The 70,892-nt window shown below is 45.6% G+C and overlaps 5 protein-coding genes across 6 annotated transcripts; 3 read left to right on the plus strand and 2 right to left on the minus strand.

Annotated features, from left to right (window-relative positions):
* Nucleotides 1–25,540: 25,540 nt before the first annotated feature.
* On the plus strand, nt 25,541–30,306 carry LOC123042798 (mediator of RNA polymerase II transcription subunit 15a). Of its 2 annotated transcripts, none has more exons than XM_044465177.1 (7): nt 25,541–25,759; nt 26,381–26,492; nt 26,785–26,893; nt 27,007–27,205; nt 27,901–28,012; nt 28,541–28,642; nt 29,973–30,306. In XM_044465177.1, the coding sequence occupies exons 1-6, from the start codon at nt 25,641–25,643 to the stop codon at nt 28,595–28,597; spliced, it is 708 nt and encodes a 235-aa protein (XP_044321112.1). In that variant the 5' UTR covers nt 25,541–25,640; the 3' UTR covers nt 28,598–28,642; nt 29,973–30,306. The 2 variants fall into 2 exon arrangements, with proteins under 2 accessions (XP_044321112.1, XP_044321113.1); XM_044465178.1 differs by having other exon boundaries at nt 25,542–25,759; nt 27,016–27,205.
* Nucleotides 30,307–41,057: 10,751 nt separating this feature from the next.
* On the plus strand, nt 41,058–45,890 carry LOC123047455 (uncharacterized). The gene is made up of 2 exons (XM_044471014.1): nt 41,058–41,218; nt 42,472–45,890. The coding sequence occupies exon 2, from the start codon at nt 42,486–42,488 to the stop codon at nt 45,627–45,629; it is 3,144 nt and encodes a 1,047-aa protein (XP_044326949.1). The 5' UTR covers nt 41,058–41,218; nt 42,472–42,485; the 3' UTR covers nt 45,630–45,890.
* Nucleotides 45,891–46,626: 736 nt separating this feature from the next.
* LOC123047458 (F-box/FBD/LRR-repeat protein At5g22660) lies at nt 46,627–49,305 on the minus strand. Its single transcript, XM_044471016.1, has 4 exons — nt 49,057–49,305; nt 47,412–48,250; nt 47,151–47,306; nt 46,627–47,058 (listed from the first exon to the last, which is right to left on the minus strand). Exons 2-4 carry the CDS (start codon nt 48,231–48,233, stop codon nt 46,870–46,872), a joined length of 1,167 nt encoding a protein of 388 aa, XP_044326951.1. The 5' UTR covers nt 48,234–48,250; nt 49,057–49,305; the 3' UTR covers nt 46,627–46,869.
* A 2,887-nt stretch (nt 49,306–52,192) lies between these two features.
* LOC123047456 (uncharacterized) lies at nt 52,193–56,739 on the plus strand. The gene is made up of 2 exons (XM_044471015.1): nt 52,193–52,435; nt 53,469–56,739. Exon 2 carries the CDS (start codon nt 53,483–53,485, stop codon nt 56,402–56,404), a length of 2,922 nt encoding a protein of 973 aa, XP_044326950.1. The 5' UTR covers nt 52,193–52,435; nt 53,469–53,482; the 3' UTR covers nt 56,405–56,739.
* A 718-nt stretch (nt 56,740–57,457) lies between these two features.
* Nucleotides 57,458–60,054, minus strand: LOC123047459 (F-box/FBD/LRR-repeat protein At5g22660). The gene is made up of 4 exons (XM_044471017.1): nt 59,814–60,054; nt 58,436–59,268; nt 58,008–58,163; nt 57,458–57,920 (listed from the first exon to the last, which is right to left on the minus strand). The coding sequence occupies exons 2-4, from the start codon at nt 59,249–59,251 to the stop codon at nt 57,723–57,725; spliced, it is 1,170 nt and encodes a 389-aa protein (XP_044326952.1). The 5' UTR covers nt 59,252–59,268; nt 59,814–60,054; the 3' UTR covers nt 57,458–57,722.
* Nucleotides 60,055–70,892: the final 10,838 nt, after the last annotated feature.

Below are 70,892 nucleotides of genomic sequence, written 5' to 3' on the forward strand. Positions count from 1 at the left end.
GATCTCCATCGTAGCATCGTTGTCGTTACGCCATCTATTGCGTCTACGACTATCGCTACCGCTTAGTGATAAAGTAAAGCAATTACAGGGCGTTTGCATTTCATACAATAAAGCGACAACCATATGGCTCCTGCCAGTTGCCGATAACTTCGGTTACAAAACATGATCATCTCATACAATAAAATATAGCATCACGTCTTGACCATATCACATCACAACATGCCCTGCAAAAACAAGTTAGACGTCCTCTTCTTTGTTGTTGCAAATTTTACGTGGCTGCTACGGGCTTAGCAAGAACCGTTCTTACCTACGCATCAAAACCACAACGATAGATCGTCAAGTTAGTGTTGTTTTAACCTTCGCAAGGACCGGGCGTAGCCACACTCGATTCAGCTAAAGTGAGAGAGACAGACACCCGCCAGCCACCTTTAAGCACAAGTGCTCGCAACGGTGAAACCAGTCTCGCGTAAGCGTACGCGTAATGTCGGTCCGGGCCGCTTCATCTCACAATACTGCCGAACCAAAGTATGACATGCTGGTAAGCAGTATGACTTGTATCGCCCACAACTCACTTGTGTTCTACTCGTGCATATAACATCAACGCATAAAACCAGGCTCGGATGCCACTGTTGGGGAACGTAGTAATTTCAAAAAAAAATCTTACGCACACGCAAGATCATGGTGATGGCATAGCAACGAGAGGGGAGAGTGTTATCCACGTACCCTCGTAGACCGTAAGCGGAAGCGTTATGACAACGCGGTTGATGTAGTCGTACGTCTTCACGATCTGACCGATCCAAGCACCGAACGTATGTCACCTCCGAGTTCAGCACACGTTCAGCTCGATGACGATCCCCGGGCTCCGATCCAGCAAAGCTGGGATGAGTTCCGTCAGCACGACGGCGTGGTGACGATGATGCTGCTCTACCGGCGCAGGGCTTCGCCTAAACTCCGCGACGATATGACCGAGGTGGAATATGGTGGAGGGGTGCACCGCACACGGCTAAGGAACGATCCGTAGATCAACTTGTCTCTATGGGGTGACCCCTGCCCCCGTATATAAAGGAGGGAGGGGGGAGGCCATCCGGCCCTTGTTGGGCGCGCCAGGAGGAGGAGTCCTCCTCCTAGTAGGAGTAGGACTCCTCCTTTCCTACTCCTACTAGGAGGGGAAGGAAGGGGGAGAGGAGGGGAAGGAAAGAGGGGGGCGCCCCCCCCCCTCCTAGTCCAATTCGGACCAGAGGGAGAGGGGGCGCGCGGCCCTTCCTGGCCGCCCCTCTCTCTTCCCACCAAGGCCCGTGTGGCCCATTAACTCGGGGGGGTTCCGGTAACCCTCCGGCACTCCGGTTTTCTCCGAAGCCACCCGGAACACTTCCGGTAACCGAATATAGTCGTCCAATATATCAATCTTTATGTCTCGACCATTTCGAGACTCCTCGTCATGTCCGTGATCACATCCGGGACTCCAAACAAACTTCGGTACATCAAAACTTGTAAACTCATAATTAAACTGTCATCGTAACATTAAGTGTGCGGACCCTACGGGTTCGAGAACTATGTAGACATGACCTAGAACTATTCTCGGTCAATAACCAATAGCGGAACCTGGATGCCCATATTGGTTCCTACATATTCTACGAAGATCTTTATCGGTCAAACCGCATAACAACATACGTTGTTCCCTTTGTCATCAGTATGTTACTTGCCAGAGATTTGATCGTCGGTATCCAATACCTAGTTCAATCTCGTTACCGGCAAGTCTCTTTACTCGTTCTGTAACACATCATCTTATAACTAACTCATTAGTTACAATGCTTGCAAGGCTTAGGTGATGAGTATTACCGAGAGGGCCCAGAGATACCTCTCCGACAATCAGAGTGACAAAACCTAATCTCGAATTATGCCAACCCAACATGTACCTTCGGAAACACCTGTAGAGCACCTTTATAATCACCTAGTTACGTTGTGACGTTTGTAGCACACAAAGTGTTCTTCCGGTAAAGGTGAGTTGCACAATCTCATAGTTGCAGGAACTTTGTATAAGTCATGAAGAAAGCAATAGCAACATACTAAATGATCAAGTGCTAGGCTAACGGAATGGGTCATGTCAATCACATCATCCTCCTAATGATGTGATCCCATTAATCAAATGACAACTCTTTTGTCCATGGCTAGGAAACATAACCATCTTTGATAAACGAGCTAGTCAAGTAGAGGCATACTAGTGACACTATGTTTGTCTATGTATTCACACATGTATTATGTTTCCGGTTAATACAATTCTAGCATGAATAATAAACATTTATCATGAAATAAGGAAATAAATAATAACTTTATTATTGCCTCTAGGGCATATTTCCTTCAGTTAGTCCCAAAAGTAATATAAAAGTGTATAATAAAGCCCATAATCATTCAAAACAGATAGTAAAATACCATGAATGCTTCATAAATTTTAGATACGTTGGACACGTATCAGCATCCCCAAGCTTAATTCCTACTCGTCCTCGAGTAGGTAAATGATAAAAGAAAGAATTTATGAAGTGTGAATGCTAGAGCTGCACAAGTTTGATCAATGATAATTTCAATCACCTTTACTAGCATGATTATATGTAGTTCATCTCATAAAACTTCTTACGAACAAGTAACAAGCAATTCACATGTTAAAGCATAGACCATAAACTTTCTTGAAAACTAGCAAACTTCATTCTTAGTCATCAAACAATTCCAATTCATCTTATTTTCAGAGCAAACTTCACATACTCAAATATCAAATAGTCTTCTACAATTGCTAACACTCACGCAATACTTGTGGTTATGAACTCTTAATCGAACGCTGAGAAAGATAGGGGGCTTATAGTGTTGCCTCCCAACGTATTCACCTTTGGGTGATGTCAACAATAATAGTTCATGCTAACTTACATTCAATTGGATATATATATATATATATATATATATATATATATATATATATATATATATATATATATATCAGGATCACCCAAACACAAAGTGCTTGCCAAAGGATAAAATTAAAAAGGGAAAGGTGAAGATCACCTTGACTCTTGCATAAAGTAAAAGACATAAAGTAAAAGATAGGCCCTTCGCAGAGGGAAGCAGAGGTTGTCATGCACTTTTAGGGTTGGATACACAAAATATTAATGCGAAAGAATGTCACTTTATATTGCCCCTTGTATATGGACCTTTATTATGCAGTCCATCGCTTTTATTGCTTCCATAACAAGATCGTACAAAGCTTATTTTCTCCGCACTAATAAGTCATGCATATTTAGAGAGCAATTTTTATTGCTTGCACCGATGACAACTTACTTGAAGGATCTTACTCAATCCATAGGTAGGTATGGTGGACTCTCATGGCAAAAACTGGGTTTAAGGATATTTGGAAGCACAAGTAGTATCTCTACTTGGTGCAAGGAATTTTGGCTAGCATGAGGGGGAAAGGCAAGCTCAACATGTTTGAATGATCCATGACAATATACTTTAACTGAGATGTGAGAAAACATAACCCATTACTTTGTCTTCCTTGTCCAACATCAGCTCTTTAGCATGTCATACTTAATGAGTGCTCACAATTATAAAAGATGTCTATGATAATATATTTATATGTGAAATCTATCTTCCTTCAATATTCTTTCATGAATTGTTCAAATGACCAATACAATGCTTGCTATCCGTCAATAGATTTACAACCTCTACTTCTTAGATGTGAAGTCATTACTCCCCATGGGATAAGCGAATGAAGCATATATAAATTCAGGTTTATGACAATCAACTCATTCAACAATTTACTCATAGGATATAAGTGAAGCACACGAGTAAATGAAAAACTACTCCAACAAGATATAAGTGAAGATCAATGAGTAGCTAAATAATTATGCAACTATGTGAAGACTCTCTCTCATTTAAGAATTTCAGATCTTGGTATTGTATTCAAACAGCAAGCAAAACAAAATAAAATGACATTGCAAGGATAGCACAACTCATGTGAAGAAGCAAAAACTTAGGTTCAACCAATACTAACCGATAGTTGTTGAAGAAGAAAGGTGGGATGCCTACCGGGGCATCCCCAAGCTTAGATGCTTGAGACTTCCTGAAATATTATCTTGGGGTGCCTTGTGCATCCCCAAGCTTGAGCTTTTATGTCCCCTTAATTCCTCTCATATCATGGTTTCTCTTCTTTTTATCAAAAGCTTCATCCACAACAAACTCAACAAGAACTCGTGAGATAGGTTAGTATAAACCAATGCAAAACCTTATCATTTTATACTGTAACAAATCACTTAAATTATTATTCAACATTGCATACTAAATGCCTCTGCATATTTAATACTCCTATCCTCAAATAGAATCATTAAACAAGCAAACATATGCAAACAATGCAAACATAACAGCAATCTGCCAAAACAGTATTGTCTGTAAAGAATGCAAGAGTATCAATACTTCCCTAACTCCAAAAATTATAAGAAATATACTACGCTGTAATAAATTTATCAGAGCTTAATATGCAAAAAGATTCAACATTATACCATTCTCTGACTTTTCTAGGGAATTTTTGCAACAGCGGTAAACTTTCTGTTTTCAAACAGCAACATGTATACTAGCAAAATAAGCATGGTAAAGGCTATCCTTGACACTTTTATTGATAATAAAGATGCAAAACATTATTCTAAAAAAACAGCAAGCAAATACTAACAAAATAAAATGACGCTCCAAGCAAAACACATATCATGTGGCCAATAAAAATATAGCTCCAAGTAAAGTTACCGATGAACGAAGACGAAAGAGGGGAAGCCATCCGGGGCATCCCCAAGCTTAGGCTCTTGGTTGTCCTTGAATATTATCTTGGGGTGACTTGGGAATCCCCAAGCTTAGGCTATTTCCACTCCTTATTCCATAGTCCATCGAATCTTTACCCAAAACTTGAAAACTTCAACCACACAAAACTCAACACAAAACTCGTAAGCTCCGTTAGTATAAGAAAATAAAACCACCACTTAGGTACTGTAATTAACTCATTCTAAATTCATATTGGTGTAATATCTACTGTATTCTAACTTCTCTATGGTTCATACCCTCCGATACTACTCATAGATTCATCAAAATAAGCAAACAACACAATGAAAACAGAATCTGTCAAAAACAGAACAGTCTATAGTAATCTGTATCAAACGTATACTTCTGAACTCAAAAAAATCTGAAATAAATTTCTGTACCTGAGAAATTTGTCTATTAATCATCTGCAAAAAGAATCAACCTAAAATCACTCTTCAGTAAAAAATTGGCAGCTAATCTCGTGAGCGCTAAAGTTTCTGTTTTTTACAGCAAGATCATATAGACTTCACCCAAGTCTTCCCAAAGGTTCTACTTGGCACTTTATTGAAACAAAAGCTATAAAACATGATTACTACAGTATCCTAATCATGTTAACACATAAAAGCAGTAGAGGATAAATATTGGGTTGTCTCCCAACAAGCGCTTTTCTTTAATGTCTTTCTAACTAGGCATGATGATGGCAATGATGCTCACATAAAAGATAAGAATTGAAACATAACGAGAGCATCATGAAGAATATGACTAGCACATTTAAGTCTAACCCACTTCCTATGCATAGGTATTTTGTGAGCAAACAACTTATGGGAACAATAATCAACTAGCATAGGAAGGTAAAACAAGCATAGCTTCAAAATTTTCAATACATAGAGAGGAAACTTGATATTATTGCAATTCCTACAAGCATAAGTTCCTCCCTCATAATAATTTTAAGTAACATCATGAATGAATTCAACAATATAACCAGAACCTAAAGCATTCTTTTCATGATCTACTTTCATAGAAAATTTACTACTCTCCACATAAGCAAAATTCTTCTCATTCAGAATAGTGGGAGTAAACTCAACAAAATAATTATCATGTGAGGCATAATCCAATTGAAAACTAAAATCATGATGACAAGTTTCATGGTTATCATTATTCCTAATAGCATACAAGTCATCACAATAATCATCATAGATAGCAACTTTGTTCTTATAATCAATTGGAACCTCTTCCAAAATAGTGGATTCATCACTAAATAAAGTTGACACTCTTCCAAATCCACTTTCATGTTCATGACAATAAGATTCATCATCCTCCAAAATAGTGGGATCACTACTTCCTAAAGTTGACACTCTTCCAAACCCACTTTCATCAACAGAATCATCATAAATAGGAGGCATGCTTTCATCATAATAAATTTCCTCATCAAAACTTGGGGGACAAAAAATATCATCTTCATCAAACATAGCATCCCCAAGCTTGTGGCTTTGCATATCATTAGCATCATGGATATTCAAGGAATTCATACTAACAACATTGCAATCATGCTCATCATTCAAAGATTTAGTGTCAAACATTCTATAGATTTCTTCTTCTAGCACTTGAGCACAATTTTCCTTTTCATCATACTCCCGAAAGATATTAAAAAGATGAAGCGTATGAGACAAACTTAACTCCATTTTTTTGTAGTTTTGTTTTATAAACTAAACTAGTGATAAAACAAGAAACAAAAAGATTCGATTGCAAGATCTAAAGATATACCTTCAAGCACTCACCTCTTCTTGTAGACGTTGTTGGGCCTGCAAGTGCACAGGTTTGTAGGACAGTAGCAAATTTCCCTCAAGTGGATGACCTAAGGTTTATCAATCTCTCTCAAACAACCCTGCAACCAAATAACAAAGAGTCTCTTGTGTCCCCAACACACCCAATACAATGGCAAATTTTATAGGTGCACTAGTTCGGCGAAGAGATGGTGATACAAGTGCAATACGGATGGTAGATATAGGTTTTTGTAATCTGAAAATATAAAAACAGCAAGGTAACTAATGATAAAAGTGAGCGTAAACGGTATTGCAATGATAGGAAACAAGGCCTAGGGTTCATACTTTCACTAGTGCAAGTTCTCTCAACAATAATAACATAGATAGATCATATAACAATCCATCAACATGCAACAAAGAGTCACTCCAAAGCCACTAATAGCGGATAACAAACGAAGAGATTATGGTAGGGTACAAAACCACCTCAAAGTTATCCTTTCTGTTCTATCTATTCAAGAGTTCGTAGTAAAATAACATGAAGCTATTCTTTCCGCTCAATCCATCATAGAGTTCATACTAGAATAACACCTTAAGACACAAATCAACCAAAACCCTAATGTCACCTAGATACTCCATTGTCACCTCAAGTATCCGTGGGCATGATTATACGATATGCATCACACAATCTCAGATTCATCTATTCAACCAACACAAAGTACTTCAAAGAGTGCCCCAAAGTTTCTACCGGAGGATCAAGAAAACGTGTGCCAACCCCTATGCATAGGTTCATGGGCGGAACCCGCAAGTTGGTCACCAAAACATACATCAAGTGGCACGTGATATCCCATTGTCACCACAGATAAACACGACAAGACATACATCAAGTGTTCTCAAATCGAAGACTCAATTCGATAAGATAACTTCAAGATGGAAACTCAATTCATCACAAGAGAGTAGAGGGGGAGAAACATCATAAGATCCAACTATAATAGCAAAGCTCGTGATACATCAAGATCGTGCCATAGAGAGAACACGAGAGAGAGAGAGAGAGATCAAACACATAGCTACTGGTACATACCCTCAGCCCCGAGGGTGAACTACTCCCTCCGCGTCATGGAGAGCGTCGGGATGATGAAGATGGCCACCGGTGATGGGTTCCCCCTCCGGCAGGGTGCCGGAACGGGCTTTCGAGAGGTTTTTGGTGGCTACAGAGGCTTGCGGCGGGGAAACTCCCAGTCTATCTTCTCCCTGGATGTTTTTAGGGTACGTGGGACTATATAGGCGAAAGAAGTCGGTCGGGAGGTGCTCGAGGGCCCCACGAGACAGGGGGCGGGCCCAGTAGGGGGCGCCCTCCTATATCCTGGCCTCCTCGAGGCTCTTCTGACGTGAACTCCAAGTCTCCTGGATGATATTATTCCCAAATATCACGCTGCCGAAGGTTTCATTCCGTTTGGACTCCGTTCGATATTCCTTTTCTTCAAAATACTGAAACAGGCAATAAAATAGCAATATGGGCTGGGCCTCCGGTTAATAGGTTAGTCCCAAAAGTAATACAAAAGTGTATAATAAAGCCCATAATCATTCAAAACAGATAGTAAAATAGCATGAATGCTTCATAAATTATAGATACGTTGGAGACGTATCAGCTATCTTTTGATAATGTGGGTACCGTGATTTGCATGGTGTGAGGACAGTGGATACGTAGTATACCGGCTTTTAAAGTGGGAACTTTTGTCCGTCCCTCTCTTGTTCGACGACGAGCATTGCGTTTACAACTTGGTGTGTTGCAACTATATATAACAGCATGGGTTCGCCGATGTTCGGTGCAGCCAGGATTGGGTTGCTGGCCAAGAGGGCCTTTATTTCTTCCAGTCTGGCTGTAGCCACATCCGTCCACTCAAAGTGTTCGGTGCATCGAAGAAGGCGATAAAGGGGTAGTGCCTTTTCTTCCAATTAGGAGATAAAGCGGCTTAAGGCAGCCACGCATCCAGTTAATTTCTGGATTTGCTTGAGGTCTGTTGGGGTAGCCAACTGTGACAAAGCTCGGATTTTAGCCGGGTTTGCTTCAATTCCTCTATTGGAAACGATGAAGCCCAGGAGCTTTCCGGCGGGAACGCCGAAAACACATTTTTCCGGATTGAGCTTGATGTCATATGTTCGGAGGTTCTTGAACGTGAGCCTCAGGTCGTCTATTAAAGATTCGATTTGTCTAGTCTTGATGACCACATCGTCCACGTATGCCTCAACTATTTTGCCAATTTGTTTTTCCAGGTATGTCTGAATCATGCGCTGGTAGGTTGCACCGGCATTTTTGAGCCCGAAAGGCATGGTGTTGAAACAGAAAGGGACGTATGGAGTGATGAATGTCGTTGCGGTTTGATCGGACTCCGCCATCTTGATTTGATGGTATCCGGAGTATGCGTCAAGGAAGCACAATGAGTCATGTCCTGTGGTAGCATCGATGATTTGATCGATGCGGGGGAGAGGGAAGGGATCCTTGGGGCAAGCCTTATTGAGGTCCTTGAAATCGACACATAGGCGCCAGGATTTATCCTTCTTTGGTACCATCACCAGGTTTGCTAGCCAGTCCGGGTGTTTTATTTCTCTGATGAATCCGGCTTCGAGGAACTTGGCTAGCTCCTCTCCCATAGCTTGACGTTTAGGCTCTGAAAAGCGACGTAGTGTCTGCTTGACCGGCTTGTATCCCTTCAATATGTTGAGGCTATGCTCGGCCAGCCTGCGTGCGATCCCTGGCATATCTGAAGGGTGCCAGGCAAAGATGTCCCAGTTCTCGCGTAAGAACGCCCGCAATGTGGCGTCGGTTGTGGGGTTCAGCCGTGCCTCGATGGCTGCTCTTTTTGTAGAGTCCGTTGGGTGGACTTGGAATTTGATGATTGCGTTCGCTGGTTTGAAAGAGGTGGACTTGGATCTTTTATTGAGTATCACGTCGTCCCTATCCACTGTGGACCGTAATGCAGTTAATTCTTCGGCTGCGAGGGCTTTGGATAATGCCTAAAGGGCCAGAGCAGCAGTTTTATTTTTGGCGCGAAGTGCTATGTCTGGATCACTGGCTAGAGTGATGATTCTGTTGGGCCCGGGCATCTTGAGCTTCATGTACCCATAATGGGGTATAGCTTGGAAGCTTGCGAATGCATCCCACCCTAAAAGGGCGTGGTATCCACTACTGAACGGGGCGACTAGGAATGTTATTTCTTTGGACCTGTAATTTTCCGGCGTGCCGAATACCACATCGAGTGTGAGTTTTCCCGCACATCGTGCCTCCCGACTAGGGATAATCCCTCGGAAGGTCGTGCTGCTTTGCTCAATGCGGCTCTTCTCTATTTCCGTTTTGTTGTGAATTTCCTCATAGATGAGGTTTAATCCGCTGCCGCCGTCCATGAGTACTTTAGTCAGCAGAAAGCCGTCTAGAATTGGACTAAGGACCAAAGCGGCTTGTGCTCAGACTGTTTGGACTTGAGGTTCGTCACTGGCGTTAAAGGTTATAGTTGTGTCATTCCAGGGATTTATTGTTGCAACGTGGCAGACTTCGGTGAGGCCGCGGAGTGCTCTCTTGCGCCTGTTATTCGAGGCAAAAGTCTCGAAGACTGTCAACACTGTATTGTTATTTTCTTCAGGATGATGCTCTGCGGTATTGTTAATGAGGAGATCCTCGCCGCTCCTGGCCACCTGCCAAAGTATCCAACATGCTCTAAGGCTATGTGTTGGTACGGTATCCGGTTGTGACAGCCTGATTTTTGGCCCATTCTTTTTCTTTTGTTTTTCCGAGGTTTTTGCCTGAGTTTTCTTTTTCCGTGGATTTGTGATCTGGAAACTGAAGAAGCCGCCCTCTTCTTTGCTTCCAGAGTGGCTTGTCATTACCAAATCCTTCCCTAGACCCTGTAATTTTCATCCTATCCCAAATCCCAATATTCTTTTTATTGGGAATATTCCTTTTCTATTAAAGGAATAACTCAAATTGCCCTAGGTTGTGAAGCAACCTATATTTCCATCACTCCAAAAATTCCCAAATAATTCTCATAAATTGTTTGCGTCATATCTTGATCAAATATGGCAAAACTTTTCATTGCCATGTTAAAAAACAATCCTCCAATAATTCATTTCCTATTCTGCCCTAAATGGCACATTCTGAAGCAAGTGACATTTTCCTTTGCCCAATTGACCTCCAACTCCTTGGACATCTTTTCATGTCCATATCATTACCACATGCCAAAATGCAACCTCATTTGCCTAGTAATTATTTAATTATGATTTTCCAAAGTTTCTGTCCAGAAAGAGGCTTTGTGAAGGAGGTACAAGCTAGGAATATCCAAATGAGTTGCCATTTTTCAAGATCCTTCATATCATCATATAATATCCCTCCACCAAATTTGAGCTCATGTCATGCCTCCATGTGAGCACAGCTTCAATTCTTAATTTCTGGTCAAATTTTCAGTTTGTGAAGCAACTATATTTTATCTTTCTCCATTATGGCTGTAAATTTTTTTGGACCTTCTAGTATCCATCTAAACTCCCTCCAACAATTTGTGGCTCAATCCCTTTGACCATTTGCCATGTTGAATTTTTCCAAGTTTCTGCTCAAAATAAATCTTTCTGAAGCAAGAGCTATTTTGGTTCATCCAAATGGCATGAAACTCCTTGGGCATCTTAATATCTTCAAATAATTGAGCCATAACCATTTTCAGCTCAATTGATGCAACTATGTGGGTCACTTTCTTCAGCAACTACCCTTTAAACTCCTCCTCTTAAGCTGATTTCTGGTGATCGTAGTCACCTTAGTGTATGATCATCATCAGACAAAGTTTTTACTGAGTTACCTAGCTGGTGTCCCCACTGCGCAGCACAAACAATTGGCTGCTGGTTTGCTTTGGGGCCATCTGCAAATCTCTTCTTTGCCCCTAGACTGATTTATTTCCTTATTTAGACTAAGGTCACTAGGGTCAATCCACTGGACATGGTCGTCCTGGCCAAAACGAGCTATTTGCACCAGTGCGCGTGGTGATCACGCTTGCGTCATGCAGATTGCGTGCTCTGGCTTCTTCCCGCCCCTTTTCTCATCGGCTCCCTCCTCGTCTCGACCTCCATTCATGTCCAGGAGCTTCCCCGTGATGCACTGCATCGCCCTGCATCAATGGCTCGTCGTGGTCCGCCATAAATGCGTCGCTAGGTCCATGCCCGTGCCGTGCCCCGCCTCTGTCCTCCATTAGAGCACTGCTCAAGCTCGTTTGTGATGATCCAGAGCCTTCCCCGCGCCTATATAAGAGACCCTTAACCTCCTCCGCAGCTCACAGATCCCTCCCCCGCATCATTTGCCCTCTGGAATCGCCGCGTCTCGTCCTTGTTCGCCGTCACCCTCCATGGCCGCCTCGGCCTCGCCTTGGGTCCGGCCACCTCAAGCCTCCCCACGCCTCTCCTCCATGTCCACCAACTTCCCCTCGTCCCACTCAGTCGCCCCACCCCCTTGCCCCCTCGCCGGAGCGGCCGCATCGCCGAAGAACCCCGTCACCTGAAGCTCTCTGCCACTCCCATGGCGCCGCCTCTCCCCTCTGTCCCGTGCCTCCCCGGCGGCTGACCTTCCTATGGATGGGTGCGGCCGGGGATCGTCGGAACCGGTCGGCCCCTTGGCTTCTTCCCTCCCCTGCCACTGCTCTGCTTTGCGCGAGGCACATGCGCGGGAGGAAGGAGACGAGCGCCCGTGCCCCCTCGCCCTGCGCCTGGGACCCACGCGCCAGTGGCCCAAGGCCCAGGTCCACGTGGATAAGTGGAGACGTATTTCTCAGTTTACGCCTCCGCCTTATCCACTCAGGGGCCTGTTTGCAGAAAATTTTCACATATAGGTCCCTGATCTTCATCACCTTATAACTCCGCAACCGTAACTCCAAATGAGGTGATTCCAAAGCCTACTTCTTTGTCTCGTCGAGACCTTTATGTTGGAATCACTTTCATTATGATTTGGCATTCTGAAAATGACCATTTTTCCCTTGCACGTAAATAGCCCCTTCGAGAGAGAACTCTTTCCGACAAATCTTTCCGCGGATTCACCACACTTCTCCCTGGTGCCTTCTTCATCCCCAGACAAGCCACAATACCAACTTGCATGATAGTCATGCAGTAGCCATGGTTTTCAACTTGAATCTTTATTAAATGTTTGCTTGTTGAAAAGATGGTTATAGTTGTTTCGGTGATGTTTAGATTTGCATGTTCACTTTTGTGCTATGTTGTCTTGTACTCTGTTATCATGTTCTACCTGCTAGTATTTCCTTTCATATGTTTATGCTTGCTAGCAGTACATGTTGATGTTGGTGATGTTCATACTAGTCAGTATGCCATGCTCAGTGGATATGATTCATTGTTGATATGGTGGATAGTTATGTGATACCCTCATGATTATGTTGATATCATGTTCATGCATTTTATCATGGCTCAGCATATTTGAATTCCAGTTAACCAGATTAAATTGAACTTGAACAACTGTTGGCTAAGTCATGGTGCCGCTGAATCGAGCTGACCAGTGCAACCACGCTTGCCGATATGGGACGGTCCTAACTGGGTCTATTGTCGTGCCTCTCGCCGGTGCCTCCAACGAGGGAAGGTTATGGGCGTGTTGTACCCTGGCCCGGTAAGCAGGCATAACCTTGTGTGCCCATCGTTAAGTTTTTGGATCCGGGTCCCCGTTTGGGATCATGTCCACGACGATGGTCGTTGTGTCTTTGGTAGACACGGGGCCACCCTTGACTTAGCCCAAAGGAGAGTTGGTCGGAGTGGCCGGGAGAGTGTCATGGCAGTAGGACGGTTTTGTCGGAACGTCATTGGTACACCCGAATGGGAGTGCGAGGCCATGGGTTCCGTAGTGTGGGTACAGTGTACTAACCTCTACAGAGTGTATATCAAATCTATTGATAGCCGCGCCCGCGGATAAGGGCCCAGTTCGTGTCGGTCACACTGTGAGCCAACAGTAATAAGAATAATGTGCTTAATAATAATGAGATAAGTTGGTTGTGATCGCCGTAAGGATCACGGGCCAAGTGTTGGTCGTGGTTGTGATCGTCGTAAGGATCACAGGCCAATTGTTGGTCATGGTTGTGATTGCCGTAAGGATCACGGGCCAAATATTGGTCGTGGTTGTGATCGCCGTAAGGATCACGGGCCAAATATTGGTCGTGGTTGTGATCTCCGTAAGGATCACGGTTTGAGACCAAGCGTTGGTCGTGGTTGTGATCGCCGTAAGGATCACGATGGTATCGAGGATACCAAGTCGTTGTATATTCGTGATGTTGTGCGAGAATCGTGGGTAAAAATCAAGCTCCTTGTGGTCATTTAATGATTACTACGGTATTGTTTATACGAAGCTTGATTTGATCCTGAGATGATTGTGTGATGTCCGAAGTTGGTAAGTGATGCATGTGTTGGTTACAAGGTAGCCCGAGCAGAATAAGTGGTGCATATAGTGTCATCATGTTGCATGCTAGTATCGTCAGATTCATATGTTCATGCCAGGTTCATGTTGTTCTAGCTGTATCATGTTCATGTTGATGCCATGTTGCTATGATGATATCATATTAATTTCTACTTAACCTGTAATTGCCATGTTGTTGTTTGTCTTGAATGCTTCTAGTTATTGTGAGCTTGCAAGTACATTCAATGTACTGACCTGGCGTGTCATGCCAATTTGCAGGTCATTCCGGATTTGATTGCTTGTTTGTCGTGGAGTCCTTGTTTGCGAGCTAGGATAAGCGTTCCAGCCAGAGTCCCTGCAGAGTGGATTTCACCACCATCGTCGTTGTTCTGCTGCTAGAGTTCTTCCGCTGCATCGTGTTGTTCTGCTTCTTGCATAGAGCAATAGTGGCAGGCGTAGTGTCGCCATGCCGATGTAACCCTTGTACCCAAATAGATTGTAATAAAGAGCTGGTTTGTTCTATGCTAAGCAGTGCCGTATTTCAGAAGACTTCATCTTGATCTCTGGGCTGGAATACGGGGCGTTCCGGTTTTCTCTAAGCCGGGGTGCCACAGGCTTGGTATCAGAGCAGGTCTATCTGTAGGACGCCCTAGACCACGCGAACGTTAGAAAGCGGTAGTATAGACCCCAGTTGGTTTGTTGCACTTGATTGCTGCATTTGTTTATCGCATAGCATGCATATAGATTATTATTTAGTCGCTAACGGTTAATCTTGTGAGTGTAGGTGGTATCAGTTCTGATCCACTACCTATGCCCTCCTTCTTAACATGCCTGCTCTTCAGTGTGATGCGACCACATCATCATCCATGCCCTCCATCTCGTTCTTTTGGCAACCCTTGCTGACCTTTGTTATCAGAAAAGGGAAATGCCATTAGACCCAGTCTTCCACTGTTATCTTGCCTTGTCATTTCATTGTTTGGCGGGTATGATTCCCTTCATACGCTTGATGATGAGGTAGTGGTAACTTTTGTGTCTCGCTACTTGATCGTTAAGTCCGTCCTCACCTGTGTATCCATCCAGATCCAGTCAGTGTTTAGCCAGTGCTTGGTGTAGCTTCGGTTACGCCAACTCCTTCCACACATGGATATAATTTTCGTGCACACCGCCACAGCATATTAGACCGTAATACCGGAGTTTCCGCGAGATTTGTGTGCTTAGATGTGCATGCATATTATTGTGTGAGTAGCAGTAATATGTGATGATTGCTTGATTAATTATATTAGTAGTATGCTTGTGTGCTTTTGTTTTAGTCGTTTCTTTTGTTCCTTTCTTTGGGCCTTTGGTGTTACAAATTCTCCCCCTATTAAAGTTGCTCGTCAACCGACACCGGACCTAAAGAGTCAGCAAGAAATGCATATATTTGGAAACTCAGGTAAACAAAATGGAATTGTCAGTAGACTGTAGTGAAATTGGAAATAACTCGTCTGAATACAAAAGAAATCCTGGATGAAATGTCAGTATAAAGTTTGCATTAACATGCACTCCTCACAACAGTATGGAATTCTCAGCCGACTGCATTCAGATTGGGGAATATCTGATCATGTTACTGAGTGTCAAGTCTCCCTCAGCATGTACTCCTCATAGCAGAAAGGATCAAATCAAAAAGAAGATAAATTGTGTGCAAGGTTGACAGAATATTACCAGTCAAAGGTTTGGCTCAAATACAAGTTTGATTCATCGTTAAGAATGATTTTTAAACATTATATGCCCGGAAGCAAGCAAAAATATGGCATGTACTCAGAAAGGAGGATAATCCTGCAAAACCCCATTTCATGCACGAAATCAATAGCAAAAATATTCAAATGGTTATATATGTGGAAATCGGTCGGCATATCACAATAAGAAGCTTCTGGTGTAAGCAACCCAATCTTCCCTCACAAGATATCCGAGAAGCTTCCAAGGCAAGATTCATCTATCTTCCTCAGTATGATACATGGATGATTTTCAGCACAAGGTACTCTGCCTTCTTCAGTACGCAACTGTGAAGAATTTCGGCATAAGGTTCCGAGTCTTTCCCCAACAAAGTCTTTAAGGGGTAAGCTTCTGAAGCACGATATTCAGTCTCCTTCAGCAAGCTGTCCAATGAAAGTTTCGAGCACAAGCCAGCCAATCTTCCTCAGTAAGACATGGGTACAAGGTAGTACACTGTGAATTGACAGCATATGGCAGTGAATCCCAAGAATCAGATCCACAACATTTTGGTCAGAATCAAGAATCAGTAAGAATACACGTCTGTCTCGGAATCAGGTCCTCATATATATGCAATGAGCATACCATCAAGATCTTACAAGTCACTCGGATGAGGATTTGACAACCACATGAGGATGGTTAATAGAAGAAAGCCAATATACACCGCAGTGTGAAAAAGGATTGTGAGGATTGACGACATCAATAAGCTCCATACAAGTACTTGTGAACTGGAAAATGATCCTAATGAGCCCTTGTCCCCTTTTCTCCAATCACGGCACCACGCCTGTGATCTGAGCTGTTTTTAGCTATCCGGGGTGGATGCCAATTTTTATTTCTGTCTTCAATGACTGTCACCAGTTCCGAGCTGCTTTTCGTCCATCTCATACAGCTGTTGAGTTTCTTTTTGTGACAGTCGCCCTATAGCTGCTTTTTGGCTATTTTAGGGAGTTGCCACCTTCTTGTTATCGACCCGGTCTCATGCTCTAAGCTGCTTTTCGGCCGTCCTGAGCCGTGGTTGAGTTATTTCAGTAATGTCCCAGATCTGAGTTGTGAAGACCATTCTGGTGGCTACTGATTTATTTGTCGATTTCTTGCAAAGGTTCGGATGATCATTTCCCAACGATCAGAACTTGAGAGGTGTTGAACCTGCCATTTAATGGGTTACCCTATCAGAAAAATGAGGAAAAACTACAATTGCCGAAAAATTGCACTAACAGTACCTATGGTAATACGACGCAACAATATGGCCCAGCTCTTTCAGCCAAAGATCCAGACCAAGAAAACCATAATGAAGGAGCAAGACCAAGACCAAGAAAACCATAATGAAGGAGCAAGACCAGTGATGCAGGTATGAAAATTGTACACGACCCCCATGGTGCAGATCCCCTGGACAGTCTAAGTCAGTATTGATCCACATGGACATGCCTACAGCATGAGTAATCGGCATGAAGAATAACAGTCTGGAAGCCTGAGTCCTCACTTATATGAATCATCATGGATAGCCTATCGTGAACAAAAGTTTTCCGTCAAAACCACCGTCAGTCAAGTCTGCAGATATTATCATACAGGCCAAACCCTTTATGATGGCCGCAACAGGAGACAGTCAAATATTTGGTACGGATCAGATACTCAAGACAGTGGAACCAGTTAAGATGATTCAGAAATTTCTGCGATGAGTCAGAATCTGTCAAGAAATGGTTATGCTTCAACTCACTGTTTGGAACCCAAAGGACTTGCATTTAGTGGAGAAACCCAATGCAAGGAGTCAAAGCTTGGGTTTTCATCAGAAAAATCTGATAACCACTTCATGAAAGTTGTCAGTGTCGGATGACACACCCAGCAGAAATCACTCTCGGATTTGCGAGACAGTCGTATATTTCAGTCATGATAATCAAATCACACTCAGCTAGTCAGCGGATCTAAAAATAAATTGGAGCCTATATAAGCATGAGCAAGCCAGGTAAGATCTATCAGAATGTGGATACAGTAAAGCAAACTACCCAGGGCCAGTGAGATAAAAAATTAGTGGGAACAACAATAAACGAAAAAGGATACCTGAGTTGGAAACGGTTTCCTTAAATCAGAATATCCATACTTTTTCCCTAAGCAACCAAATCTCGAGGACGATATTTCTTTAAGGGGGTAAGGTTTGTGACAGCCTGATTTTTGGCCCATTCTTTTTCTTTTGTTTTTCTGAGGTTTTTGCCCGAGTTTTCTTTTTCCGTGGCTTTGTGGTCTGGAAACTGAAGAAGATACCCTCTTCTTTGCTTCCAGAGTGGCTTGTCATTCCCAAATCCTTCCCTAGACCCTGTCATTTTCATCCTAGCTCAAATATCAATATTCTTTTTATTGGGAATATTCCTTTTCTATTAAAGGAATAACTCAAATTGCCCTTCACAACCTATATTTCCATCGCTCCAAAAATTCCCAAATAATTCTCATAAATTGTTTGAGTCATATGTTGATCAAATATGGCAAAACTTTTCATTGCCATGATCACAAATAATCCTCCAGTAATGCATTTCCTATTCTGCCCTAAATGGCATATTGTGAAGCAAGTGCCATTTTCCTTTTCCCAATTGACCTCAAACTCCTTGTACATCTTTTAATGTCCATCTCATTACCACATGCCAAAATTCAACCTCATTTTCCTAGTAATTATTTAATTATGATTTTCCAAAGTTTCTGTCCAGAAAGAGGCTTCGTGAAGGAGGTACCATCTAGGCATATCCAAATGAGTTTCCATTTTTCATGATCCTTCATATCACCATATAATAGCCCTCCACCAAAGTTCAGCTCATTTCATGCCTCCATGTGAGCACACAGCTTCAATTATTAGGTTCTGGTCAAATTTTCAGTTTGTGAAGCAAGTATATTTTATCTTACTCCATTATGGCTGTAAATTTTTATGGACCTTCTAGTATCGATGTAACCTCTCTCCATCAAGTTGTGGCTCAATACCTTTGACCATTTGCCCTGTGGAAATTTTTCAAGTTTCTGCTCAGAATAAATCTTTCTGAAGCAAGAGCTATTTTGGTTCATCTAAATGGAATTAAACTCCTTTGGCATCTTAATATATTCAAATAATTGGGCCATAACCATTTTCAACACAATTGATGCAACTATGTGAGTGCATCATCCAAATTCTCATTTCTGACCAGTGGGTCACTTTCTTCAGCAACCACCCTTTAAACTCCTCCTCTTAAGCTGATTTCTGGTGATCGCAGTCACCTTACTGTATTATCATTATCAGACAAAGTTTATACTGAGTTACCTAGCTGGTGTCTCCACTGCACAACACAAACACTTGGCTGCTGGTTAGCTTTGGGGCCATCTGCAAATCTATTATTTGCCCCTAGACTAATGTATTTCCTTATTTAGACTAAAGTCACTAGGTTAAATCCCCTAGACATGGTAGTCCTGGCCAAAACGAGCTATTTTCACCAGTTCGCGTGGTGATCATGCTTGCGTCATGCCGATAGCGCGCTCTGGCTTCTTCCCGCCCTTGTTCTCGTCGGCTCCCTCCTCGTCTCGACCTCCATTCATGTCCTGGAGCTTCCCCGTGATGCCCTTCATCTCCCTGCGTCGATGGATCGTTGTGGTTCGCCATAAATGTGTCGCTAGGCCCATGCATGTGCCGTGCCCCGCCTCTGTCCTCCATTAGAGCACTGCTCAAGCTTGTTTGTGATGATCCAGAGCCTTCCCCGTGCCTATATAAGAGACCCCCGACCTCCTCCGCAGCTCACAGATCCCTGCCCCACCTCATTTTCCCTCTGGAATCGCCGCATCTCGTCGTTGTTTGCCGTCACCCTCCATGGCCGCCTCGGCCTCGGCTTGGGTCCGGCCACCGCAGGCCTCCCCACTCCTCTCCTCCACGTCCACCAACTTCCCCTCGTCCCACTCAGCCTCCCCACCCCCTTTCCCCCTCGCCGGAGCGGCCGCATCGCCGAAGAACCCCGTCACCCGAAGCTCTCTGCCTCTCCCATGGCGCCGCCTCTCCCCTCCGCCCCGTGCCTCCCCGGCGGCCGACCTTCCTCTGGATGGGTGCGGCTGGCCGCTGCGGTCCCGCCGGTGGCCGCTCCATGGCCGGGGATCGCCGGAGCCGGCCGGCCCCTTGGCTTCTTCCCTCCCCTGCCGCTGCTCTGCTTCACGCGAGGCAAAGGCGCGGGAGGAAGGAGACGAGCGCCCATGCCCCCTCGCCCTGCGCCTGGGACCCACGCGCCAGTGGCCCAAGGCCCAGGTCCACGTGGATAAGTGGAGGCGGATTTCTCAGTTTACGCCTCCGCCTTATCCACTCAGGGGCCTGTTTGCTGAAACTTTTCACATATAGGTCCCTGATCTTCATCACCTTATAACTCCGCAACCGTAACTCCAAATGAGGTGATTCCAAAGCCTACTTCTTCGTCTCATCGAGCCCTTTCTATTGGTGTCACTTTCATTATGTTTTGGCATTCTGAAACTGACCATTTTGCCCTTGCACGTAAACAGCCCCTCCGATAGAGAACTGTTTCCGGCAAATCTTTCCGCGGATTCACCGCACTTCTCCCCGGTGCCTTTCTTCATCCCCAGGCAAGACACAATACCCATTTGCATGATAGTCATGCAGTAGCCATGGTTTTCAACTTGAATCTTTATTAAATGTTTGCTTGTTGAAAAGATGGTTATAGTTGTTCCGGTGATGTTTAGATTTGCATGTTCACTTTTGTGCTATGTTGTCTTGTACTCTGTTATCATGTTCTACCAGCTAGTATTTCCTTTCATATGTTTATGCTTGCTAGTAGTACATGTTGATGTTGGTGATGTTCATACTAGTCAGTATGCCATGCTCATTGGATATGATTCATTGTTGATATGGTGGATAGTTATGTGATACCCTCATGATTATGTTGATATCATGTTCATGCATTTTATCATGGCTCAGCATATTTGAATTCAAGTTAACCAGATTAAATTGAACTTGAACAACTGTTGGCTGAGTCATGGTGCCGCTGAATCGAGCTGACCAGTGCAACCACGCTTGCCGGTATGGGACGGTCCTAACTAGGTCTATTGTTGTGCCTCTCACCGGTGCCTCCAACGAGGGAAGGTTATGGGTGTGTTGTACCCTGGCCCGGTAAGCAGGCATAACCTTGTGTGCCCGTTGTTGAGTTTTTGGATCCGGGTCCCTGTGTGGGATCGTGGCCACGATGGTGGTCGTTGTGTCTTTGGTAGACACGGGGCCACCCATGACTTAGCCCAAAGGGGAGTTGGTCGGAGTGGCCGGGAGAGTGTCATGGCAGTAGGACGGTTTTGTCGGAACGCCGTTGGTCCACCCGAATGGGAGTGCGAGGCCATGGGTTCCGTAGTGTGGGTACAGTGTACTAACCTCTGCAGAGTGTATATTAAATCTATCGAGCCGCGCCCGCGGATAAGGGCCCATTTCGTGTCGGTCACACGGTGAGTCAACAGTAATAAGAATAATGTTCTTAATAACAATGAGATAAGTTGGTTGTGATCGCCGTAAGGATCACGGGCCAAGTGTTGGTCATGGTTGTGATCGCCGTAAGGATCACGGGCCAAATATTGGTCGTGGTTGTGATCGCCATAAGGATCACAGGCCAAATATTGGTCGTGGTTGTGATCGCCGTAAGGATCACGGGCCAAATATTGGTCGTGGTTGTGATCGCTGTAAGGATCACGGTTTGAGACCAAGTGTTGGTCGTGGTTGTGATCGCCATAAGGATCATGGTGGTATCGAGGATACCGAGTCGTTGTATATTTGTGATGTTGTGCGAGAATCATGGGTAAAAATCAAGCTCCTTGTGGTCATTTAATGATTACTACGGTATTGTTTATACCAAGCTTGATTTGATCCTGAGATGATCGTGTGATGTGTGAGGATGGTAAGTGATGCATGTGTTGGTTACGAGGTAGCCCGAGCAGAATATGTGGTGCATATAGTGTCATCATGTTGCATGCTAGTATCATCAGATTCATATGTTCATGCCAGGTTCATGTTGTTCTAGTTGTATCATGTTCATGTTGATGCCATGTTGCTATGATGATATCATGTTAATTTCTGCTTAACCTGTAATTGCCATGCTGTTGTTTGTCTTGAATGCTTCTGGTTATTGTGAGCTTGTAAGTACATTCAATGTACTGACCTGGCGTGTCATGCCAGTTTGTAGGTCATTCTGGATTTGGTTGCTTGTTTGTCGTGGAGTCCTTGTTTGCGAGCTAGGATAAGCGTTCCAGCCAGAGTCCCTATGGAGTGGAGTTCACCACCGTCGTTGTTGTTTCACTGCTAGAGTTCTTTCGCTGCATCGTGTTGTTCTGCTGCTTGCATAGAGCAACAGTGGCAGGCGTAGTGTCGCCATGCCGATGTAACCCTTGTACCCAAATAGATTGTAGTAAAGAGCTGGTTTGTTCTATGCTAAGTAGTGCCGTATTCCAGAAGACTTCATCTTGATCTCTGGGCTGGAATACGAGGCGTTCCGGTTTTCTCTGAACCGGGGTGCCACACCGGTGTGGTGTGAATTTTGCATGGCCTGTTGAGCCATCCCTCCAATACAGTTCCACGCCATGTAGTGGGCTTTGATTTCTTTGTGATTGGTCGGGTGACCTGCGAGAGTGCACCCTTTTGGTTCGGACGAGGGATTTAGTGAGAGCCGGAGGATCCCAGAATTTTGCCTGTGTTTTCCAGGCGCTTTCCATCGCACAGTACTTCTGTACTATGGCCGCCAAGTCAGCGAAGTGTGATATGTCATGGTGACTTATGGCGTTAAGGATTCCCTTGTCCGTGCAATCTTTGCAAAAGAATGAGAATGCGTCTTCCTCGCGACAATCATTAACCTTGCTCATTGCAAGGAGGAATCTGGCCCAAAAGTGATGTACTGTCTCTTGGGATTGTTTTCTAATGTGGGAAAGATCGCTTGTATCTGGTGGGTGGGTGGATTTAAGTCCGAACCCTGACCCGATCCGAGACCCAGAGGCTGAGGAGCTTCTGAACTTGGTAGTTCGAGTTCCGGGATGTTGCCCAATTTTTCTGGCTCGCTGTCCGATTCTAAGTTCAAAGTTTGGGTCATGTCCTCCCGCGTACGGGTATCCGGCTCGGAGAGCTCGGGAATCCGGACATAGTTCATCCTCAAAATAGAGGAAGAATCGCTGCATTGCTCCTCCACCACCACTATTTGATGGGTGACCGGCGGAGAGTTAATCTCTCTTTGATCGGGTTTAAGCCCAATCCGATCATAGTATGTAGCGACTCCCAAGGCGGCAATGCGATCCAAGAGCTCGTTCAAGGACGAAAGTTCCATTGGATCCATCCGCTCGGCGTATTCCGAGCTGACGTGGAGGCTTTTTTCGGTGACCCGAGAAGTCATCGTCGGCGCGGCGGCCAAACGGGCGGTCATGACGAAGCCGCCTAGTCGGAGGGTTTGGCCTAAAGCCAGGGCTCCCCGAAGATGATGTTGTCCTTGATAACAAGGCGAGCTGTCAAACCTTTTTTCGACGTCACAATGGAACTCTCAATGAAAGCACCAATGTCAGTGTCAAAACCGGCGGATCTCGGGTAGGGGGTCCCGAACTGTGCGTCTAAGGCTAATGGTAACAGGGGGTGGGGGACACTATGTTTACCCAGGTTCGGGCCCTCTCTATGGAGGTAATACCCTACTTCCTGCTTGATTGATCTTGATGATATGAGTATTACAAGAGTTGATCTACCACGAGATCGTAGAGGATAAACCCTAGAAGCTAGCCTATGATTATGATTGTTGTTGTCCTACGGACTAAACCCTCCAGTTTATATAGACACCAGAGGGGGCCAGGGTTACACAGAGTCGGTTACAGAGAAGGGAATCTACATATCCGAATTGCCAAGTTTGCCTTCCACGCAAAGGAGAATCCCACCCGGACACGGGACGAAGTTTTCAATCTTGTATCTTCATAGTCCAACAGTCCGGCTGTCCGAGGACCCCCTAATCCAGGACTCCATCACTCTCTCTCTTGTAGATGCTTCCCTTTGCCTCCCCATCGGCCCATCCTCTGCTTGTCTCTGTTGCGCACGGCGATCAGACGGGCAGACAGGTGGGAGCACCTACTTGACACATTACCCGTCAAATAGAGGTGCTGCCGCACGGGGGGGGGGGGGGGGGGGGTTCCCTGAATGGGCCGGCCCAGTACAACGGCGTCAAAACTGTTCTTGTTTTCTTCCTTTCTCCTTTTTATGTTTCTTTTTGTTCTTTCTTTATTTCGTTTTATGTTTCTTTCTTCTTCTTTTTTTCATTTTCCTATTTCAAGGTTATTTTACCTTTTTTAAACTAAGTTCATGTTTGAAAATTGTTCTTGCTTTATAAAAACTAGTCGACAAGCCGCATCCGGACGAGCTAGTGATTTACATAAATAGGGAAAAGTTGAATAACTTTTGACTTGGGAAATCTATGAGAACTTGGAAAGCATATTTAACTTTTCCCAACTAATCACTATATATTACGAATAACAGGGCTGTACGAGTAACAACATACAGTTTGGGTGGTAACATACATAACATAAAGCCACATATTTCTGCTGGACACTCCATCTCACAAGGTACATATTCAGTTATTACAAGAACTCAACTAGAAGAACTGTCCTAGGGCGACATAAGAAGAAGAGGTGCAAATTACACACTGGAAATATTAAAATGAAGCCTAAAGGTACAAGTTCAATTAGAAACATCAAGTCTGGCCTTACACAGGATAGTTGCGCTAAAACAAATCTAGGATACAACCAACAAAGACATAATCACCAGCCTAGGTATGAAACCCCTGCACCAACTCGGATCAAGCTGTCGTCCCCATTTCCTCTGCAAGCATGTCCTTGAGGAATTCTAACCTTTCATCAAAGTCCTGCTTGACGTTAACAAAGATTAACAGATATTCTTCATTGCTCAGTAACTTTGGATATTCCGCTAACATATTGTTCTTGACTCCATGTTTACTCAAATACTTCAGTGAAGTAGCCTTGTCATCAATGGGTTCTCTAGATGCCCTCTTCGCACTCTTCCTTGACACACTTTTACAACGTAAACTTGTGGAATCAGCAGAGAAGAATGCCCTTAATTGTGCCTTACTGATAACGGCTTCAGCGTGGAATCCAAAGTTTCATCAAGTTAACAAACAAAACAAAAAGAGCAGGAGTGGGGCAGATACCGTTTGTTCAGCTCGAGAGTAGTGTATTGCACAGTTTTTAAGAAGTCTTTGAAATTTTCGATATGAACAGTTTTTGATATGTTATTTTTCAATACATGAATATTTTTTGAATTGGCGAAATTTTGTGGAATTCCTAAATACACGACGTTTTTTTTAGAAAAACTAATGAACGTATTTTTATTTTCTGAATATTTGTTATAAAACTCGAAAATATTTTTTAAAAATCACAAACATTTTCTGAAGCCACGGCATCACGTCCAATCTAGACAAGATCTATTCATGTAGGAACGTTCCTTTTTACTCCGCATATAAGATTTGTGCCTAGTCAAACTTTACAAACTTTGACCAAATTTGCATAAAAATATATCAGCATCTACAGCATCAAATATACATAGTATGGAAATATATTTCATAATGAATCTAAAGATATTTCTTTGGCACTGTGAGTGTTGATACTTTTCTTTCTGTAAGCTTGGCCAAACTAGAGATATTTTGATTTCAGACAAAAGTTATGTGCAGACTAAAAAAAAACGGAGGGAGTATATAAATTTAAAAAAGGAGACACCACTGAGGGCACGCCGCAAGGGGCTTTCCCTCCTCGTCGCCGTCGTCTCGTTTTGTATATACAAAAAGGCAGAGGCGGGGCGCCTCCACCTCCACCTCCATCCCCTCGAGACCTCACCAGTCGGTATAGAGTATACTACACACGAATCACCGGCCATGGACGCCAACTGGGCCGTGGGCGTTGGCGTTGACCTGAACGCCCCGCCGCCCACCGGAGACGACGACTGGCGCGCCCAGTTCCAGCCCGAGGCGCGCAGCAGGGTCGTCAACAAGATGTATGTATGGACTCTGCTCGATCTGCTTCCCCTCCCTCTAAAGTTCTAACCCTCATTCGGTCCTTCCTTCCTCCGCGTTTGCTTTCGGTTTCCCAAGGGATTTCCCGCGTGTTTTCGGGTCGATCCATCAGATAGAGCTTCGATCTAGCCATGTCCTTAGCGGCGGCAACAGATTCTTCGTCGTCGATCTACACGCAAGCTCCCAGTTTCTTGCCCTCTACACTCGGGTCAAAATTTAACTAGCATTGAGTCCAGCCTAATTACTTCATTTAACTTAACTAGGATTAAATTATGTCGGAGCAGTTCAACATACAGATGTCACAACAACGTTTGATCTCCTAGGGGAAACCCCCCATGCTATTAATTAGTACTGTGCCGGGATGCAGTTTTGTTCTGAACGACTGAAACTAGACTTCTTCCTATGCAGTATGCTTCCCCAAGTGGACATGTATTCCTCCAATGTTCAGAATTACGCCTTGGTCTTAGCAAAGTCGAAAATTACGCCTTGCTTATAGGAATTCAGAATTGGGGATCTGCCTCAGTTGGCTGCTCTGCCTACCCGTTCCACCATACATCTCAGATGCCACATATTTTATCCACATTTTGCATTTACACGTGTAGAATGGAATGTCTGAAGAAGCATCTGCCGGTATCAGTGCCAGAGGGACTGAACGAACTTCAAATCATCGCTGTGCGCTTCGAAGACAAGATTTATACTGCAGCGACCAGTCAGGTAATTTAATCGGTCTTGGCGGCTACTCGAAGCAGAGCACAGTTTATTTTATTTTTAGCTATGGGGGTCAAACAAGGTTTATGGGCTAATAATAGAGCAGAACTGTCTCCAAATGTTGTAGAGGATACTTTTTAAGTCATGTTAAGTACCATGTATAACTATGGTTGAAATGTTAAAAGCTGAACCACCTTCTCGAGCATGCTAAACAGCTAATCAACCAGAAATGTTGGTTGCAAGCCACTATTAGTAATTTGGTATAAAACTTTACATCGTTTTCCTTTGTATTACCCAGTCTGATTATTTGCGGAAGATCTCTCTGAAAATGCTATCTATGGAGACGAAGGCACAACAGGCTCCTGGAAATGCTCAAGTGATTCCAAATCAAATGAACCTCGGTCAAGGTATCATATACAGTAAACTGAGTGTTGGACATTTTATCGTTTTCGCTTGGATATCGTTTTTGTTGCATCAAACGCTGAGATTGTGTGCTTTAATGCATTAAATCAACCTCCACCCTCTCCAGCATCATGTTTAAGAATGCCCGACGGAACCCCCTGGCGGCCCACCCAGGGGCCAGACCCCGCTGCAGTCGCTGCTGCCGACGCCGCCGTCACTGCTGCCGACGGCGTTGACCCGAACGCCCCGGCCCCCACCGGAGGCGATTGGCGCCCCCAACTTCAGCCTGAGGCGCGCAGCAGGATCGTCAATAAGATGTAGGGATTGTAATTCGATCCTTCTCCACTTTTTCGGTTTCTCACGTACAAAAAAGAGAAATTTCCCGTGTGTTTCCGGGCCAATGTTGTCATCGATCCATCTGATATAGCTTTGATTCAGCCATATTCATAGTGGCAGCAACAGATTCGTCATCAATCTACACACAAGCTCCCAGTTTCTGTGCCTCTACTCTTAGGTCAATAATAATTCCTGCTGGGGGATTGACTAATGAACTCCGTATTGCACCTGCTTTTAATCCAACCTAATTACTTCATTTAACTATAATTAAATTCTATCTAAACAGTTTAATAGTACAAGTTTATTGACAAAGAGGTGCAAATTTGTCATGGCATACACCAATACAGTATAACACAGATATCACACGTTTGATCTCGTAGGGGAAACCATGCTATTAGTACCGTGCCGGGATGCAATTTTTTCGAAACTAGAGTTTCTCGTATGCTTCCCCAAGTGGTATTCCTCACATGATCACAAGTCATGACTAAATCAACCCGCGCAGCACCTCCTTGGTCTTATCAAAGCGAAAATTATGCCTTGCCTATAGGAATGGAGGGTGTATACGATTGAGAATTGGCTGCCCTGCCTACTCGTCCCACCTAACATCTCAGATGCCAGATATTTCATTGCAACTATGCATCTTCCAATTTATTCACATTTTGCATTATACGTGTAGAATGGAATGTCTGAAGAAGCATCTGCCAGTATCAGTGCCAGAGGGACTGAACGAACTTCAAAAAATCGCTGTGCGAAGCGAAGAGAAGATCTATACTGCAGCCACCAGCCAGGTAATTTAACCTATCTTGGTGGCTACTCGGAGCAGAACTGTCTCCAAATGTTGTAGAAGATTTTTTACATCATGTTTAAGTACCTTTAGCAGTTTACCTTTCCTGGGATACCTTGGGTGACTTTTTTTTGCTCTCTAGCTGCCAATGTTTTCTTTACCTGCTCTTGGGAACATATCCTGATTTTTCTCATGCTTGGAAACACACACAAATTTTCCTGCGGTTGCCGGGACTTGAACTGGGCCATGGGTCTGTCAACGCCCACACTCATCCATTTGGAGCACATCTGAGTTATTTTAGCATTTTCACACTCAGTACACATGCAAATAGTAAATTAATAAGCTACTATATTTTAAAGATTTTTAATGTTACATGAATGATAGACTGAAACGATGATCATGGTTTTGGTTATTATCGATCACATGTTGAATCTTGTAGTGAACTATCTCCTGATGGGCGGAACTGTTGGTTGCAAGCCATTATTAGTAATTTGGTATAAAGCTTTACATTGTTTTCTTTTGTATTACCCAGTCTGATTATTTGCGGAAGATTTCTCTGAAAATACAATCTATGGAGAAGAACACATAACAGGCTCCTGGAAATGCTCAACAAATCAAAACAACCCCGGTCAAGGTATCCTGTACAGTAAACTGAGTACTGCACATTTTATCATCTTCGCTTGGATGTTAATTTTTTTATTGCATCATGTGCTGAGATTATGTGCTTTGTTGCATTAAATCAACATCCACCCTCTCCGGCATCATGTATAAGAATTTTGCATCTAACTTGTGTGTCATGTGTCCGTAGTTATTGAACCCGGAGCGTTGATCGACACGGTAAGGGCCTCACTTCAGTGTTCAGACCGCCGGTTTAGCGGTCCAACCTGTTGGCTAAATAAGATATTATGTACGGTTTTTGTCTGTTAGTATGGTCGAAACAATGTTAAGTACAAAGATAACAAACGAGCACAGCCTAGTTAGTTATGGTCCAAACAATGTTAAAGATGGTCCGATTGCTTCCACCTACAAAATATTTTACTGACCCCTGGTTTATGCCGGTTCATAAAAGGTTGATTGGATGAACAGGGCTTGGTTCCGGTTTGTTCTGGTCGGTTTTAATAACTATGCATGTGTCAGCAGCAGTATTGTGAAAAAGTCCATTTTTTAGGTTGAACTATTGCAAAAGTTCACTTTTCAACTTTGAACTTGTAATCTGGTTGTTTTTAACCTTGAATTACTAAATCGGTTTACTTTAGTCCCTGGGCCCTATCCAAAGTGGTTTCTTGGTGATATGGCATCAGCTTATACAAGTCGACAGGAATTTATGTAACAAAAAAAAAATCATAATCATAATGTTTTTAAGGAAAATTATCTTTTTAAAGGAAATTTATCATGCTACACTTTATATCATTCATCAACTAATATTTACTTGCTTGTTCTTGCATGTTACTTGTACTCCCATTCACTGTAAGTGCGATGCCTATGTCATTTTTTTTTCGAATACGCATGAGTGTGCGTATCATATATTGATAGAAGGAAAGGGGGAAGAAACCCCGTCCACAATATTTACATGGCGCTTACACAACTCGATCCACCGTGTCAGCTATAGGTGGATTACTCCCCGTACTCCCACCCATCTGCCTCTACATGTACCGAGAGAATAGTAAAATCCGCATGCAGGATGCCTACCTGCTTCCATATTGCACCCTCAGATTGTATTCTCCGTAGCACATGCCGCACATCCGGGCTCTTACCATCAAACACAATCGAGTTCCGATGCTTCCATATCTCCCAGAGGACCAGTACCTGAATGGGACGATGCCTATGTCATGTCGATGCTGAAATTTGTTGTTGAGCAGATTGTATGTCATAAGCATCTAGATCAGCATGCATTCATTTTATCCTATGCTCTTGAATGTCCTGCGATCATTCAACGTGCTCACTTGACTTGTTCATTTGGCCAGATGCATAAGCTGACGATTATCATGATACTCTGAATCCTATCCCAGTTCTCAATTGGCTGTTCTTGTGGGGATGGCGTCTGTCCATGTTCGAGTGTGATGTATGTTTCCGCTGCCAAATGAGGAAGTTGTGCTTGTGCCCTTAGTGCCATCGAGGTGCCATGTAATAAGTTAGACATTGTGTAAGACAATTATTGTTTAACGTAGGGAATTTCTGTATCGACCGTGCTTCCTAGCTTTGAATGATCCTGGGGCTAGTGAGCCGACTAGATGGGAAAGCGAGGCTGGATTAACAATTTGAAGCTGATAATGTTTAAACAGTGTATGACTAGCTAGCTGTTAACCTCTCTCTACTATGCAGTGCATGGGATAGGATTCAGAGTAAAGTAGCCTAAGAATTACTACAAGCACAAGGTGCTGAAACTGGAATAAGAAGAAGGGGTTGAGAGCTGGGAGAGATAGCCGCCGCCGCGGGCTCTGATCGAGTCTTCCTCGTTGCCAGTCACTCGTGGGTTGGGTTTCCTGGTCCTTCTTGCTAGGCCTTGGGCCCCCTCTTCATCAGGTTCAGTACTTGGTTGGGCCGGTGGTGTAGTGCTGTGGTTGCTAACACCCTCACCAACCACAGGGGCATGGCATCCTCACCAACCATGCAAAACTATCAGCAGAATATAACATCAATACGAGAATAAACTGAAGCATGGTTGGGCTACAGGTGGATCTTCTAGTTTTGCTCAAAATCATATTGTTGAGAGAGCATATTGGGTACTGCCTGAGGCAGAATGGCACCCATGACACTGAGTGGAAGAAATACCCACTAAAATAACATCGAACTTTAACGTAAGAGGTCATGACATGGGGATATATAACTATATAGGCTGATATGTATGCCACAGACATATAATCTAAGCATCATAATGTATATCATCGGATACAACTTAAGTGACGTTCATATCCTCAGATAAGAATAAGCGACATTGTACAATTCCAACTAAATCTTCTGTCCATAGGTGCAAAGCATCGTGCAACAGGTAATAGTAAACTTTCTTTTTTTGAAAATAGACCTGAGCCCAGCTTTTAATGGAAAGCTTCAAATAATACTCCCTCCGTTCCCAAATATAAGTCTTTTTAAAGATTCCAACAAGTGACTACATATGGAGCAAAATGAGTGAATCTACACTCTAAAATATGCCTACATACATCCGTATGTTGTAGTCCATTTGAAATGTTTAAAAAGACTTATATTAATGAACGGAGGGAGTACGTAATCTTTAAGCTCATAGTAAACTTCCTATTATGACTTTAATATTTCTGTGCAAAGACCAATGCTAATCGTACAAGTGCAGTCAAGTTTCAGAAGATAAACCAACCAAAGGAACATTGCATATGAATGCCAGAATCATCGGAAGAATTAAAGCACAAATGAAATAGGAACAAGCATATGTAGAAGAGGAAGGAACCTGATGGGTCCAACTGTAATGAGCTACTCCCTCCGTTCCAAATTACTCGTCGCTGAAATGGATGTATCTAAAACTAAAATATATCTAGATACATCCATATGTGCGACAAGTAAATCAGAACGGAGGGAGTAGATTCTGAAGCAGAAGCAGTGGAGCGATTAACTGATTCCTTGGCACTAGCAAGCAACGCATTGTATTTTACTCATTGTGCTTTTGCATTCCCAGTCACTATCCACTGTGTGAGAATGTGAGAAGAAATAGTAAATTGCCAGGGATTAGGATTGCAGAATTGGATGAAAGAATTCTCCAGAAGAGGATTTACATTATTCTCCTCCGATGTGGCTCCAATTATGTCGATTCCTTTACTTTTTGCCCATGGCATGCTCCCTCACCGACCAAAAGCCTAAGAAACAATGAATACCTTAGCAACTCAGGATTACAGGTAAGGTGGTCAGGTGACAGAAAAATGACACAAAGGCTTTACATTTGCATTACATATTTCAGCATTAAACATGATTAGAAGATAACACAAGGCGGAACAGTCATGACACAGAAAATTGACACAAGGGCAGAGAAATTGCTGAGAATAAAAGGTTGTAGGTAACCAAAACGTGTAGAAGAAACTTGAATTTTGTGATTACATATGGTCAGAGCTTTAAGCTTCTCTGATTGTCAATATACTACATATGAACAGTATCTCACTTAAGCTTCACTTTGGAGGATCAAGTTTCAGTACGTTTGCCACGAGTACCTTGCACATGCAGCTCCGACAGCTCCATAGGAACCTGCAGCTCCATCCATGATACTTGCATCGCCATTCGACCCGACCACTCTCGGTCAAACTTGAACCTCGGCCAGCATTTGTGATGGGGTTTTCCTAGTCAGCCAGAGATGAGAATGAGAATTTAGTTACATACTCACTCCGTTTTAAAATAGATGATCCAACTTTATACTAACTTTATACTAACTTTAATACTCACTTCTCTGTAGGCATGTTGTAACGGTTTTCGCCCGGGTTTCCGTTAATTAACGGGGCAATTATCTTCTTCCTAATCAATGAAAATGGCAAGTCTTTTTGCCTGGTTTTAAAAAAAAAGAAAAGGGGGCCCTTCCTAAAATCCACACAAACTAGGCCACTAGTATACTTTTCTGAAGGCCTGATCTGAATGATGGCGTAATGCTCATCGATCCATAGCCGGTGGACCGTGGACTACTGTATCGCTGTTCTAATGTACAGGTAAAATGAAATCCCCGGCGCTGGAACTCTCGGCGGGGGAGTTATCCTCCTTTAAAAAAAAAAACATGAGACGAGGAGTGGGCGATTCGCGCGCGGGGATGGGTGGAAGTTTTGCGGTTTGGCCCCCGAGGAGCGCCGTATTTGCGTCCACTTTTTCGCGGGAAGGAAAGAAAATGCGGGCAGGGGAGGCAGGAGAGACGGGCGGGACGGAGATGCTTTCCGTTGTCGTCCGAGCTTATCTGCTGGCTGGCGCTGCTGAGGTTGCGTGTCTTGAGCCCCGCCTGCGCGCCTTCAGTGCGAGACAGTCAGACGGACGGACAGGTCTGACGGTGGACCGATTTGATTCGATCTGAGTTTGACTGCACCATGTGCGAACCCAGGAGGCTGGTTCTGAATTTAAATTTGGTTGGGCCGTTGGGGTTGAAAGGAAAACCGATTGCTTGGAGGAAAAAAATCGAATCATTCCTTCATGGAGGTTTTAATTTCGTCGTTTACATATGTATACTGTATGTATGTACGTAATTACGTGCAAATTTTATCATGGCACTCATGTTTTTAGGGCATCTCCTCCGTCTCCTATAACACCCGCGAACGTCTGGGTCGATGCGTCCAGACGTTTTTCCTGCCATTCAATGTAGTACCACAAACGTTCGTGGATAGATCCACGCGTCTGAATTCCTGCAAACCGAATACAAAGTAGGAGAGGTTTGCGGGAGTTCGGACTTACACTATGTAGGACCCCGACACAACCCCGGCCCACTGAAATCCCTCCCCACGCGCCTGCCTTTCACTACGCCGCCGTCTACCCTGGATCTGTCTGCAGCCAGGTATCATCCACCCTTGCCACCGTTCATTATGAATACCACGCTCATCAAGTGTTCGACCAAATGACACTGGGGTTGTTTTAACGTTTTCATTGTTTTTTGGAGGGCGGGGTACTAGATGAGGGAGAATGAGTTGTTGTGCGATGCGTGGTTGGTCGGAATTGTGGACTTCTAGGCATGAAGCAAGGTGGCGGGGTGTTTTGGCCAAATATTCACTCTTGGTTCCATGAGCAAAAACACTTTGCGCCTTATAACTTGCACATGATCCATGATCGGAATGTGAAGTCGCTAGCACATCCGTCGTACAACATCTCATGAAGTGTTGCAGTGTGATTGCACACAAGTGGAGAGAATGTTGCCACATGGTGTGTCAAAAGCAGAGTTCGTAAGTTTTGCTTCTTACCGCTCTACATGTTGGTCAATTCATTCATTCACTCAATGTTGTAACTTGACAGTCATCATGTTGATAGTCACTACGCATTGCGTTGTTGTACAAAACAGCGGAGGGCAGACCATCCACGTTTATAATTGTCTTGATGAACAACTTTTGCGGACTCGAGTAACCTTGAATTATGAATTTTAAAAATTTGTTGAACATACATCCCATCCGGTTCTAGTATTTGTTATATTGAACTATTGTTGTAATAGGATATTTGTATGTTCTTTATGGACAAATTGTGCTATTGTTATATTATTTTAAGTGCTTGGGATATAGGAGAAAAATTAGAGGTGAATGTTTAGGGTACTGTGTTGGATGGACGGCTCCATATTCATGTCCATAGACGCGTCCGTGGACGGATAGTTAGTCTGTTTTGAAGAACAACTCTGGAGATGCCCTTAGTTTTCACCGATGCTGGTCCAAAGTGCATGCGTTCTATGATAAAGCTTATCTTAGATTTGTCTAGATACAGATGTATCTAGACATGTTTTAGTGTTAGATGCATCCGTATCTAGACAAATCTATGACAAGCTTTATGGGACGGAGGTAATACTTGTATTCCGTTGATTTGTTGATGGGCCACCATCATCGCTGTGTCTTTCCATAGGTCATCTCCCTTTCGAAGAACCCTAGCCGACATCGCTCCACCATTCCCCGTCAACAAGGCCATGGGTCCTCTCCTCCTTGGTTTGTTGCTCTAGTGGCAGTAGAGAGTGGGGGACCTGGATCGTCATTGCGGCAGTGCTATGGCGGCGATGATGATGGCTTGCAAATTGAGCATTAGTTTTGTTTACTCCTGTTCCATCTCATTGGCGACGGTCTCATCGACTGCATCGAGAAGGGCAAAAGATCATTGCCTTTTGTTCTTCTGGAGTGGTTGGTCTAGTTAATTTTGGTTCTGGGGACTTTGTGAGGTTTCCTTTGTGTGGACGAATTTGGGTGGTCGCAGGGCTGGCCCTGAGGGGGGGCAGGAGGGGCGGCCGCCCCGGGCCCCCAGTATGAAGGGGCCCCCGATGGATTGGTTTCCATATACGTACATGATGTTGCCCATGCAACAGATCGACTGATTCCAAAGAAACCAGAGAAAAAAAGGTAACAGATCGCCATCTTCTAGACTTGCCGCACGGGCGCTATCTTCTCGCCTTCTAGTCCGCTTCACAATTGGCAACGGATCAGCGTTTCCGGCTGATTCCGGCTGCGTCCCCGGCTGTGTATTCTAATCGTGATTTTCTGTTGCTACACGTGATTAATGGAAGAAGGTAATGCAATTTTCTAGATTCCGATCAACCTCCTCTTCAATGCAAATTCCTCTTTTTCTATGAACTTTATGTAGATCATTCATTCGTTTCATGAAGATCATTCCCATACATATTTCTTTCTCACACTTCAATTTCTTGTGTTGGTTGGCATTACAAAAGTGGAGCTTGGATTTTTGTTCGTGACTAATAAGCAGCAGCAATATCTTGCAATTTTCTAATTTTACATCCATCCAGGTACCTTGTTCCAAGCCTTTCTTAGCAAAATTTTATATTTATTTAATTAATAGTACTTTTAATTTCGTGTATCATATGTTTGTGTGCTAATTAGTAAGATGTTATCTAGAAAGTATCCATTTGGTAATGAGTGAAGAAAACAAACTTGCATATGGGTTGATTGACAATCAGAAAGGAGATAGTATTAATTTTTCTAGAACAGATCATACAAGTACTTCTGCTAGAAATTCCGAGGAATGCCTTTAGTTACTATTGAAGAATAGGTACGAACATAACTGAAACATATAAGTGCCGACTGAGAAGAGCAACCATTTTTTCTGTGCATGTTTATGACCTTGGTTTGTTGTATAGTCTACATGACAAGGCAACATAAATATAGTGCATCGAGTATTTAGTTGCAATTGAAATAGAGAAAATTTTAGCTTTAGGGCCCCTTTTTGTTGTCTTGCCCCGGGCCCCTGAAATTTCAGGACCGGCCCTAGGTGGTCGTCCAGCCATCTTCTCATATGGGATGGCGATCTCCTTTTTAGATACTACTCCATCCGTTCCAAAATAGGTGACCCAACTTTATACTAATTCCCTCCGTTCCAAAATAGATGAACCAACTTTATACTAACTTTTAGTATAAAGTTGGTTCATCTATTTTGGAACGGAGGGAGTAGTTGTCCTCGACATCATCTAACTTCGAACGCCGTGGCTCACGGCGGACGGCGCCGCTAAGCAAGTGCAAGAGCAACAAGGCGTCGATTTCTCCAGGACCAATGTGTAATTTTAATTTCTTTTTTTTGCGGGGTAAAGGGAGTTTTTATTGCATGATAGTAGTGTTACAATCAAGAGGCCATAAATCCTCGATACAAGGTGGAGCCGAGTTCACCCACACAGCCGTGGTGAACTCTATTTTGACTACGGTGTACCTTCTACGGATGGCAATGGGTACCCATTACCCATGTACCATGCAGGTAAAACCCTATTAGGGTAAGGGTATGAGACAAAATGTTACCCATGGGTATATAGATAGGAAAATCTCAAACCCATCAGGTAGACCGGGTACGGGTATGGGATCACATAACCCATACCCGCATACCATGTACCCTTATAAAATCTAACAAATATGGACAAATTACCTCTACACTTTGTTGTGAGTTTGTCAACTTAAAATTTATGACTATGTGCTACTATTTATGACTATGTGTTGATGTTTTGATGTGTAGTTGTTTATAAGGAAGTGTTGACTTTTATAGAAAGTGTTGTTGTTTATAAGTATGTATTTATGTTACTATGTGTTGTTGTTTATAAAATATGATTGTATGTTTTTCTTTATAATTATGTGACGCTCAAATTAATGTTATTCAAACATGTGTGCTTTACCCGTGGGTACCCATTTACCCTGTCGGGTGACGGGTAAAAATTATACCCACTAGCGGCTATGGGTACGGGTGATGGATAAACTCAAATGGGACGGGTAAGGGTATGGGGTGGCTCCACCCGTATCCGAACCCCGCGGGTGCCATCCCTACCTTCTGAGGTAAAAACTCCCTATTACACATTAAATCTCTAATTTCTACAACTAAATGTCCATACGCCGAGCGAGCCAACGTATTGCTTGATAGAACTGAAAGTGCCTCCAAAGAGTCTGACCGGATCATCACCGGGAGGGTGTATGTTGGATGGCCAAAGCCATCCCTTGCATAAGTGCATGCAACTCCGCCTCCAATGCATCATTGCAATGAAAAATCACTCTATAAGCTGCAAAGATAATTTGACCCGCAGTGTCTCTGAAAACAACCATGCCAGCCGCCGCTGTCCCATCCGATGCCTTGAAGGAACCGTCCACACACAGGGCAACCTTATCAGGCCCAGGCGCAGGCCAAGGGGTATGAGAGGAGCGTGTATGCACCACTGGCTCCTTTACAACAGCCGATACTAGCGTTTTTCCTTTCAATATCTCCTCCGTAGAATACCGGCCAGCAAGCTTGATGGATTTGTAGTAGCCATCTAAGTAGTCCACCGTGACATCAACAGGTGGTAAATGGTGTAATTTTAATTTCTGCATTGCCTATGACCTTTTCGTTAATTTTCTCTTCATGGTTCTTGTTTTTTTATGGACTTGCTTTTTTGGGGCAAGACACGTTCGTGCGATCGTATGAGGCCGGTTTGATTTGAATTTGGTTGGACCGTGTGAAGCGAATGAATTGTGAACCGACAAACCTACGCACAAGACTGATTGACCAGGCTAATTTGGTAATTAGAGAAGATAGAAAAATTGCACATCATAGCTAAAACTTACGAAGAACACACTTGTATTTTTAAAACTAATTCACGAAGAATCCGTAGATTACATGCTTGAACCTAAGCTAGCTGCTGGTTCACCCTCGTAAACTACTCCCTCCGTTCCTAAATATTTGTCTTTCTAGACATTTTAAATGGACTCAACGTACGGATGCATGTTGACATATTTTAGAGTGTACATTCACTTATTTTACTTTGTATGTAGTCACTTATTGAAATATCTAGAAAGATAAATATTTAGGAACGGAGGGAGTAGTTTACATGCATTAAATGTTTCTTTTTGGACCCGATAAGTCCCGTTCTGATTTTGTCCATGGCAAATCAACTTTAGTTGACGCGAGGATATCAAGTTTAGTTCGTAAGCATGGTAATTTTGTCCTCGGTTTGCTTTTTTACCAGAAAATTGCAATCCTCGCATCAACTGAAGTTGTCATAAAAATAACGTTCGATTTGTCATGGGCAAAATTTCGAATGTTCGAGATTTATCATTTTCGTTCTTTTTTTTAAGAAATAAGAAGAGCTATGGCGTTGATGAATACGCATAAGCATAGTATTTGTCACGGGAAATGCTTGTTTACCAGCTCCAACCGCTTCTCATTCAGTCGCAACCCAAACAAATAGGGCCTTAGAAATTGGAACAAGCACCTATTTAGAGTTCATCGGGATAAATTAATGGTCTATACATCAAGCCTGAGAGCCTCACAAGGAAGAGATAATTTCATTGGTCATTGAATCGTCACATATGTATGGGGAAGATCATTGAGCATTGCATTAAACTTTTGTCAGTCTCATTTTTCAGTAAATTGAGTTCACTGAATCAGTGCCAAAGGCACATATGTGCTTGAGAAGGTCTTTTGGGCCTTTTTTATGCCCTGTTGGTTCATATAGGTTGTTGAAACTTACTATACACTGTTTTTTTTTTGCGAAAAGAAACTTACTATACATTGAGTCTATATTGTTTGGTAATTTGGTTGAAAAGGAATTTGTCATGAGTAAAGTGCCCAGATCCACTATATCAGGTACTTCCACAACACCAGTTATAACAGATGCAAGATCCGATATGGGTAAAAGAAAACTTGACCAAGACGGGACATTTCTGATATAGACATCCGAAAAGGCCAAAAAAATTGACTGATACTGATATATCGCCATTCGAAATGGGCTTTTCTTACTCTCGCCTCAGAACAACAACACAATAGTTTGAAATGGGTCATTTCGCACACCCGCATCTGAACAACAACATAACAGTTCGAAATGGGTCATTTCTCACACCCGCATCTAAACAACAACACAGCAAAAATTGGGCCGTTAAGCGTAATAAAATTCCTTTGTACCAAAATTAAGGTTAAGTGTGACTCAGGCCAACACCAACGCATGACCCCAAATCATCCGGGTGTGTCCATTTTGACTCAAACGAACAGTCCATAGGGTCCAACGCGCGACCACATCCGTAATAAATGTCTGTTTCCGGTCCGGCTCGACCCATTGTGGGCGCAAAATTGATCAGGTTGCGGCTAAACAGACACGGAACGGATGCGCACGCGTCCTTTTGACATCCGCCTCAGGCCAGTGTGTCGATCGTCCAACTACCTCCCACCGACCTCATTTAATCCACACGAATGGACGGGCCCGCCGGTCAGCCACCCGGCCGCCCCTGGCAGCATCCTTTTTTATGGCGAAGCTGTGGACCGGCCAGTCCACTTCCACTTCCCCACACTATCCCCACGTCATTGTTCCTTCCATGCCCGACACCAAACCTTAGCCTAGTGCCGCCGCCCCACCTCGCTCCTCGCCGACCGTCGTGATGGGCTTTTGGAAGTTGGTTCCCGACAAGAAGGGCAAGCACGACCATGAGGCAGGCTCGTCGTCCGCTTCGTCTGGAAGCGCGGCCACCCACTCCACCTCGTTGGCCGCATTCTCGATCTCCCCTATGGCGGCTACTGCATGCTTCTGGCCGTACGTCAAGATGGACGTCTGCCGCCGGTACTGGCAGACTAGCACCCTGCTACTGTGGTCTGATGCCCACCTCCCCAATGGGTGGCATCTGAACCCGGATCTGGTGCCGACCCCCCCCCCCTCCCGTCCCAGCGAGCGGCCGCACCCGCCTCGAGGAGATCACCCACCGGCTCGCTCGCATCCCGCGCCAGTACCTCGCCAATCGGCGCTACGACATCCCGCACGTCACGTGTGCGCGCGCCGAGCCCACCCAGAGTGCGCGGCCGGACTCGTGTGCGCAACCTGACGCCGACGCCCTCTCCCTTCCCTTCATGACGGTCGAGGAGGAGGAGCGGCTGGTGCGGGTCGTCATTAAGGACTCCGAGAGGGAGTTCAAGCAGAGCCAGGAGGCATAGTTGGTGGGTCTAGAGGAGATGTTGGCGCTCTCGGCCGCTGGGGACGTCTACGTGCCAGAGCAGGACGTGAAGGAGGAGGCCATGGAGAACCAGCCGTCACCCCGGTGTGGAACCAGGCGCTGTACGGGCAGTCGTGGTCCACGAACACGATGCCATGCAACCCGCCGTTGCTGCCGCCGTCAGCACCGCCGGCGGCGTGGGCGCCGTGGTCACCAGTACCATGACCTACACCACCGCAGCCTGCACAGGACGCCGGCCCATTTTGGGTGGTTGCCGCTCCACCTCTGGACGCCGCCTCCCTACATTGACCTGACCAAGGACGGTCGCAAAGAGGACCGTGGTGCCCGAAGACGGCGACGGCATCTGCGGCGCTCGGGCGACAGATGTATTGTTTTAAATATATATATATATGTTTTTAAAAAATCGACTTAAGTATTATGTGCGGGCCATGACTATCGTGGTCCGTTTAATTAAGTTTGTTATATAGAGTAATTTGTTTGAAGCTATTTTGCAATGCCATTCTTGTTTTTTAAGTTGCAATGCCTTTTTGGAGGGTTATTTTTTTACGGTGTTTGGGATGCGGCTGTGTGATGGGTGCACTAGCCGACGGACGGCCCAAATCAGACATGGTCATCCGTTTTACCGACCCGACCCAAACGGACAAAACCCAAAACAAAACGGGGTTTGGAGTTGGCCACACACACACTCTTTGTCGCTGTCCCACTCACGCGCGGCGAGGAACACGCATAGGCACACGCACACGTTCGTTCCAGCGCCAGGCCCCCCTCGGTCGGGTCGGGTCGGAGAAGCTGCGTCGGACCCTCCCTCCTCCGCAGTCCGCACAGCAAGACACGTCGCGGCAGCAAAAATGCCCCGGAAGCCCCTGGGACGCCCGCAAATCACCATTCCCCACTCCCCCTGCCTCGGCCAGGGGCCTCCCCGCAATTTCCTCCCATCTTTATTGTCCCTCACCTGCCCCCTCCCTCCCTCCTTTTTCCGCTGCGCTGCTCTGCTCTGCTCCGCGCCTCATCACACCACACGCCTACCCACCACCATCACGCCTCCTACTCCTCCGGGCTCGCCCCCCACCACCTCCGCGCACGGCAGCCTCCGTCCGTCCGTCCGTCCGTCCGTCCGTCGCCGGAGGCACCAGGCGAAGGTAGCGCCACTGCTTCCCCCCCTCTCTCCCCTCCGACGGCCGCTTCATCCCCGGCAGATTACCCCGCCCTGTCGTCTGTTCTTTCCGCGGCCGCTCCTCCTGCTAGCGGCGCGCTACGGGCAGTGGCAGGCAGGAATGGGGTTTTCGGCCGGTCCTTCTTATTTTGGGCGGGGGTCTCGGGCCACAAAAGGGCCAGATTTTGTGCTCCTGCGCTTTCCGCCGCTCCACAGCGGTCCGGTTTGGAGATTCTGCTCGGGGTTTTTAGCACCCACCAAAATCAACATCATCTGACTGATTGAAAGATACTATGAAGTGCAGATTCCATCTGGCCATGGGTTGCTGCTGCTGCTGCTGTTGAAAAAGAACTGCAGATTCGGTGCCCTGGGGTGCATACTTCTGGTACTAGTAAGTAGAGTAGGATGCACATTTTGATCTGCACTAGTAGCAGGGGGCGGTGTCACTCACAGACACAGTGCTGCTGCAGATATATGCAACACATCATCTGGCTCGATTCGGCTTAACAGTGTATGAAGGGAAACACATGCATGTTGTGCGGCTTACACTAGCTAGATCTCAACGTCTCTACCGCCATTTGGGGAAGTGATTTATGTGTGTTCATTTCAGTTTTGTTTGTGACTGCCAAACTGTGCTACTATTATAGTGCCAAGGGACTACTACTATTGTAGTGCACGCAAACACATTGCGCGGCTCGATGAGGGCTAAGAGCGTAGGCAGCATGCGCGTTGTGCGGCTTACGCTTGAGTGTAGAAAACTGGCAAGTACAATGCAGCTCCACAAGGGAAGCGAACTAGTTTCAGCACCAAATTGAACAAGACCAGCATGGGAGAAAGTGGGTGCTCCACACTTTCTGAGGTCTCCTGCAGAGTCGCGGTTGTGGTAAAACAGGAGTGCCACTTGTTTGCATGTGTTCCTTTGGTTTCGTGACTATCGAATTGCGCAACTTGGTGTGGGTCATGTGGATTACTGGTTACTGTAGGCTGAGATTTACTGGTTACTGTAGGCAGCAGATCATGTGGATTAAGAGTGTAGGATACATATCGTGCAGCTTACGCTAGATTGCAAGGTTTATACGGGAGCACATTTGTCTTTTTTTTTTACAACAAGCAGATGCTGTAGTGTGTGTGCTGATCATTCGATTCTTCTGCTATATGTTTGCTGGTCATTCCATTATTGTGTTAAGAACCGATGTCCTGTATTGTTTTTGCTAAATAATCTTCTCCTCTGTGAACCAGTTGCTGGTGCAAGAATGGGGTGCAAAAGTGACCTGGCTGACCAGCTGCAGGAGGATGGCAGTGATGGAATGAATGCTGTTGCTGCTGAATATGAAGAAAGCAGCGAAGAAGAAGAACCATTTGAACGTGAATTCTACGATGATGATGATGACGACGAAGACAATGTGGGTGAGCCAGACACACAAGCTGTGGATCCTTGTGAAGATCCTGTGGCAGAAGAAGAGGAGGCTAATGGAGACGAACCTTGCAATGGCGTCACCCCACTTGAAGATGAGGATTCCAGTTACGATGAACCTTTTGTTGATGAACTCTGTTATGAGGAAGAAGACAGTGGCGAGCAGGACTCATATTATGCGGAACCTTTCACGGATCAGCTCTGTGAAGTGGAGCCATGTGATGTTAAGGTGGCTCATGCGGAAAACTTTGTGAAGAAGAAGTCCAGTCCTGTTCAGGCTATCAAGAAGGAACAAAATAAGGAAAAGGTCCTAAAACAGGCACTAGGAAAGGGCAGCAGCCATGAGCACAAGGCAGTACCAGTGAATGATGAAATTGAATTGAAGCCGTTCAAGAAACGATTGTCTGTCAGGTTTGCTACTGATGTGTCTTGTTACACATACAGTGCTGAAAGTTTTGGTGATGCCAAGTTGGAGAAAAGGAAAGCTCAGTTTGATGACCTGAACAGCCACTTGTGTAAGAGGCAAGAACACACAGTTTCTTTACCTCATGAAGGTGTCAAGCTGAAAGAAGTGGATGACACTAACCTGTATGTGGGTAACCTGCCAGCTTCTGTGACTTCTCACAAGCTTATCGAGTTATTTCTACCTTTCGGACGAATCGTTCGATCAAAAGTGGCGGATGATCGTTTCACTGGTGTAAGCCAGGGATATGGCTTTGTGAAGTATGCTGAACCTCGTAGTGCCACAGCAGCTATTGAACGCATGAATGGGCGCCTGGTTGATGGGAAAACATTAGAGGTTAGAGTAGCTGCAGTTCCAGCTCCACCATCAGTATCCAATCCATCAATGCAGTCCGTGTCAGAAACATGCAGTCTGCCCTCGAAAGAAATCGACCCGAGCTACTTGTATGTCTGCAACCTCCCCTCAGCCATGGACACGCTGAAGCTACTCGAGTATTTTCTGCCTTTCGGGAAAGTAACTGATATAAGGATGCCCAGGGATCACACCACAGGTTTAAGCAAAGGATATGGCTTTGTGAAGTACTCTGATTCTCATCATGCAGCTCAGGCCATCATCCATTTGAATGGATTTCTGGTTGAGGGTAAAAAGATGGACGTCCGGGCGTATGACCCCTCTCCACCCAGACCCATCAAGGAAATCGACATGGCCAATCTATATGTCTGCAACATTCCTGTATCCATTGACACAAATAAGCTGGTTGAGCTTTTCTCGCCATTTGGTAAGATCACCCAAGCTAGAGTGGCAGCAGACCAAGGATATGGCTTCGTCAAGTTTGCCGATTCTCAGTGTGCTGCCGAGGCTATCGCACTGATGAATGGATCACTGGTTGAAGGGGAGACATTAATTGTCAGAGTTGCAGGCCTTTCATCATCAGCATCCAGCTCAGCTGTACAAGGCTCGCCAATTGCCTCTCCAGAAATCAACAAATCAAGACTGTACGTCACTAACCTTCCGCGGACCGTGAACGCCGATAAGCTGGTTCAACTTTTCGTGCCCTTTGGTCAGATCAGCAAAGTCATGGTCAATCTGGAGTATAGCCTAGTGTTCTATGCAGATGTAGCCTCAGCGATCAAGGCTGTTGAACGTATGGATGGGTATCTAATTGGTGGAAAGAGGCTAGTGGTCAGGCGATCAGACTCCTCTTGTCCAACCGATGGAGCAGAGCATGCTTCCTCACAGTCAGCTGCCAAGCCCATGAGAGAAATTGATATGGCCAACTTGTGTGTTGCCGGCATCCCACCGACGATGACCGGCGATCAGCTGGTTGAGCTTTTCCGGCCATACGGGCAAATCGTGCAATCTCGGATGTTTCGTGGGTATGGCATGGTTAGGTACCAAAACCCTTCGTCTGCAGCTGCTGCAATTGATCATATGGATGGTTACCTAATTGGAGGAAGTACCCTGGCTGTGAGAGTGTCAGGCCTTCCTAACCCCGTCGATTTCAACGCTGCAGCAAACGCTCCTCTAACACTGCAACTGCAACAGAGGCCTGCCAATATCATTGCTGCTGCAACAAATCCCATGGACTTCACCGCTGCTGCCACAAATGCTGCCCCGACACCACAACTGCAACAACCGCGGCCTGCCAACGGGCCGCAGAAACAAATCGACATGACCAACCTATATGTCTGCCATCTCCCGCCCTACGTCACCACTGAAAAGCTGATAGAACTCTTTCTGCCATGCGGCCAAATAACTCAAGCCAAGGCAGTTGTTGACCTATGCACTGGTGTGTGCAAGGGATATGGGTTTGTCAAATTTGTTGATACTTATGCTTCTGCCGTGGCCCTCACTTACATGAACGGTTACTGGCTGGAGGGGCACATCTTGGAGGTCAGGATAGCCGGTGTCCATCAAAGCGCTATGGGCGGCTACATGGCGCATCTCTACTCCCAGTTCACAGTCCCTGATCCCTCAATGACGGCGATTGGAGTACCAACATCGTCGTGTTGGCCATACCATTGTGCTGCCGAATCAGTAGCATACACCGCAGAGAACCAGGGCCAGGGAACCGACGCTGCTTCTCAAACATCTCAGCCGCCTGAATCTCTGTCAGCCAGTTCATCATTTGCTCCTGACATGGAATGGTCTCCTGTGTCCTCAACCCATCTCGCCGACACTAGTTCTCAGCAGCAACACTTGTCAAGCCATGTCGCCGACACTAGTTCTCAGCAGCAACACTTGTCAAGCCATGTCGCCGACACTAGTTCTCAGCAGCAGCAACAACCTTCAGCAGGCTGGGCCGGTCCGCCTGGCTTCGAGCCCTCTCATGCGCATGCGGCGGTCTCTCCCCCTCAGCCGCCGCCGTCAGCAGTACCTTGGGCTGGCCCGCCCGGCTTCGAGCCCCATTCCATCCCCAAGAAGAAAGATGCCGCCACCGCAACAAAACCTTCCCAGCCTTGCTCCAAGGTCCATCTGGCACAGTCAGGAGGCAGCCAGAAACGGCGTTCGATTGTCTAGCACCATCAGTGGACCTCTTATATTACTTCTGGAAGAAGGAAACACCCATGTGCTAATTAACATCATCTGGTTTAGCTAAGTATTTAACTAGTAGTAGTAGACTTTGGTAGTTAGGTGAGCTGGCTGGTAAAACGAGGACAATTAATTGTCAGCGCAATCGTATTGTTAATTAACCTGCATGGTTATTTGTAGTGATTATGTTTGATCAGAAATCATGTCTTCTATTCTTCATTTTAATTAAAATAGTGATTATGTTTTACAGTCTGGTACCGCAACTCTTATTTTTCAAATTGAGTTTCACTAGTTTTTCTTCCATGTGTTGGTGTTTGCATTGCCGATTCAGCTCTCTGGAGTTCATATCTTGAACAATGTGTCTTGTGAATTGTTCTGCAGGTGGTCTTATTTCGACGGCAGAGCTGGTTGAAGTAGAACTCTGTTTTCATGCAGCTAACGATTCTCATTTTCTTTTCTTTTTTAACCATTTATTTTTTTCAAGATTTTTTATTAGTTTTTAATGATGTTTATACTATTCTTAATTTAGTATTTCTACGATTAATTTGTTGCCATGAATTTGTAATCATGGGTGATAGAATCTTTCTACATTTTCAAAAAGTTGGCATGCATTGGCATAGGACAGGAGGCTTAGCTAACACTGGATAGTTAGATTCAAAATGAGGCCTTGCATGTGTCAGCAAATCTGTGAAGACGCTTTTTCAAAGAAACAAACCATCTACTTAGATGTTTGCAACTGTTAAGGTATAAAACTGACCCATACATCCGTGATCAATAATGTACTAGCGAAAATCGCCATTTTCTGAAAGCACAAGAGAATTCTTTATTGCACAAGGTGAAAGCCCATATTGATTTTTAAAGAATCCAACTGCTCATTCTTTTTTTGCCCAGCACATGAAAGTTGAATCATTGTTAGTCAAAAGCTGGCTAGTTTGTTTTGTGGAAGACTGGAACCTGATAAGTAATATAACCAGGGAAGCGTGAATTTGCTAATAATTCAGAAGCTCACATTCCATTCGAAAAGATTTTCTCAGCCGTTGTGCAGGCAAGGCAATGCTCCAGGTCTAATTGTTCAAGCACGGGAAAGCTGGGGAAACTAGCCAGACTGAATACCCACCAGAATCCATCAACCAGCTTCCATTGACGAAGCAGTTTGGATCCAACAACCAGCACACGCATGGACCAGGGAACGTCGGCGTCTCCAAAACACTATTGTCTCAACAACAAATCAACTTTGCCACTCGATGCTGATCTTGGCATTGCAGGCAGTGGGTGCCAACGCCTGCACCAACTCATCGACCCTCGGATGATCTTCCGGGCAGTAGATTTTGATCCTCTCGATGCAAGGGTAGCTGCCTGGGCCCGACGGCGGCGCTCTCCTTATTGGCAGCAAGAGTTTGCATGTGGTGCATTCATCCTGCAGAATATCAACATCAAGGTAGTAGTGGTGTCAGTAAGAGTTGTAGCAGACCAATTGGTACTTGGACATACATGCTTCTGAGTAAGTACCATTTCGAGCTTCAAAGTGAGCTCCTTCAGCTTGTCCGAGCACCGGAGAATCCGGTGCAGTGGGTACAAGTCAGCGGTCATGCACCAATCGCCCAGCACCAAGCTTGTCAGGTTGCTGAACATTGGGCATGTTTGCATAGCTCCCTCAAATGTGCGCTTCAAATTCATCCATCAGACATGAAAGCAAACATTCTTAGACTAATAGCAACATTGGGCATGTTTCATCATATGGGTAAGAAACAGAAAAGAACCCATTCTTACCTCATGTAATGGCGCATGCAGCTCCAACGTCGTGGCATGTGAAAGGCCATCAAGTAGATGTACATGATGATCCAATACTGCGTACTTATGATGAAAATATTTGGGTATTAGACTAATCAAAGCTGTTACCAGACAAGACAGATCCCTGGTTACTATACCACCAATTTCTGTGTCAAGGATAGAGAGATGGGTAAGGTTCCTAGCACAAATCAGGAGACCGGAGGTAGGCTGGCAGTCACTGATATGCAGAACCTTGAGTGACCTCGATGAGATCTCCTCACGGTCACAGAAACCACACCACTCCAGCTCTAGATGTTCAAGCACAGGGCAGTCGTAGTTCAGCGGCCTAAATAACCAATGTTTGAACATGACAGAATGGAGCCTGATTGTTTTGAGGTGCGGAGAAGGAAAGATTACTGTCCTATCCAAACTGAGAGATCCAGAAATATGAAGGAGACGAACTTTGTGCATGATGGCATGACGAATCCACACGGAACATTTGGTATCATTAACCCATTGGGCAGAGATTCGGGCTTCATCCAAGGAAGTGGTACAGTCACGCAAGAGCAGCAAGCAGTCCCCGAAATTCTCCAGCTTCCGTTTATCCACGAAATCTTGGCTGTCGATGCGGATGAATGGTGTAGAGCACCAAAGATTGCGCCATCGTGGTGAGAGAAGACTTGTGCGCACGACCTCCGGCATCGGCAGGAAGGACATCACAAGGTGGAGCAAATCATCGGACAGGCTGCTGAGCCTGTCGACACCATTCCTGCTGCCTCGCTCACTCTTGGAACCACGGGGAATGGATGTTGGTGCCGACATTTCATCAAGTAGGACGGCTGCATGAATCCACAAAGGGCAAGGGCAATGCTAAATAATCAAAATCATTGGTATACACATTGCAGAAATCCTAGATACACAGGAAGACATGAAACGATTTCAATCATGAAGCAGTTGTGTTGGCGGTCACACAATGTGCAACCTTATGTAAAAGCATATAGTTCAGGGAGCGAGAAACTGTGGAAAGTTTAAGCTGCAAATACCACCACCATTCTAGTTCTAGAGAGGTGTGTTTACGACATTGCTTCAGAGCAAACTGGTAAGCAAAAAAGAAAGTAAAAAAAAAACAAATCTGAACCGGGTAGCACCTTTCTATTAACACACTAAATAGGAGCAATTATGTTGTCTAAGATATCGAAGTAATCCAATAATCACTGCTTCAAAAAGTATTTTGTGTTCTTCTAAGCATTCCAGTTTAAATTACAACACCTGGCATAAGCTCAACAGCAGCAGCAAAGATGGTGCTAGATGCAGAGCATGGTAAACTGGTAATCAGTCACAGACAGAATTCTGTGCCCATTACAAAACTACTCTTAATGAAGAGAGTTCGGGCCCATTATTTGGTTACAAAAAAAGGAAATGTGATCAGTAAAAGAAGTTAACAGTTCATGTGCTCACTTTAGTATATATATATAAGCAGGAAGCATCATTGCAAGATTGACACCAACTGTATGCAAGTTCAATTGCATGGTTGACAACTTGACATGAGCATGAATTGATATCAATGGCAATATAAACAGGAGCAGTGTATGCATCTTTCTCTTCCCAGATTTGGTAAGCAGAGTAGCAGGAAGATCAGTTGTACCTTGCTAACTTGCTAAGGCAGGTCGCAGGCGGCGATGGTGTGGAGTGCGGACGCCCAGCGGGTTGGAGGCGAACCGGCGAGGGAGGGTACCGTGCGGCCGGCCGGCGCCGTCATGGGAGCGGGCTAGCTGGCGTCGCCGTGATGGGAGTGGGGGAGGGGGGAAGGAGAGGGCCGGAGGGGAGCGGGCGGCCGACGGCGACGGCCGAGGGAGGGGAGGGGAGCGGCGCTGGCTGCGGCTGTCCTCTCTGTCCGTCCGATGGGAGAGGAAGTGATGGGAGGAGTGGGCCGCTGCCTCGCTGGGTTGCCGTTTTGGGCCTCAAAATCTGCAAATATGACATCATAAAAGGACAAATTTCTCAGAATTCTGGATGGGCTACGGCCCGCCCGTGCTTCACACTAGCTACGCAAGTGATGGTCTTCTATCTCAAAAGAAAAAACAAACCTAAAAAAAGTCTCAAAAGAAAAAAAATCGCAAGGGATGTTCTATGGTTTGCCGAGCAATTGGGAACTAAAAAACAATCATCCTACGGTCTGATTATAGATACAGTTACACATACTATGCTAGAGAGCGAAATGTTTCGATGAAATTCCAACGAAGCTTGTTTTTGGGTAGATGACCCCCCTAGTTTCCTCTTGCCTTTGCTTTTGAACAATGTAGCTCTGTTTTTTTTGCGGGGGCAATGTAACTCTGTTTGATAATCAATATAATGAGCTAGAAGACTTTTCCTGAAAAAAAAAACTTAATTAAACTTTATGCACCGTACCAAACAATGAATAATGGGTCGAGCAGGAAATATCTTAGATCATGCAACTACCAAATACCCCCTCATACAAAATCCGGTATTTGTGAATGCATGCCACTAGTATAGTTCAGTTTACAACAACAACAATGGCCATAAATTACTCCCAAATGGGTGGATGAAAAAAAATGTATGAGTTCAAAGGAAGATCTACTGAGAAGTTATTCCGAAATGGGGAGCGTTTGAGGGGTGCGGGGTGAATTAATGAATCTAAATGGGATGGTACTCTGGCAATCACCCCGACATGAAGATGGATTTGCATTGCTACACCGTGTCATTGGGGCTGGTAACTGCACATCTAAACGGCCAGTCAGCACCAAAGCCAGATAAATAAAATCATGGGTTGAACTCGGCTAAAAGACCGAACCAGACATCAACTTTAACCTCGCTAACAAGTAACAAAATTATGTTTCACATCTAATTCACAATGGGAGTTATGCTATAATTCCGAAGGACTATTGATGACATGATAAATATTCAATTCAATGCTCCACTCGAGAAATATGACCTAAAAATGCTAGTCCAGATGAGTAAAGAGTAGAATGTCATGTCCATTTGTTTCATATCTAAGAGTAATAAACTATATAGTTGGACAAAGATGTTCTCTGTCTCCTGTTCACTAGAGGGCTATCCAAGAAATCCCCTATTCAGCATATCAAACAAACTTTCTTGGTTTCATAAGCATAAGGATGTTAACTTTTAAGTTTCATTCCATACGGTTCTTTGTCTCTTGAAAAATGTACAAGTGTATAGCTGGCTGCAGAATCAAAATTCGAGGCATGGTTTGATTGACCATTCTCAGAATCAAATCAAACATCGACCATAATATTCTGCCGTGTTGCGGAGAGCTGTGAAGATTCATCCCATCTAGGAGTCCTACATAGTCATTAGGAACAACGTTAGACAGCACAATAAAACCATATTGACATGCTTTCTAACAACAAGGAGGCTTCAGGTGGCCTTGTTGTGAAGGCCGGATGTACAAGTAAGTAGAGCCCCATTCCATTCTCTGATGTCAACAAAAAGGCCTGGATGGATAACTCATCCATTAAAGAGGCTGAAGCGATCCTCCTCCGTGGCCGGCATATATTAGCCCACCCTGGCTCGTCCTCTTCATTCTCAACACCACAATCATCGACGTCATCATCTGAAACTAGATATGGTTCCAATGCCGAACCCAAATAATTGGTACCATTCGCATGCTTCGCCAAGGGTCCATCGTATCATTTTGTCCGGCGCAACCATCCTACATAATACGTTATAGATGTTTGAGCCATGGTGGAACATTGTGGAACCTTAAGATTAGTTTTTTGTGATTTGTATGAAGATGTTCGGGTTAGGTTTCGTTTAGATGGAAGATATACTAGTTGTGTTGAAGTACTTGCTATTGTGTAGTATTGGATTTAGAGATAGAAAAAAAATTCGTGTTGAATCCTAAGATTATTTGTTCCTAAATAGTTTGACTAAATTCTTTGGGATACGTTTGGTTGAGAAGCACCTGCATTGGTAATGTAGTTGGGGATGTGTAGTAATTGATTTAGAGATCAAATACTTAGCATTGTTTATGGAAGTGTCTTTTTTTGTTAGATATACCCGTGACTTTATATATATAAGACTATTATAAGTATTCAAATGCTTGTGACTTTAGATAAAATTCCAAATGTGTATGTATGTGAAAAGGTTTTAGCATTGTGTAAAATGCAAGCGGATTTAGAGAGTATTTTATAACGTTATCAAAGTTTTAAGCACTGATTGATTTTTTTGGAGGAATAAAGGAAGAATACCTCAAACAACTTTGAAATGATCCGATCCACGAGTTTTGATGGGCAGAATCTTCGATTTGGAAGGGATTTGATGAAGAAGGAGAGAGAGGGAGGAACGCATGTTCGTCTCTGGCGACTGGGGAAGACGACACCGAGCGGGGCCGCCGTTTGGCTGGGTCCCACCCACGGCCCCGCGTGAACTACTTAATCCAGGGCAGCAACGGCATGGCGCTTGGCGTTTCAAGCGTGTGAGAAACGCCGGCGTGGCTTGACCGTGGGCCAGGGAAGAAACACGCGAGGGTTTGGCGTTTCCATACGGATAAGAAACGCCGCAGGCTCTGACGTTGCAAAAAAGTGTCATCTCGTGAAATAATTTAATTTCGTGGGGAGGTCATTTTGTGCTCAAGTTTGTGACAAGGTCCCTGCTCCGCAGACCAAGACAAGGTGTGGCAGCAAAAATCTCCATGCATTCTCCCTCGGAAGCCCCTGGGATACTCGCAAATTACGGTTTCCTCTCCCATTATTTCCCTTCACCTGCTCTCTCCCTCCCTCCCTCGGCTGCACCTGCAAAAAGACAGGCTTTTCCTCCCCTTCTTTTCCGCTGCTCTGCGCTCTGCTCTGCTCCGCTCTTCATCACACGACGCACCCACCACCATCACGCCTCCGACCCCTCCGGCACTGCTCCCTCGCTCGCCTATCCATCCACCGCACCTCCCCCCCTCCACGCGCCTCCTCTCCCATCCCCTCCCCTCGCGCGCGCACGGCAGGCTCCGTCTCCGTCCGTCGCCGTCCGTCCCCGGAGGCAGAGCAAGAAAGGTAGCACTACTGCTCCTCCCTCTTTCCTCCCTCCGATGGCCGGTTCTTCCCCGGCAGATCATCCCGCGCGCATCGTTACTGGGTGTTCTTTCCGCGGCCGATCCTCGTCTGCTCCTGCGGCAGGAATGGGGTTTTTGGCCCCCTCGTTTCGGCCGATTCTTCTTGTTTCGGGTGGGGGTTTCGGGCCACCAAAACAAAAGGGGGAGATTCTGGGCTGCTGCGGCGATCTCCGCTGCCCCAGGGCGGCCCGATTCGGAGATTCCGCTGGGGCTTTTAGCGCGGACCAAAATCACCATCATCTGAATGAAAGAAATAAAGTGCAGATGCAGTAAGTAGGATGGTTGCCACGGAAGTGCTGGGATGGATTGTTCCGACCGACCATGGATTGTTGTTCTTGCTGTTGCCAAAAAACTGCAGATTTGGTGCCTTGTGTTGGATAATTGGCAGCAAGCAGGATGCAGCCCTTGATCTGCACTGCTAGCAGGGACAGGTAGGTTGTCACTCACGGTGAGCGCTGCAGATATCTGGCACCCCTCTAAAACCACTTATAAAACCCCAATGGGAGGGAGGGGACTAGCTGCAGTGCCAAATCGAATAACGCTGTTCGATTTATGTGTGCGTCTTTTAGTTTTCTGGATGGATACCAAAGTTTTATGGCGCAAAACACATTGTGTGCCTCGATTCGACTTAAGAATGTAGGAAACATGCATGTTATGTGGCTTACACTAGATCTCAAGGTCTCTACTGGCATTTGATTTGGATGTTCCGTTTAGTTTTGTGACTGCCAAATTGTGCAATTTGATATCGGCCAAGGATGACTTGCAGACTTGGATTACTCTGATTGACGGCTAATTCATGTATATGTCTGCTCCTTTACTCTCCTTTCATTTTTTACAAGGCGCTGGTGCTATATGTGTGCTGGTCATTTGATATTTGTGCTATATGTTTGCTGATCATTCGATACTTGTGTTAATAATGAACTGATATCCTGTATCACTTTTGCTAAACAATAATCTTCTCCTATGTGAACCAGTTGGTGGTGCAAGAATGGGGCGCAAAAGTGACCTGGCTGACCAGCTGCAGGAGGATGGCATGAGTGCTGTTGCTGCTGAATATGAAGAAGGCAGTGAAGAGGAAGAAGAACCATTTGAACGTGAATTCTACGATGATGATGATGATGATGACGACAGCAATGGGGGTGAGCCAGAAACACAAGCTGTGGATCCTTGCGAAGATCCTTTGGCAGAAGAAGAGGAGGCTAATGAAGAGAAGCCTTGCGATTGGGCCACCCCACTTGAAGATGAGGATACCAGTTATGATGAACCTTTTGTTGATGAACTCTGTTATGAAGAAGAAGACAGTGGCGAGCAGGACTCGTATTATGCGGAGCCTTTCACAGATCAGCTCTGTGAAGTGGAGCCCTGTGATGTTGAGGTGGCTCGCGAGGAGGAATTTGGGAGGAAGTACAGTCCTGTTCAGGCTATCAAGAAGGAACAAAATGAGGAAGAGGTCTTAAAACGGACACTGAGAAAGGGCAGCAGCCATGAGCACAAGGCGGTACCAGTGACTGATGAAATTGAATTGAAGCCGTTCAAGAAACGATTGTCTGTCAGGTTTGCTACTGATGTATCTTGTTACACATACAGTACTGAAAGTTTTGGTGCTGCCAGGTTGGAGAAAAGGAAAGCTCAGTTTGATGACCACGACAGCCACTTGTGTAAGAGGCAAGAACACACAGTGTCTTTGCCTCAGGACGGTGTCACGCTGAAAGAAGTGGATGACACTAACCTGTATGTGGGTAACCTGCCAACTTCTGTGACTTCTCACAAGCTCATCGAGCTATTTCTACCTTTTGGACGAATCGTTCGATCAAAAGTGGCGGATGATCGTTTCACTGGTGTAAGCCAGGGATATGGCTTTGTGAAGTATGCTGAACCTCGTAGTGCCACAGCAGCTATTGAACGCATGAATGGGCGCCTGGTTGATGGGAAAACATTAGAGGTTAGAGTAGCTGGACCTCCAACATCAGTATTCTATCCATCCATGCAAGCTGTGTCAGAAACTTGCAGTCTGCCATCAAAGGAAGTTGACCCGTGTAGGCTGTATGTAAGCAACCTCCCCTTATCCATGGACACTCTGAAGCTACTCGAGCATTTTCTTCGTTTCGGGAAAGTAACTGATATAAAGGTACCCAGAGATCAAGCCACAGGTTTAAGCAAAGGATATGGCTTTGTGAAGTACTCTGATTCCCATCATGCAGCTCAGGCCATCACCCATTTGAATGGGTTTCTGGTTGAGGGTAAAAAGATAGAGGTTCGAGTGGCTGAGGTCTCTTCAACCAGAACCATCAAGGAAATCGACATGGCGAATCTATATGTCTGCAACATTCCTGCATCCATTGACACAGATAAGCTGGTTGCGCTTTTCTCGCCATTTGGTAAGATTACCCATGCGAGAGTGGCTGCGGACCAAGGCTATGGCTTCGTCAAATTTGCCGATTCTCAATGTGCTGCCGAGGCTATTGCACTAATGAATGGATCACTGGTTGAAGGGGAAACTCTAATTGTCAGAGTCGCGGGCCTTTCACCACTTGCATCCAGCTCAGTTGTACAAGGCTCACCAACTCCCTCGCTGGAAATGAAGAAATCTAGACTGTACGTCGCTAACCTTCCGCGGTCGATGAACGCTGATAAGCTGGTTGAGCTTTTCGTGCCCTTTGGTAAGATCAGCAAGGTTGTGATCAATCTGGAGTATAGCCTAGTGTACTATGCAGATGCAGCATCAGTGACCACGGCTGTTGAACACATGGATGGGTACCTGATTGGTGGAAAGAGTCTAGTAGTCAAGCGATCAGATTCTTGTCCAACTGCTGCAGCAGGGCATGCTCCTTTATCATCACAGTCAGCTGGCGGCAAGCCCACAAGAGAAATTGACATGGCCAACTTGTATGTTGGCGGCTTCCCACCAACGGTAACTGGCGATCAGTTGGTCGAGCTTTTCCGGCCATTTGGAAAAATTGTGCAATCTAGGATGTTTCTTGGGTATGGCATGGTCAGGTACAGCGATCCTTCATCTGCTGCTGCTGCAATTGATCAAATGGATGGTTACCGAATCGGAGCAAGTACCCTGGCTGTGAGAGTAGCAGGCCTTCCTAATATAATGCCTCGGGTGGAATGTCTAGCAGCACCACAGGCGCCTCCTGGCAATGAGCAGAAAGAGGCAGACTTGACCAACCTATATGTAGGCCATCTCCCGCTCTATATCACCACCGAAAGGCTGACCGAGATCTTTCTGCCATGCGGCCAAATCACTCAAGCAAAGGTAGTCGTTGACCGGCACACCGGAGTGAGCAAGGGATTCGGATTCGTCAAATTCGCCGATACTTATGCTGCTGCTGCGGCTCTGAGTTACATGAACGGTTACCCGCTGGAGGGGCACATCTTGGCCGTCAGAATAGCCAATGTTCATCCGAGTGACATGGCCAGCTACATGGCGCGTCTCTACTCCCAGTTCAAAGTCCCTGACCCCTCTACCATGGCGGTTGGAGTGCCAACATCGTCGTATTGGCCGCCGTGCTATTCTGCTGAATCAGCTTACGCAGAGAATTATCGGGGGCAGGGAACTGATGCTGCTGCTTCTCAAACGTCTCAGCTGCCTGAATCTGTGTCAGCCAGTTCATCATTTGCTGCTGAAAGGGATTGGTCTCCTGTGTCAAGCCATGTCGCCGACAGCTCTCAGCGGCAGCCTTCAGCAGGCTGGGCCGGCCCGCCTGGCTTTGAGCCCCTCCATGCGCATGCGGCGGTCTCTCCTCCTCCGCCAGTGGTACCTTGGGCTGGCCCACCCGGCTTCGAGCCCCATTCCATCCCCAAGAAGAAAGATGGCACCACCGCGACTAAACCTTCGCAGCCTTGCTCCAAGGTCCATCTGGCACAGTCAGGAGGCAGCCAGAAAAGGCGTTCCATCGTCTAGCACCATCTGCTTCCTTCAGGGCACACTTGTGGTCCATGGAGCCCTCAATCGCCCCCAGATGATGTTCTTTTGTGCTCAGTGGATCTCTTGCATTGCTTCTGGCAGAAAGGAGCCATGTGTTAATTAGCATCATTTGGTTTAACTAGTACTGTAGTAGTAGACTTTGGTAGTTAGGGCGAGCTCGAGCTGCTGGTAAAATGAAGAAAATTAATTGTCAGTGTAATCGTATTGTTAATTAACCTGCATGCATATATAGCAGCCTTGCATGGTTATTTGTGATGCCAACTGATGGCCACCATTTCACCAGTTAAGTAAGACGGTTAAGGTTCCATTCCCATGCTATCAATGCTTTGCTGGTGTGATGTATTCTGTTTGTTCAGTCAAGTATAAGTTCAGTTCTCTTCTGTTTTGGTTTCAGTTAAATTTACTCATGATCATGCGCCTGCTGAATTTTGCCAGTTTTGTGTTTGAGTGAAGATATTTGAACAGAAATAAAGGCCATTATTATTCATTTTGAAAAGTAATTTGCGCTTCTAATTTTTCAACCGAGTTTCAAATAGTTTTTCTTCCAGGTGTTTATGTTTGCATTGCCCAATCAGCATTGCAATTCTAGCTCTCCTAAGTTTCACTGGCATGCAACCTACATTTTTCTCCCTGTAGTTCATCTCTCTTGAAAAATATCTTGTGAATTTTGCTTTAGGTGGTTGAAGTAGAGCTCTGTTTCCTTTCAGTGAGCTATTCAGTCGCTGTTTTCTTCCCTTATAACCTATAATGATGTATAAATTGTAAATTCAGGTTGTAGATGCTCTTAGCCACTGGATAGCTAAATTCGCAATGAGGTCTTGCATGTGTTAAGGTACAAAAATTACCCACACATCAGTAATGCATTTTCCAAAAGCACAAGGGAACTCTTTAATGTACAAAGTGAAAGCCCATAATATTTTTTACAGAGGCCAACTGCTCATTTTTGCCCCCATCACATCAAAGTTGAAAGATAGCTAGTCAAACGCTAGATAATTTATTTTGTGGAAGACTGGGAGTTGATAGCTAATATAACTGGGGAACCGCAAATTCGCTAATAATTCGGAAGCTCATGTTCACATTCCAAAAGCTTTTCTCAGCCGTTGTCCGGACAAGGCAACGCTCCAGGTCTGGGCATCGTTGCTGCAAAGGCATGGACTGAAGTTCACTGAACTTCACAAGAGTGATGCACACAGGCACAACATGAGAAGAACAATAAAATATTTGGCTAAAAAACCTATAAAATGTTTCAGCGAACGGTACATATACTGCGCCGATTTTGCGAACGAGGTCTTGCTTAGCACGGATCAGGGCCGACGCTCGATGCTGATCTTCGCATTGCCGGCAATGAGCAGCAACGCCTGCACCAACTCATCGACCCTCGGATGTTCTTTCCGGCAGTAGATTTTGATCCTCTCGATGCAAGGGTAGCTGCCTGAGGCCGACGGCGGCGCTCTCCTTGTTGGCGGCAAGGCTTTGCATGTGCTGCATTCCTCTGCAGAATATCAACACGAAGGTGGTAGTGTTAGTAAGAGTTCTAGCAGACCAATTGGTACTTGGACATATACTTTTGAGTAAGTACCATTTCGAGCTTCAAAGTTAGGTCCTTCAGCTTGTCTGAGAGCTGGAGAATGCGGTGCAATGGGTAGAAGTCAGCAGTCATGACCCAATCACCCAGCACCAAGCTTGTCAGGTTGCTAAATGCTGGGCATGTTAGCATACCTCCCTCAAATGCGCGCTTCAAATTCATCCATCAGACACGAAAGGAACATGTTACAGTGTTGCAAAGAAAATATAATACTAACATATACAAGGGGAAACTGTCAGTATAAAAAAAGAAGGCCGTCCCTTAACTTTGAACCCAGAAGCAGACTAACTAGACAAGCAAATACATTTTCTCTCGAAATAGGCTTTCACCACGTCCGTACAACAAGTTCAAGTGCAGCAAAGCAAATAAATACATTCACCTACACTTGTATGGGTAAGAAGAGAAGAAAAAAACATCCTTACCTCATGCAATGGCGCATGCAGCTCCAACGTTGTGGCATGCGGAAGGCCGTCAAGTAGATGATGATCCATTACTGTGCCCATATGATGAAAAGATTTAGGCCTTAGATTAATCAAAGCTGTCACCAGAGAAGACAGACCCCTAGTTACTATAGCACCAGCATATGGGTGAAGGATAGAGAGATGGGTAAGGTTCCTAGCACAAATCAGGAGACTGGAGATAATGAGGCAGTGACTGACATCCAGAACCTTGACTGAGCTTGATGAGATCTCCTCATGGTCACATACACTGCACAACTCCAGCTCTAAATGTTCAAGAACAGGGCAGTCGTAGTTCAATGGCCTAAATAACCCATGTTTCAACGTGACAGATTGCAGCCTGATTATTTTGAGGTGCCGAGAAGGAAACGTTGCTGTGCTATCCAAACGGAGAAACCCAGAAATATGAAGGAGGCGAACTTTGTGCATAATGGCATGACGAATCCATGCGGAACACGTGGCACTATCAGCACGGTAGGCATGGATTCGGGCTTCATCCAAGGAAATAGTACCGTCACGCAAGAGCAGCAAGCGGTCCCCGAACTTCTCCAGCTTGCACTGATCCATGAAGTCTTCGCTGTCGATGCGGATGAATGGTGTAGAGCACCAAAGAAAGCGCCATCTTGGTGAGAGAAGACTTGTGTGCACGACCTCCGGCATCGGCAAGAAGGACATCACATGGTGGAGCAGATCGTCTGACAGGCTGCTGAGCCTGTCAACACCATTCCCGTTGCCTCCCGCACTCTTTGAACCACAGGGAATGGATGTTGATGCCGACATTTCATCAAGCAGGACGGCTGCATGAGTCCACAAAGGGCAAGGGCAATGCTAAATAATCAAAATCACAGGTAATACACATTTCAAAAAATCCTTGATACACAAGAAGACATGAAACGATTTGAATTGAAGCAACCATGTTGGCAATCACACAATGAAACCTTATATGTAAAAGCATACAGATCAGGAAAGGGAAACACATATGCAGCCTTGAGTGAAAAATTGCGGAAAATTTAAGCTGTAAATACCACCATCCTTGACATAAGCTCAATATTCGGCAAAAGAATAACATAAACAGCTCAATCAAATCTCACAACATACCAGTTGAGGAAATATGTTCCGAATGTGCGAATTTGGAAGCAATGGCATCAATTATTCAATTGCATATAAGCAGTAAGCAGAATTGCATGATTTGCATCAATGGCGAGGTGACACGAACATGAATTGACATCAATTGTATGGCTAGCATGAACATGAGTTGACAGTGGCAGTATAAGCAGGAGCAGTGTATGCATCGATTTTATTCAGCTTCATCTTCCCAGATCTGCAGGAAGGTCAATTGTACCTTGCTTAACTTGCTACGGCAGATCGGCAGTGCCGGTCTGGCCCGCGGAGGAGCCAGCGATGGTGCGGACTACGGACGCCCAACAGGCGAGCCGGTGAGGGGAGGGGACTGCGCGGCCGGCCGGCCGGCGGCGTGATGGGACATGGGAGTGGGCTAGCTGGCGTCCGCGTCCCCCCCTCTGCGGTTAGGAGAGGAAGTGATTTTTTCTTTAGGCGAAGGAGAGATAGTAATGGGAGCGGGCTGCTTCACTGGGCTCAGGCCGATGGATTGTTATTTTGGGCCTCGAAATCTGCCAAATATTATGACATGATAAAAAAAATCCTCATATCAATTATATCCACTCTAACCAGAGTCCCTTGTCAACTCATTTGTTCGTTTGGCTCGGAAAAAAATAAACCTCATTTGTTCATGAGTAGACACATCGCCGAGCTGGAACAGATTCACGTCCCAACAGTGCCACAAGCAAGACCAGCCCGTCCGATGAGTGTAGTTGTGCCAAGATGGGGACCACCACCCGAAGGGTGCGCTAATTCAATGTCGATGCAGGGGTCTCTCACGATCATGATGTTGGTGCAGCTGCTGCAATATGTCGCGCCGTGATGGCACCTATCTTGGATCATCACTGTTGGTTATTCAGGGCCTTCTAGACCCGGCGATAGTTGAAGAAATAACGTGCCGAGAAGCACTGGCATTGGCGGACGATCTAGGAATTTGTCACCCTTTTGTGGCTTCAGACCGCAAACTGGTTGTTGATTACATTCAGAAGGGTGTGGAGGAAGCTTTGAAGAAATTATTAAAGAGATCAGGAAAATTCTTTTATTTCTTGTAACTTTATTCATGAATCCAGAGGCTTGAATGTCGATGCTCATAGGTTAGCTAGATTTGGTGTCTGTCGCACTCCAGGGAGACACGTTTGGTTGGGCAACCCCCATGATTCTTTAGACAACCCACAGTGAGAGTAACATAGGTGCCAACATCACATATATCTAGATAAAATAGATGATGTGGCAAGCAATTAATAAAGAAAGAGAGGCATGTGGTAACATAGCTAGTTACTAGTAGTATGAGTGACATTACACATACCAAGGCAAGAAACCTAATAAATGAAGTGTTGCATGATACTACACATATCTATTTCACAAGAATTCGTTGATTGTCATTTACAATGTTCGTTGTAAGATCACTGAAGGTCCTAAATTGGGAGAGTTTGCTTGCTATCGAACAAATAGTGGAACCTAAAAAAAAATAAAATCCATTCACACAAGTTGGACCATTGCCTTCGGCTACGCCCTAATTCATTTATTCCCCACTATAAAGGTAGTAATATAGACTAGTAACATATGCACGTTACTTGTCTAAGTTACTCTCCATTTGTGGCTAGTCTTAGTGATCAATGTAAACACTTCGATTGATTAATAAACCCGTCTGTTTTTGCTAAAAGAGACCTTTTATAAGGAACTGGCTAATTAACTTCGCAAAACTACATTCTAAGTTGAGAAGAAAATTGGTGTCATTTGACATCTAAAGTTTCACCAGCCTTACTACTGCCCAAAATCCTGTTTGGTGAGCTTTCACCAAGGTGACACCGAAGGCCTACCTTGCCTACCTCCTTTTGTGCGCCCCACACCACCATGAGGATGATCCACCGAATTCATTCCAACATCATGAATAATGGGGCACTGCCTAAGCACTGGCAACCCCACCATGCTTACGGCTCTATCCTCGAGGGAGGCCGCCAATCCCATCCTTTTCCAATTCCACCCCATTGTTCGTTGCTTCCCCATTCTATCCTTTTTGCTTTGCTTTGTGTGTGTGCATTCTTTTGAGGAGTGTTGGTCGGATCGACGTGCTGGGTTCACCATCACCCTCAAATCTTTCAAGACGTGCTGGGTTCACCATCACTCTCAAATCTTTCAACTATCTTAGCAACATTTGAAGATGTTACATTTTTCACAGGGACAAGAGCAAGGTTTATTTATTTCTACAACATTCCCAGATACTAAAATCAAACACACATATAATTCCAAGTAGATTTCCCATCCTAGCAGCCTGAGAAGAACTGTTATTGTTTCACTGGTTGTTCTCAATGTCCATGCCTATTTGAACAGCGTGTTATGGCGCCAGCTCGCTATTTGATTCATGTTCGGTCCCAATGGATCCTCGCCTAACAATTCCTCCACTGGTTCTTTACCATGACCCGATCCATATGCTTCATGATGGCTCGTGATCCCTCGAAACCTAAGGTTTCATCAAGGGAGAAAGAGACCCCTAGCAAACCAAGGTCACTGAGCAGATGCAGCATGCGCATCCGACCGATCGGTCAAGGTCTAGAGGAATCACTGGAGATTGAAGATTGAAACTCACAACAAGTTCACTGCCGGAGGAAGTCTAAACCCTACTCACAAGAATAGGGGATAAATAAAATCACAAATCAAAGAGGTCGCCAAAGAGTGTTCGGTTAGGATTAGTACTAATGTGATCAGCGTTGCTAGTTGATTATTACTCCCTCCTTAAAAAAATAAATTTCTCAACGTTGTTTAATACAACTTTATACTGAAATTAGTACAAAGTTGAGACACTTATTTTAGGACGGAGGGAGTATTCTTTACACAGGGAGTAGTCTAGAAAACTGTTTGACGCCTTTCTGCTGGTAGCCTACGGGTGCAAGTAGAATAGGAAAGCTCAACTTAAGTCGGTTTGGAGTTTCCTTGTGAGTCAGTTTTTGTAACTCCTATCTGCGCGGCATTCTACGGTTCGCAGAGATTTTTATTTTTTGGGAATCTTCAGAAATATTTTTTTAGACAATTCAGAAATAAATAAAGACAAGAAAATCAAGGCACACAATAAACGTAGGCTATTGGAGCATAACCACGCTGGACAAGCGGCCTGCGGACGGCCCAGATCCAACCAGCCGGCCTGCCTACACGAGCGAACGCAGTGAGAGCTTAACTTCAGTGATCAAGGCTTTTTGGTGGGGCAGCAAGAGCGGGAAGAGGAAACCCTATTGGGTATCTTGGGATACTATGTGCATGCCCAAGTACATGGGAGGTTTGGGCTTCCGAGATTTCGAGATCTTCAACTTGGCTCTCTTGGCGCGGCGGGCGTGGAGGATTCTGGAGCAACCGGAGTCTCTGAGTGCGAGAATATTGAAGGGAGTTTACTATCCGAACTCAGATTTTCTCAATGCTGAATTGGGGAACCATCCCTCACAAATCTGGAGACCAGTTTTTGAGGGCCGAGATATACTGAAACAAGGTTTAATCAGAAGAATTGGCAATGGAAGCACCACCAGCATTTGGGAGATGAATTGGATCCTGCGGCCAGAAAAATGCGCCCTATTACCTCTCTTATTCAGAGTCCCCCACAGTTGGTGGCTGAGCTACTGGATCCTTTGAATGCATGTTGGGATGTGCAAAAGATTCAACAAGTCCTTTTGCCAAGTGACGCCACAACTATTCTTCAGATTCCAGTGTGCACACGGAACATGGATAATTTCTGGTCATGGGGTTTTGAGAAGAACGGCCTGTTCACGGTGCGGTCGGCGTACAAGATGATTGTTGCTACAAAAAAAACGGCGAGAGGACTGGCTGGAGGGCGACCTGGTCCATCGAATACAACTCAGAATGAGAAGTCTTGGGAGACACTTTGGCATGTTGCTGTACCAGCCAAAATCAGGAACTTCTTATGGAGACTAGCACATAACTCAATCCCCACATAAGATGTCAGAAACAAGAGAAACATGGAGACACATGATAGATGCTATGTATGTGGAATGGCAGATTCGTGGAAGCACAGCTTGATTAAATGTAGCATGGCGAGATGCGTATGGGCTTTGGTGGATCCGGAACTGCTAGAGCATATGATCGAAACAACGGAACCAACAACACGCTCTTGGTTGTTCTTGATGATGGAAGTGCTAAGTCACGATGAGTTGACACGGATGGGTGTTACGCTTTGGGCAATCTGGTATGCGCGAAGGCAGTTCATACATGAGGGGTTACACAAGAGCCCGCTGTCAACACACCTCTCTATCACAAATTTTATAGCTGAACTTGATCAGCTAAATGCCGATGGGGGTATTCCCTTAGATCACAATGTGGGCACTGCTGCTGCGATTTGCCGTGATCGGGAAGGTAATTATATGGGATCTTCTATTATGGTTGTTCAAGGAGCAACGGATCCAGCTACAGTAGAAGCTTTGGCGTGTCGGGAAGCTCAAGCATTGGCAAGGGATTTGAGTTTGCAGAGTATTCAGGTGGCTTCAGATTGTAAACAAGTCATCTCACATATCAAGCAAGGAGTTGGAGGCAATTATGCGAGCATAATTAGAGAGGTGACAGAAACTACGAGTTTTTTCACGGCCTGTAATTTTGTTTTTGAGCCAAGAACTTCAAATTTTGAAGCTCATAGGTTAGCTAGGTATGGTGTTTCCCTTTCCCTGGGGAGACATATATGGTTAGGGCATCCCCATGATGCTAATATTATCCCTGTAAACATTCTAACCATGCAATAAAAGCCTAGTTATCCCTCAAAAAAAAATATTTATCTCCGTCTCCTATCCTATCGATTCTACAAAAAAAACCGTCTCCTATCCCGAATTCCCGATCGGCTTAGGTAACCACGTGCGGGGAAATCTTTCTTTTATTACTTTGGCCGGCCGCCAAGAGCCACCGGACAAAAACTAGAGATCGATTGATCCATGGGTTCCTTATTCTCTTCCCCAGCCGGCGGCGACGGCGGCTACGATTACGCCAACGCTCTCCGGGACTCCGACGAGTACATCGGCCGCTCCATTGTGAAAAAAGAGTATGTAATTCCTAGCTACGTACTGGACAATTTTCTTACAAAATTTGCTTAACTGCTTTTTTTCGAAAAGGAGGATGACCCCCGGCCTCTGCATCTGGGTGATGCATGCGGCCACTTTATTAATTATTCTCACAAGACCTTACAAAATCATACAATAGTAAGACTGAAGCCACCGTCTAAGTAACAATTGTCGCTACACCTATCCAATTAATTAAGGGGCGCTGATAGTCTGGGCCTAATAGCAAACAGACATCGCAGTCAAACCTAAACATCTAAGACCTGAGGTCCCAACCAGGACGCCTGCCTGGTATGGGGCACCTACCTGTCCGGCGCACTCCTCAACCAGGACGCCTGCCGGATATGGGGCCGCCGCAGCCACCTGCCACGAGTCCATCTTCAGAGCTGTATTGTTGCATCTACTGTGCCAGGTCTCTCAGCCATCGACGCCACCACGACGCCAGACAGCGTCGTCCTCCTGCGCGAGTCCATCCTTCCACATCAAACTCCGAATCTGCACTGCGCCACGCCGTCCAGATCCGTCGCCATCAATGTATGGATGAAGCACCGCTCCACCAAAGAAGCCGTCCGCTGGTCCCGCGGAGCTGAGTACACCTCCAAGAATGCCGCCTCCAAGGGGGTTACGACACATGATTGCCGCCAACATCCGACCAGCTGATCTAGGGTTTCCCCCGGAGGTATTAAGTGGAGTTGGGAGCTTCACCTCGATGATGCCTTTATGAAGGAAACGATGATAAGGGCATCGTCATCACCGGCTCCGGCCATCGACCGGAGATCAGGTTTTCACCCAGATCCATTCCAAGAAATCCACCAAACAACCTGTGCACCGTCTCGACCGCCTTCAAAGCCCCAGATCCAGCCGCCTAGATCCGGCGGCCAACCGCAACAACAGTGCCACCGTGCAACCCCTGGCGCACCGGCCACTGCCTGAGTGTGCCACCACTGGAGCCTAGGAGGAGGGCTCCCACCCCACCTCGCCAAGCCGCGAGAGCCGCCGAGAAGGATCCTGCGCGCTCGTCGCCGTCTCTGATCCGAACCAATCCATAGCAGATCGCCATCACAGATCCGCCTTGGACAGGGACTGCACCACGCCATGCCACCACGAGAAGCCCGAGCTTCACCGGCCTCCACCCTCCAGGGCCGCTGCCCCGGGATCCAGACAGAACTTTGGCGCTGCCACTGGCCAAGTTCCATCGCCGCCGACCGGCCAAGCCGCCAGTCATTTGCATGACCATGTGAGCACAGCCAGCCGGTCGACCAACTCCGACGAAGAAGAAGGCCACCACTACCAAGCCTAGGGCCGGCGCCCCAGACAACCTCGTGTTGCAGATCAAGTCCAGGAGCAGTGCCCCGCCAACGGCGATTGAGATCGGTAGCACAACGAATTAGCCCGACATGAGTCAAGGCCAGATCCGCCGTTGTTGGTGCCGTCCTCCCCCACCGCCGCCGCACCACTTCCATGTCGCCGCCGATCTGCGCCACCGTCACCGATCTGGCCGGAGAGGAGCGCCGCCTCCCAACCAGATCAAGATCCGAGGAGAAACCGAGCTTCCGGTACGAAGTGATGTGGGAGTCACATGAATCATGGCGTGAAACTATCAGCTCAGGATGGAGCGAACTGCAAGCGGGTCAAGGAGTTGAGGGGATTCGCAGAAAACTGGAGCTTCTGTCAAAGAACCTCTCGGCATGGGAGGATACAACTTTTGGAAGTGTTAGGAAGGAGATCAAGAAGGCAAAAGCGGAGCTAGAGAGGCTCTGGAGTGTTCCATCTAGGACTGCTCCAAATCACCTTGAGCAAAAGTTGAATGAACGAATGGTTGAGCTCTATCATAGGGAGGAGTTAATGTGGAGACAAAGATCGCGCATACAGTGGCTGACCGCGGGTGATCGCAACACAAAATTTTTTCACATGAGAGCAAATATGCGGCGTAGGAAGAATATGATTCGAGCTCTACACAATGCGCTGGGTATAAGAGTAGAGGACAAGGCTGAGATGAAAGAACTTGTGACAGATTTCTATAAAACCTTGTACACGACGGAAGGTGTATAGGGGGTAGATGATGTATTACAACACGTGCCTCGGAAAGTGACACCAGAGATGAATGCTTCGCTTTGCGCTCCTTACACAAATGAGGAAGTAAAGCAGGCCCTGTTTCAGATGTTTCCTACGAAGGCACCGGGGCCAGATGGTTTTCCTGCACACTTCTATCAGCGCCACTGGGATATTTGTGGGGATGAAGTAACTAAAGTGGTGCTTCGGATCGTCCGTGGAGAGGAGACTGCAGCAAGCATTAATGATACGGTACTCGTGTTGATACCCAAGGTACAAAATCCCACTCTCCTTACCCAGTTCAGGCCTATCAGCCTTTGCAATGTGATTTATAAAATAGCTTCTAAAGTGGTGTCGAATAGATTGAAGTTGATATTGCCAGATATTATCTCAAAGGAGCAATCAGCCTTTGTTCCCGGGAGGTTGATCACGGATAATATTATTTGTGCATATGAATGTTTGCACTTCATGAAGAGAAACATATCCAAGACAAACAACTTTTGTGCACTTAAGCTTGATATGATGAAGGCATATGACAGACTAGAGTGGCCTTATCTAAAGGCAATTATGGTTAAGCTTGGCTTTGCACCAGATTGGATCCATACAGTTATGAGCATGATCACTTCTGTTTCGTTCTCGGTCTTGTTTAATGGAGAAAGATTAGAGAGCTTCTCACCTTCCAGGGGTATCAGGCAGGGAGATCCTATTTCCCCTTACTTATTCTTGATTGCAGCGGAGGGCCTTTCGTGCCTTTTAAAACATAGTTCTCAGTCATTAGTGCTCGGTGGCATAAAGGTGGCGCCCACGGCTCCGGTAGTGAACCACCTTTTGTTTGCAGATGACAGCCTGCTGCTTTTCAAGTCTAGTGTCCAGGGGGCAAATGAGGTTTCAAACCTACTTGATGCATATTGCTTGGCTTCGGGCCAGAGGGTAAAATATGATAAATCGTCCATATTCTTTAGTAAGGGATGCCCGGAGACCCTTAGGGTGGAGATAAAAAATATACTTAATGTGCAGAATGAGTCTTTGAGTGAAAATGGCACATTCAAATATTTACGAGACAGAGTTTGGGAAAGGATAAAGGGATGGATGGAGAAACTTTTATCAGTGGCAGGAAAGGAGGTTCTCATAAAATCTGTGGCTCAAGCTTTACCAGTTTTTTCGATGTCTTGCTTCAGATTACCTCGAGGCCTTTGTGCAAGCATTACGTCACTCATTCGTCAATTTTGGTGGGGGAGCAAGAGGGGCAAGAGGAAACCATGTTGGGTAGCTTGGGATTTGATGACCCGACCGAAAAGTTTGGGAGGACTTGGCTTTCGGGATATAGAAATCTTCAACTTGGCACTTTTGTCTCGGCAAATTTGGAGATTATTGAATGATCCCTCCTCTCTTAGTGCACAAATCCTTAAAGCATCATATTTTCCACAATGTACAGTCCTTGAAGCTCAACTAGGTCCACATCCTAGTCAGGTGTGGCGATCTATACTTGATGGGAGAGATATTATCACCCAAGGAGCTATCCGTCGTATTGGTGATGGAACCACGACGAACATATGGCAACATAGTTGGATCCCAAGGGACGGAATGATGAAGCCGGTGGCCTCTTTAGTTGCTGACCCACGACAACTGGTTTCTGATCTGATCGACCACACTAGAGCTGCTGGCGAGAGGACTTGCTTAGACAGGTGTTCATACCTATGGATGTGGAGGCGATCTTGCAAATACCGCTCTGTACATGGCTTGTGGACGATTTCTGGGCGTGGAATGATGATCCAAGGGGGCGTTTTTCTGTAGGTTCAGCTTATAAGATGATTGTCAAGATCAAGATTGGGCGCGAGGCATGGCTGGAGGAAAGGGAGGATCCTTCCAACTCTGAACATGAGATGAGGGGGTGGAACTCGCTATGGAACATGTCAGTGCCACCGAAACTGCGCTTTTTCACTTGGCGATTGGCGCAACACTCACTCCCTACGAGAGATGTCCTAAACCATCGTCATATGGCCACTACGAGTGCTTGCTCCCTATGCGGAGGGCAAGATAGCTGGCGGCATTCTTTGCTGGAGTGTAATGTGTCTAGGTGTGTGTGGGCACTTTCAGAAGCCGAGATGGTCGAGCACATGTGGGCAATCTCAGAACCTGACGCACGGCTGTGGCTCTTTGCCATGAATGAGTCTCTTCCACCGGAGCAATTTCAGTTGATGATTGTTACTTTATGGGCGATTTGGAGTGCAAGACGGAAAGCTATACATGAGGATATATACCAGACTCCGTTTTCCACTGACAACTTCATCAAAGCCTACTTATCAGACATAGAGTTTCTGAGGAAGAAGGAGGAAGCACATGGGAGAGCAGTACCACGACCCCGTACGTGGATTCCACCACCAACAGATTACTACAAACTCAATGTGGACGCGGCTGTGTCACGCCCGGGTACGTTTGGCGCAGTTGGTGTGGTTTGCAGGGATGAGAGAGGTTTGTTCATGGGAGCGTCAGCTCTCGTTTTCAGAGGACTGCACAACCCCCAGGTGCTAGAAGCACTAGCTGTTCGGGAGGCATTAGCACTTTCAGAAGATCTCTGTATCAACCATTTACTTGTTGCCTCCGATTGCAAGGTGGTGGTAGATGCAATCAGACAGGGGAGCTCAGCAGAATTTGGAGCCATTGTCGAAGAAATGAAGGCTAGAGCAACTACTTTTATTTCATGTTCATTTACTCATGAGTATAGGACCTCCAATACGGAGGCCCATAATCTCGCAAAGCATGCGTTATCTTTAGGGTTTGGCCGACACACTTGGCTAGGACAACCCGGCGATCTTCTTTTTGTACCTATGAACATTATGATTCAGTAATAAAGCTTTGTGAAATTCTCAAAAAAATACTAAGCACTAGAGACAACAATTGTAAGTGTTTCATCAACGTTCTTGATGTGTTAGAGAAAGACCGACCTCTCTCACGCCCTGAACTCTCGAAACAGGCCTTCGCCCCCCTTTATAAATAAAGGCACGAACAACCAAACTGATACATAGTGGTGAGGAGACCCTCATACAAGCAGGTCAAAAGAAAAATAAAATGGCACTGATCTAGTGGAACACATACCACTAACCCAACACAAAACACGAAACCAGGAGACACCAACCCTAACACACATAACACCCACTACTACTAGACAGGATTGGAGCCGAGCCGCTTGAAGGAACCACCGGTCACCATGATACCGAACACACCAAGCCAACTCCGGAAAGGACCGCCTCACCGTAGAGGCAGCCCCTTGCTCGGGGCCGTGGAGCTTTCTCTCCGAAAAATCATTATCAAGACCATCCAACAAAAGGTTGGAGAAAATGTAGCATATTTGGTCCAACATGGCAAGGTTCGCTCTGCACTTGACACGGACGAAAACACATGATATTTCTGTTAGATATGTATAGTTCATTGTGTACATCCCCATTGTATAAGGGGCTTTTCTGCACTTTCACACACATGTATATGTAATGGCCTTTGGCCCTCAGGAAATACTAGTTGCTCATTCCTAACATGGTCTCAGATGCTTAGGTTTTTCTCCCGCTCCCGCACGCTCGCAGCTCCGTGCCTCACTCCCCCTGCCGCCGGACTCCTATTCCTTGTCTCCGGCCACTCCCGCTCGACTCCGGGAGCTCCCCATGCCGCCTGTCTGTCGCGACTGCTCCTGCCCCGCCTGGCGCATCTCCGCCCATGCTCCCGCTGCGCCCCCTTCCCGCTCCCCCCGCTCGACCGGCCTCCTACTGCGCCGCTCCCCCGCTCGATAGGCCTTCTCTCGCGCCGCTCCCCGCCAGCGCGGGCTCCTCCCCGCTCGAGCAGGCCTTCTCCCGCGTCGCTCCCCGCTCGAGCAGGCTCTGCCGCGCCGCTGCTCTTCTGGATCGGGCGCTCCTCTGCCAGATCCCGCCCCAGCGTCGGGCTGGGCCTTCTCTCCTTGCGCCAGGCCTTGTCCCTCTCTGGCTGGCAGCCTCTTCGCTGATCCAGCCCTACGTCAAGTGCTCTGCTCGATCCGCCTTGGGTGCCCGCGCGTGAACGAGCACCTAGGCTCGATCTGCCCTCAGTTCGGCAAAAAAAAAGAGAGAGAGAGAGAAACAGGATATCTCAGTATGTCATCTTCAGGCTATGTTGCTGTTCCTCGCTGCTTAGTGATTTTTGATGGCACCAACTATGCTGAGTTTGTAGGCTTCATGCGT

This window comes from Triticum aestivum, chromosome 2B (assembly GCF_018294505.1).
Source record: "Triticum aestivum cultivar Chinese Spring chromosome 2B, IWGSC CS RefSeq v2.1, whole genome shotgun sequence".
NCBI lineage: Eukaryota > Viridiplantae > Streptophyta > Magnoliopsida > Poales > Poaceae > Triticum > Triticum aestivum.

Bases quoted from the DNA above. Each gene is read 5' to 3' on its own strand.
- LOC123047455 (XM_044471014.1), top strand. From the start codon at position 42,486: ATGGGGTGCAAAAGTGACCTGGCTGACCAGCTGCAGGAGGATGGCAGT.
- LOC123047458 (XM_044471016.1), bottom strand. From the start codon at position 48,233: ATGTCGGCACCAACATCCATTCCCCGTGGTTCCAAGAGTGAGCGAGGC. The intron at 47,307-47,411 runs GTAAGAATGGGT...ATGAATTTGAAG, and splicing joins TGCATGCGCCATTACATGAG to CGCACATTTGAGGGAGCTAT. The intron at 47,059-47,150 runs GTACTTACTCAG...GATATTCTGCAG, and splicing joins TCACTTTGAAGCTCGAAATG to GATGAATGCACCACATGCAA.
- LOC123047456 (XM_044471015.1), top strand. From the start codon at position 53,483: ATGGGGCGCAAAAGTGACCTGGCTGACCAGCTGCAGGAGGATGGCATG.
- LOC123047459 (XM_044471017.1), bottom strand. From the start codon at position 59,251: ATGTCGGCATCAACATCCATTCCCTGTGGTTCAAAGAGTGCGGGAGGC. The intron at 58,164-58,435 runs GTAAGGATGTTT...ATGAATTTGAAG, and splicing joins TGCATGCGCCATTGCATGAG to CGCGCATTTGAGGGAGGTAT. The intron at 57,921-58,007 runs GTACTTACTCAA...GATATTCTGCAG, and splicing joins TAACTTTGAAGCTCGAAATG to AGGAATGCAGCACATGCAAA.
- LOC123042798 (XM_044465177.1), top strand. From the start codon at position 25,641: ATGGACGCCAACTGGGCCGTGGGCGTTGGCGTTGACCTGAACGCCCCG. The intron at 26,493-26,784 runs GTAATTTAATCG...TGTATTACCCAG, and splicing joins ATACTGCAGCGACCAGTCAG to TCTGATTATTTGCGGAAGAT. The intron at 28,013-28,540 runs GTAATTTAACCT...TGTATTACCCAG, and splicing joins ATACTGCAGCCACCAGCCAG to TCTGATTATTTGCGGAAGAT.